This window comes from Diadema antillarum, unplaced genomic scaffold, assembly GCF_040938485.1.
Source record: "Diadema antillarum isolate AM-2024a unplaced genomic scaffold, OU_Dant_1.0 seq00000069_RagTag, whole genome shotgun sequence".
Lineage (NCBI taxonomy): Eukaryota > Metazoa > Echinodermata > Echinoidea > Diadematoida > Diadematidae > Diadema > Diadema antillarum.
The window spans coordinates 780,651-852,739 of NW_027271168.1; the positions used below are offsets into that span (position 1 = coordinate 780,651).

Consider the following 72,089-nt stretch of genomic DNA (forward strand, 5'->3'; position numbering starts at 1 on the left):
CTAAAGGTGGGGCGAAACCAAATTATTTTTCAAATCAGAAGAAGACTCTCTAAGTAGAGGAGATTCATTTCTCTTCTTTTTCGAAATCGTATATTTGTGGTTCTGATGACAGCATTATACATTCGAACATCCCGTAACACGTTCTTTTGTGTACACAATACACACCAACACTCACACGTACACATATCCCCCACATTGAATACACATAACCCCTGCATCCCACTTGATACGCCACTAACACCAACAGAGTAGTGAATGTATTTGGTTATTATAAAGCTCAATCAAAACAATATATAATTGTTAGATATTGTTCAATTAACAAAGTTTAATAAGGAGTCAGAAGGAAGATCATGTTTATACGTCCCTAATTTCACTAATGTTGTGAAACATGTTTTATCATGATGATCATGTCAAACAAATTATCACCATTCTAAAATAAAAAAAAAAAACCCAACCGCCTAATCACTGAATTATAGAAATAGAGTTGAATATACAGAAGTATATTCTTCTGTGTCTAATACGACAAATAATAATCTAGCTGAAAAATACACACGAGGAGGTGGAAGACAATTCAGGGTTACCGTGATAATAAAGTACGAATATAAATCACTATACTGTACATTGTAATAGGTTACATATGACCCCAGTTTGCTTTTGCCCTGCATCAAATATGCACCGTCGATTGCGTTCAACTTTAATTGTCCGGAATTCTGTTTTCTTGAAGTGTTTCATTAAATTACACGGATCTCCCGAAGAGTTATCAATATTTGTGTGTGTGTGTGTGTGTGTGTGTGTGTGTGTGTGTGTCTTTGTGTGTGTTTGTGTATATATTTTTTGTTTTGTTTTTTGCTCACATCTCACACGCACACGTCATCAACACAGCTGACTTGCAGGAAATTAAGGTACGGACAAACATTATGAGTAAAATGTATTGATATTGATTTTCAGTTACTGTTGCCCATGGGGACTTTAATCGCATATCACATTAATGAACGCATTTTACATGATACATGCTCGTTGTTGGTGGTAATATCACTATACCCCCTCAGACAAATTGTTAATTGAGGTTCATTGTTTCATAATGTTGTCGGACACGTGCACCACATCCGAAGGGCGTGATTTCAACGGGTACTCTTCAAAGGCTTTGCTGACACCAGTCCTCAATCAATGCCATCTTGACTTATGTTTCACTGATCAAAATTGATGGAAAAACAAGATTAAAGGGGCATTCCAGACAATTTTCATAATTTCATATCATATAGTACATAAAACAACAGCTCCATGTATAGATTTGTGGAATATAGTGTGGTTCTAGAGCAGAGAAACAATACTTTGAAAAACCAGATCACAAATTACACTGAACACGGATGATGACATAGGAGGCTCACATATTTCAGAAATGTAGCAGTGCAATTCCATTACAATACCGCTTGCTTGCGAGTTCACCTGTATATAATCTATGCATGCCTTCTTCTTTGTTCTGCTTCCTTGAGCCCCAACTTATGCATCCTTATGGTAACCCTGCCATGTAACCATCCTTGTTCATTGCAATTTTGTTATACATTTCTAAATTATTCTTATTCTTCATCCCAATTGTCATAAATGAAAATACAGTGAAACACAATCGGACGCCCTGCAATCTCTTTGTTCGTTGTTATTTTTCTTCTGTTTCGTATTAATATTGTAACAACATAATTTTTGTAGTTACTATTTAATTTATTAATTTTTTTTCTGAATACCCACAAGCATACGTATAATAATGGTGATCTTCTTCAGGAATTTAGCAGAGACTGGTTCCAAAAGCAAAAACCACGCATCATGTACGGTAAACGGATAATTAGACGTGTGACATCAATGTTTATTTGAATTAAGATTTAAATCCCACTTGAATATGCAAAAGTTACATTGTACTCAATTTTGTTTGTATGCAAATGTCATATTGTAATTTGTATACTTTTGTCGGAAATGAAATGAAATGAAATGAAATGAAATGAAATGAAATGAAATGAAATGTTATTACCAGAAACGGACGTTTAATGATGAGAACGTATATTTTACCAAACACGTCTTTGCTTTTGTTTTTTGTTTTGTGTTTTGTGTTTTTTTGTTTTTGTTTTTGTTTTTGTTTTTGTTTTGTTTTTTGTTTTTGTTTTTGTTTTTGTTGTTGTTTTTTTGTTTGTTTGTTTGTGTGTTTTTTTTTTTTTTTTTTTTGGGGGGGGGAGGGTATACAATGGGTTGATAACTTTGCGAACCTATGCTAATCTATATGCCAAAGTATTCAGACCGCATTATATGCAGTGGCTGAACATTTGAAAAGTTTGTTCGCAAAAACCGATAAATCCATTTTTGAAGATTTTGAAGTACGGTCTTTCACAAAGTAAAAAATGATACTTTTTAAATGATATATTGATCAGTACATATAAAAGTACATTTTTGAAGTTATGGTCAAAAGAAGCAAACATTTTCTTATTATTCTCTTTATTTTTCTTGATCTTTAATCGTAACTATCTCCTTTTGGCAAATATGGACTTATCGGTTTTTGCGAACAAACTCTTCATTTTGATTTGGAATGTGATGAACGACAATGTATGTACTTTTTCTTTTCTTTTCTTGTTCAGAGAGGGAGGGGAGAGATGGGGAGGGGGGTTGTGAGAGAAATAGGAGGGAAATGACGGAAATTAGGCGTCGCCAACACTGGGGATGATCTATTGAAACCAAGGTAAAATTGTAATATGAAATCTCTCATATATACAATTGCTATATTACGTGTATGTTCATTATTCTTGATCATGTCTAGTTAGAAACATCTATACAAATTCCTTTTATGGAGTTGATAACTCAATCAGCAGATGTTGCCCAACTGCCGACACAAAATGCAGTGCAGAGCCAATACCACGTGTTTGTCTGCTTTTTTTTCTTTCTTACCGCAAATGCCAATGTTTTGGATATCATTGCGATGCACATTACGTAACTCTCCCCCTTTGAGTAACCGCAGGAACATGAGTTAACAGAAAGAAACCGAAACTGAATCTGCCGTCACGCCAATCCCGTCTTTGACAAACCGGTACAGATCAGCTGATGATCATGTTGGAAATCCATCAGAGAGTTGATCCCCGGCTCCTGGTGGTTTATCCAAGCGTCGGTCCCTTTTTATTCGCTCCATATACCGCCGCCGACATGATGTCCGTTGCGTAATTAATCCAAGGGGCTCGCGAGCGAATACCAGACCGTAATGGTTCGCCCTAATGCGCATGTGTACACCACCGACATGAACGGATGCCAGCGAAGTTGGCAGTTCGTACATATTCACCCCCGTCCTCCGGTACTTTACCCCTGTCGGATCTTTCACTAACCTGACGACGGAATGTTGACCAAGCGAGTGGTAAAACACCTCTAAGGCAAAGATACCGCGTTTGAACTTCCTCTCTTTGAAAGTTAGTTCTCTTGCAGCAACTCCAAACTCGGTGATAAGTTCCGCCGCCTCATCACAGATCACCCAAAGCAGAACGATTTCACTGTACCGACGATGCGACTGTGCTCCTCCTCTTAGCGCTGGACGTTCGGAGTTGATTAAGGTATGGTCCCGATGTTTTATAGGTGTGTTAAAGTTTAATCGCCGTCCTTAGACATTAAGCCCTCGTCTGGACACAGGGATGTACATGAATGTCCCCCCTAATAATAGAGACTTTAAAAGCTCGATTTTATTACGCGCATGAATAAATCGCTAATATATCTTCTCGTTTTAGTGCTCGTTCGTTCCTAGTTCACGTACTACTCCTTTTAAAACGTACATGAGCATCCTTGATATTTTGCGTTTTAGGAGAAACAATTGTGTTTCTTGTCTTCTAGTCTTGTTTAAAGAACAATCACAAAAATAACAACAGCAAAAAGGTGTAAACTATTTAACTTCTGTGAAATGAGAATCATTGTCTTTGCTATGAATGTGATGACCAACTGGTGGAATCCTACCTTTAGCTTGGTTGATGGCGCGCGTGATAACGGTTCGTTGTTTAATGGACTCCTATATTGAAAGCTATGAAAATAATGTGAATATTTCACACATGCATGCAAGAGTCGGGAATTCAGTGTTCTGTGGATTCCTGCTAGTGTAAGTTTAAGTTTCAATGAACGGTCATCCACAAAAATAATCATGGCAGCAGATATTATATTTAGGCCTACTCTCCTAAACAATGTATTCACTGGAGAGTATTTAAATGCAAGATATGGAATTGGTGTACAGGTTACGTTGGCGTCAAAAAGATTGTGTCTGGAATCGAATGTTCGTGCTGGAAGAAAAATGAAGAAAATTTCTCTTTGTTACGTTACAGTCAATATTATCCAACCTACTTTTCTGTTACCCGTTGTATGTGCATGTGAATGACTATAAATACTGTATAGATATTTCTTATAAATGTGTAGTGGTGTGAGAATAATTATTTTCTCGAATGCTTCTAGTTTCAATCTACGAAAAGAAAGAACTAACGTCTGATGTTTACGACGTGTAGTAGTTGAAGACATCTCAGAAAACGAATATGTAATGCATACAAATTACACGGATATTATGAACACTTTGCCATTTCGATTCACTTGTGTGAAATGTAAGTAATTGAAACCAGGCACACCTATTTGAAAATTGTAATTTGTACCAGGCAACATGTAAGTAAGACTCAGGGAGCGCTAGTAGGGGAGGTTGAAAGAGCCGGGATGCTACTCATGGCTCCCCCGTAACTCAGGCGATGACCTGCCTTCACCACCCGGTCTGCAGAGTCGTGCTTCGTCAATACTCTCAACTCTCTTCGGCGTTTTTAGTGTGTAGATGCTTTTGGTACACAGATCTTACGAAGGAATGCACGGAGTCCCTCTTCAGTTTACTATGACTTGCATCTGATTGATCCACAATTTTTTCTTTTTAATCCATCAAGTCTGCTCAGGGAGATATGGAATTTCTTTGAAACCAAAGTAACAAACCTTTGTGAAATAGACCACTCATGTTTGAAAGCGGTAATCATAATTCAGGAATGCCTCGGTACGTCGTATAACTAAGGTCCTATTCTAATTTGGTCCTTGATAAAGTAACTTTAGATGCCCAACACTCAAATCTGGTAAGATTTCCTGCTACTGCAGTACTGGGTTATCTTGCATCAGCTCAAAATTATATTTTGTTTTTAACACTGGTGCTAGACGTGCAAAAGATAACACCAGCTGATCTTCTTTTATGCAATAAATTCTAACTAACAATTACTAAAAGTAAAAAAAAAATCATATGTTAAAACATAGTGAATGTTGAAATTTCAACTAGAATATAAATGCGTTAACAAACATACACACGCACACACACACACCCACCCACACACACACACACACACAAACTTATCCATGGGCAGCCTTCATTCTATAGGCTGCATATTTTGTCAAAAATATTTTAATTATTCTCTTCATTTTAGTAGTTGAAGATGCAAAATGTTATTTTTAAACGTTTCTTTCACTGTCTATTGTACAAAAGCCAACGGAACTATTATAAGAATCATTGCGTATATGAAAATGTAAATATCATTTTTGAAAAATATTGCATAATTTGTGTAAGTATGAAAATCGATTCTCCTTTAAACATAAAGAGCTAATCAACTGCTAATTTGTCTCTGTCCTTTGGTAAATGACTCCTTTGGTATTTAGTGTATCCTGATTCTTCTGATACAAATCATAATTATGCAGATGGTAAGACTGTAAAAGATGCCCAAGAAGATTTAATTCCCTTACCATTGTAATACTCATAACATCGACAGGGTTAAGTCGGAGAAGTAAAGAGCTAAGACTTTGCAGAATCGAAACGGATTTGCAGAAAAATTCCCTGTCTTGCCTGTTTTCCCTTTGCATGTTTAATAGGGTTGGAGGAAAGACTGATTAAACCTTTTTTTTAAAAATCTGTGTGACACTATTTTGCTTATGCTTTATATCAAAACTTTTTTTATCGTGGTAGTGAGTATGATGAAATAACTTAAATACCAGGAAAAAAATCATTGAAATGCACTCTGCTGAACGAATGTCATAGGATCAAAGAATTCGTGCAGTAGAGATTAGAGTACAAGTTAACTGCATGATTATCAAGACGCGTGCGAATACGAATGATAATGGCATATGATTTCATCAGAATGTTACCAATACATTAAAGCTTTAAAATGTTCATGATACATGGCGTGATGCCTTTAGCATTTTATCTTGATCTTTGTATTACATCGCAACAAATAGCTTCCTTTATTAAGGGAAGTGACCTCACTCTTTCCCATTACTTGATACATTAATATCTTTCATGTGAAACCTAGTTTTGTTATTGTATCTTTATAGTTTAACCAAACCAAACAAAAAAATGCACTCTCAAGTTTTATCAGAGCATCGCCTTGTGCTTCAGATTTGTATCAGTTTTACTGATATATATCCCTTACATATCTGTTACTCTACACTGTGGAAGATAGAATGGCACGTATTCAAAACTCGTCAAAATTGGTAATACGAAATGACGATTAGTGAGTGTGAATAAGTCTGCATAACGCATTTTGACTTTGGAAAAAAAAAAAACATGGCTTGTAGACTATTTATAATCTGCAGTTGGTGTCATCGACATGACATTGAAATGTAGTAAAAGATATATAACACGTTGAATTACCCCAATCCTGATACACATTCTGATGCTCAAGTAGAATTTAAGAAGTTTGGGTCAATACCCACTAGGCCAAGCGCATGCCATTTAGCGCTGACATTATGAATGAGGGAGAGAGAGAGAGAGGACAGAAACATATTCTGATCTTGGATTTAAAACAATCATAGTACTTGCTAATATGGTCCTGATGAAAGAATTAACATCCCCCGGGCGGGCAGGCTGTCTGATATTGGATGAGGCGCTAGCTAGGCAAAACGTAGGAGAAAGAAGAAAAGAATGTACATGTGTTTCTAAATCGTGGCGATATTCGCCTTAAGTTCATTAAGGGGCAAAAAGTACATTTTACGACCGTTTACGACCATGTCGACATTAACAGATGATATGGATCATAAAACTGGAAGAATAAATCATGCGGAAATAATTTGCATCCACCGAACTGAATGAGCTCTCCCGTCGGGGAAAAATATACCTCTGCGCGCAGTGCCGAAAAGAGGAGGGGTCGGTGGGCGTGACATGCTCACAATGTGAGTAGACAAGATGAAACGTTTATACTAACTGTGCACACAAGAATTGGAGATATATCAGCAGCATGCAAATTCTAATCTACTGTCTGAAAAAAAAAAATTGTAATAGATTAGTCATTGCACTGGAAATGTGTGTAAGCCATGTGCAAACATTAAGAACAATTTACTTGTCTTGATGAGAACAAGTTAAATCTTCGTCGCACAAATCATAGTTTCTACTACCAATGTTGTTGGTTTCTCCGCGACTTAGTTTGATCGTAAATACTGAACACTGTCACTGCTTACTTTAAAACATGAAAAAGTTTCATTATATTCATTCCTTTGACAGAATATGATTCGGTGATGACAACTGTCGTGGACTTCCGTTTGCGAAGCGAACACCCTCTCCCACAACATTTTGTTTTTGTATGTGTTTGCTTTTAAAAAGATTTACAGATCTTGTTGACATCATTTTTGAAGTTATTCATCTTTAATAATGCAATACTAGAATGCAAAGAGGTCCATTTACTCATTATCCCCCTCCATGAGCAACAGTTTTAACCTTTACAACCACATTGTGCTCTTCTAAATTAGATTAGTCACTTGCTGACTAGCTTCTTTTGTAAGCTTGGCGTCCGACCGTGCATTTTGAACGTTTTTTGCTGCCGTGCCAAATATGTTTGACATAAGTTACTACATGGGTGGCTATGCATCAAAACGAACAGAAAGTTAATAGAATGCCCTTGGAACATCATGACCCCACCCCCCCCCCTCTTTCTTTCTCTCTCTCTCTCTCTCTCTCTCTCTCCCTCTCTCTCTCTCTTGATTTTATGATATGACACGGCATTTATGTGCTACCCGCGATAGATGATACTTTACACAATAGGGAATTTAGATGCTTATCAAGTGGGTATAATTTACAATTTCTTGCTTTTTCCTCAGCACTGTAATCTGTGAATCTCTCTCTCAAAGATATTGTTAATTGTGTTATCCTGACGATCTAAGATTCATGTTAACACGTAAATCACAGGGATTTCCCAGGATGTAGACCTTACTTGTTTACCTCTATAAGACAGAAGAAAACACCCAAACAAATTCAGATTATAACGAATACATGTCCACAGTTATTGACAAAATATTATTACATTATTGTGTTTCTTATTGCCTCAAAACGGAGCATGCAATTATCAATCTTTGGTTGTGTTTCTTCATCAATTTTACTTTTATTTTTCTCAGAGGTTTGTTCATGCCTTCGTCCCAAAGCGTATATACAATGTTTTCTTATTTATACGTTATATATCTTGGAGAAAAAGAAGTAAAATGACATGGCCATGAAATTGTAAAAGAAATCAGAACATTAGAAAACCGGAAGGATAAGTTCCCATTTTAACTATTAATAGAGGTGGGCTATAGAAGGTGACATTTTCAGAACATGCTCATCACACCTTAGTTTGATGACTTTTTGCCTACTGACACCATTTTTGAAAAAAAGAACGAAAAAAAAAAATGCAAAATCCGGGGTGCCCCAGCCGAAATCGTAAAAAATCCAAGATGGCCGCCTTTTCGGCTTTAAAAAGACATTTTTAGCCATAACGCGGCTATTTTTTGGTCTATTGTGATGATTTTGGTGTCTAATCCCATGTTTAGGGGTCAAGGAAATGGATTATCATGATAATTTTAGTGTAAAACCTAAGCTTCTACATGAAACTAACCTTTTCCCCATGTTTAGGGTTAAATTTCCTTCTCCTTTACCCCTACCCCAACTGCCATTTTTTGCACTTTTTTCTGTATTTTTTTCAAGTCATGTTAACTACCATACTCTAAATAACAAGTTCTAGCAATCTGTTTTTTTTTTTTTTTTACTACCGACAATACAGCAAGAAATATACAAAATAACTTACGGTTTATGTATGTGTCATGCCAATACTGGTCATGTGGCTGGTGCATTCAGAATGCATGGTAACTGTGGAACCAGTATTGTACTGTATCTGCTTTATAGTGTCCATTAACATTTTGGTCCGAAGACCTTTAACAATTTGCTGTAGATATGATAATAAATATTCCTTCTCCTTTACCCCTACCCCAACCGCTATTTTTTGCACTTTTTTCCGTATTTTTTTCAAGTCATATTAACGACCATACATGTACTCTTAATAAGAAGTTCTAGCTATCAATGTGGTGTTTTCTTGCAAAAATACAGCAAGAAATATACAAATAACTTACATTATACATGGTTTACATATGTGACCGTGCACCTCAAAACGAACATAAAGTCGCACACACTGATTTTGCGTGAGGACTGAAATAAGTGAAATGGGTCAACCTAGCCGAACTAGACTTTTTTATATTTTCTGAAAGAGCGGGTCTTCTTTTACATTATGCTAAAATTTGGTATCATAAAACGGGCAGGAGAGTGTGTTTTTTTAGCAGTTTATCTCGAACATTTTTGGTAGAATAGTGTGATTAGGTGTGTCTTTAGAATCCCATTTTCATTTCTGAAAAACCTTGTCCACACTCTTCACTTTCAACTCTAATAACTTTTGAAAGGATAGTGCTACTGCTTTGAAAGTTGGCATTAATTATGGACAGAATGTGTTAATGAGGCATGCTCAATTTCAGTTTAATCTAATAATCCCTTCATTGTTGTTACTCTAGTGGTTTACTTCCCGTTTTTTGTCCCATTCATCGCACAGCCAGCACGGTTTGGTAAAGATTAAGCACTTGAATAAACACTGTACTTCAGAGCCTCTTTTCTCAGTTCACACTTTTCCTGAGTTTGTGCTTTCTTTCCAATATTTAGATAGGTTAGGAGAGTCCATTTGATTTGAGTTATACATCATTTTAAAGCTTAAAGTCTGCTCTTTCAGAATATGGTCTTAACTAAATGTTCATGTCTGGCGACTTTTTGTTTGTTTTGAGGTGCAGGGTCACATATGGGTCACGCACTACAGGTCTAAATACCAAATGTTTATCAGCACTACAAAGCAGATACAGTATAAGCAATGGCTTCTGTTACAACGTACCATACATCCTGAATGCACAAGCCACACTATACCGATTGTGCATGACACATTTGGATTATATAAACCATGTATAATGTAAGTCATTTGTTATTATTTATTATTATGTTTATTTATTTATATTGTTAAAGGTCTTATGACCAAAATGTTAATGGACACTATAAAGCAGATACAGCACTGGTTCCACAGTTACCGTGCATTCTGAATGCACCAGCCACATACCAGTATTGGCATGACACATACATAAACCGTAAGTTATTTTATATATTTCTTGCTGTATTGTCGGTAGTAAAAAAAAAAACAGATTGCTAGAACTTGTTATCAAAAGTATGGTAGTTAACATGACTTGAAAAAAAGGCGGAAAAAAAGGCAAAAAATGGCGGTTGGAGTAGGGGGTAAAGGAGAAGGAAATTCAACCCTAAATATGGGAAAAAGGTTAGTTTCATGTAGAAGCTTAGGTTTTCCACTAAATTTATCATGATAATTCATTTCCTTGACCCCTAAAACATGGGGTTAGACACCAAAATCATCACAATAGACCAAAATATAGCCGAATTATGGCCAAAAATGTCTTTTTAAAGCCGAAACGGCGGCCATCTTGGATTTTTTGCGATTTCGGCCGGGGCACCCCTGATTTTGCATTTTTTCGTTCTTTTTTTCAAAAATGGTGTCAGTAGGCAAAAAGTCATCAAACTAAGGTGTGATGAGCATGTTTTGAAAATATGACCTAAAATTGACCCTCTATAGCCCACCTTTACTATTAACGACATAACAATGATTCTGTTGACATTAATAAGCAACTTAGTACCATACCATTAATATTTTGATAGTGCTATCGTGCACGCAATTATGCCCGAGGCTCAAACCCTTAACTGATCACTTTTATGAAGTTATTTAACCAGGAATAGCATCATGTTTCAGACTTAAACGACAGAAACATTGAATTTTTGTCATTTTTCTGTACACGATCAATGTAAAATTATGGAGGTTATGACATGGTTAGCTCACTCATTTGCATATTCATGTCCACCGCACAAAAACTGTTTTGCAGAAATTAGCAAAACTTAAAAATGTCATAACTCCCTTATTTGTCTTGCGATTTCAGTCAAATCTTTTCCTTTGAACTCGTAGGATTTTACTCTTTTTTCATCAGACTAACTTAAATTTGGACTGGATTTCCCATTTAAAGGGATGATACAGTTTCGGCTATAGGCTTCCAAAGTTTTTGATGATAATTTTATGAGATAATGAGAAACCACTTATGAAATATGGAAGAGCATATAGTTCTAATAAGAATTAAAAGTTTATTCGATGAAAATTGGTTATGAAATGGCTGAGATATCCAAAACAAAGCAATCCTATTAAAAGGCGGGATCCATCTTTTGTTAGAATTGCTTTGTTTTACATTGTGTTTTTTTTTTGGATATCTTAACCATTTCAAAACCGATTTTCATCAAATGAACTTTGAATTGTTCTTAAAATTGTATGCTCTTTAACATTTCATAAAGTAGTGTCTAAGTATCTTGCAAAGAGTTAAAGGATGAATCCTCACCTCAACCAATACTATACCATCCCTTTAACATTAAAGATTCACAAGACCAACAAAGGGAATTGGTGGCTACCGGGATATATTTGCATCAGTGACTTTGGTACAGGACAACACAACTACATGTATGCGGTTAGTATGAAAGGGGTCACGCCATCAAACAGCTGGATACAACCAGAAACATTCGCCGTATGAAACATTCACGTTTTGGAGCCGACGGCGTTTTTCGCGGCATTAAACTTTCGTAAATCGAAACTAGCGTTCAATGATTGTGTATACGTGCACTTTCGCTTGCAGTTTACTTTTGCGAATCTTGGTTCCTCGCGAAATTAGCCAAGTTTCATGTACGCGAACATGTCTGGTTTTACCAACCTAAATGCGGTCAGTATATATCTTCTGTGACTGGCTGGTTGAATCCTTACTGAAATATTACCAGTTAAACGAGATTGGGGACAGATATCACAGCTATATGAAAATTAATCAAGATCTCATTCATTCTCCATCATAGAAAGACTAGTGGACAAAAAGCCACACTGGCCGTATCATCTGTCGAACACTGAGTACCACACCACTCCATGACTTATCTAAACTAAACACAGACAAACTCAACAGTTGGGGGTTATCTAAAGATTTCACATTAAAAAAAAAGAGAAGGATGATTGACGTGTAAATATAGCACAATTACATGAAAGTGTTGATAGTCGCTACCACTTTGCAAATACCAAGAACAATCAGTGACGATAAATGAACCTATAGGACCTTGGTTTTGCTTACAGTTTTGCGAGTCAAACGTGAGTGCCTTGTTCACTCGCGTTATCATGATACGTAGTACTGTATTACGTTTATAGTGCTCTCGCGGAAACGTGCCATTTGATCTGAAGCGCATAGACAAGGTTCACAACATATTTTGTTAAAATACCATAAATGAACGTGAACGAGGATGGTACTTGACAAGTATGTTACCATGAAAACTGTAAGTGATCACGGAGAATAGAATATCATCAAAGGACGTGTTTAAACACGGGTTGAAGTTGCAGCAAACAGAAGCACGTAAATGAATCTCCGGCCCTGATATCTTTAAGGGCCGAATCGGACTGTAAGGATGTCTGTTTGTTTGTTCATTTGTTTGTTTGTTCACAAGGCGTTGATGGAGGAACAGATAATAACCATGTGCATAAGGTAATCTCTGAAAAAAGAGAACATTTTTAGACACTTTATAGTTACTACACCAATGTCATACTATGAATGATACAAGAAACAATGCTAAATAAACACAACCAATTAGGTAGTAACAAATGCGAACTATGCCGAGTACTGTCATATAAGGAGAGCCCTGATTACCAACAGATAATTAGTGAAATGACAGACGAAAATTAGATATGAGAATTGTCACAGTTGTGTCAGAAATCATTGTCATGCTAATCATGCAAGTACGCATACAACTTTTTACAAGTTCATCATGTGGTTATACATGAGAGTTAAAGTACAAAAGACTCACATACATGATAAACCAAGTTTCGACGCTACACTACTTAAATTAGGCCTACTTGTTGTTTCTAGTATTTAAGATGCACCGTGATGATCATGAGAGTTTCGTTGTGAAATGACGATATGAAATGAGGGTAGTATGAATGAAAGCGAATACGTGTGTTTACTCAGTGGAGTACTAGTAAGTATTCCAAAGCAAAAAAAAAAAAAAAATCGTTTATATTAGTCATTGCATTAGCCGTCTCATAAAAACTGAAAACCTGGCTGGCACTACTGGGTCTCTTTGTTCTGTGGCTAGTATTCTTCACCCAAGACAATCTGTAGGTAATGATAATGATATGCATTGATATCCTGAAGATACTGATGATGACGTACCATTACTTGAAGGAGCTCCATTTTTTTTTTCGTGATGCACGCACCCTATAGGCCTACATAGGCCTAGGCCTTGTGCGTTTTACCTTCACAGCTTTTCCGCGGCAGCTTTGCGTCATATACATGAATTTCAACCTCTTTCAACGGATGCAAAGGCAACCATTACATGTATGTATCACATATATTGGTAGAAAGACATCATGTGATAACTTTAAAACACAACCTAATAAATAATGCTGCTGTCATATTGTAGTTTCAGTAACGATTCAATTATGAAAAAAAAAATGTCACTGTTTAAGTGGCGAATTTTCTACTGGACAAACATTGCATACCACGAATGAGGTTGATTTAAAGATCTTTGCTTACATTACTATTGACTCTTTAAATCATTTTTTTTTTCTCTCTCTGTTCTATTAGACCTACATTATTACCATATCGGCATATTGGCCATGAATGTACACGTTTTACTGCCCAATTATTTTGTGAGATTCAGAAAAGAGTTCGTTTGTGTGTGCAATATATTTTGCATTGTCACAATGCACTGTTTATATTTGGGAAATATGAAACTAAACTGACCTAAAACTACACTAAATCTGTTAAATCTAAGGAAAGCTAAAGCTTTTAATAAGGAATTGCAGATTTCCGAGGAAATGTAAGTTCTGACTCTGAGCATAAAAATCAAGATCGGAAATATCTTAAAGCTGATCAAAACCAATATTGATATAACAACACCCTTACTGAAGCACAACTACGATGTACAAGTATGACGTTATGGTGAGGTCACTCACTACTATACACAATGATTGCATAAAGGGCAATATCATTCCCCATGATAACTCTGTGGAACCTTGGTATTTGAGATCTAAACTAATATCACAGAATAATGATGCAAAGAAAATTATTTTGATTAACACTTGATAACTGACAATGTGCTTGATTCTATTTGTTTGATTCTATATGACTCTATGGAACTTTACTACTTGAGATCTAAACTAATATAACGTAGTAATGATTCAAAGAAAATTATTCTAATTTATACTTGAAAACTGAAAATTGTTTGATTATAATATTTGTTTGATTCTATGACTCTATGGAACCATAGTATTTGAGATCTATACTGATATAACAGAGTAATGATTCAAGTTCAAGTTCAAGTTTGTAAACATTTACTTTCCATCTTTTCATGTTGTAAATCACATACATAAAGTTGTACAAGGAAGGCAGAACCTCAAAAAGCAGAGCTTGTGGTGAGCTGCCTAACAAAAACAGACTACATCACAAACACAAGAAACAACAAAAACACAATATAATTGTAGCTCCCATGGCAATATGAAGATGAGATATTCAACGAAAATTACTTCAGTTCATACTTGAAAACTCAAAAATTTGTTTGATTCTCTGGCCTACTTCTACATTTTTAAAATACAAACAAAATCATACATAACCTGATATTCGCATATAGGCCTATAGATTGACTTGATTTAATGAAATTCCATCAGTAATATCGATCAAAGGACAAGAAAATGAATTGAACTCGATGGTAAAGCATGATGGATGAGCATTCGGAATCAAGCTGTTTTTCTCCTGTGTTCTTTGGCTATTATCTGCCGTAACTACTCTGATACGAGGGATGCTAGCTTCACCCAATCGCCTATTGAAGATCAATGTGAAACTTGCACACTTTCCCCCTCACCCTCCCCATTCCAATGGAGCTTTCTTTTCATCTGTCAGTTCAAAATCTCTAACTGAGCTGAGAGATTTATTGTATTAAAATAATATTGTGGAGGTTATCTGAGTGCATGCCTGTATGGGCGTGCTTGAGTGTGTGTGTGTGTGTGTGTGTGTGTGTGTGTGTGTATGTGTGTGCGCGCGCGCGGTGGGGTGGGGCGGAAGGAAAATACGGGAATGTACAGTTGTATTACCAAGTTACAAATACACGCCAATTTTTGATAACATTTCTATTTCAAAAACAGTGAGCAGTGTTATTCGAAAATGAACGATAGATTCCCTTATAAATGATAAAAAAAAATCAGCGTGACATAAAGTGTACAATGAATCCTCGAGACATCTTAAGAGCTACCCTGCTGCGATATCTCGACATGACTCGGATAGATGGGCGAGTGAGACTTTTTGTTTTGTTTTGTTTTGTTCTTTAAGAACGTCACCTGGATGAAGTGAATAACTAATCAAAGCTGGCTTCGTTACCACTCAGTAATTGCCAATTGACCAAACAGAATTTTTCACTTTCAGGTCATTGAAACAAATCTCAATAACACGACTGATCGAGTATGATCGAAGTCATATTGACAGCAAGTGTCTTGATTTTTAATTCTGTCTGTTAGCGGTAAGAACCGTGTTCAAGTGTACGCTGTCGCGCCTAATACAAGAAGCCTTCGGTAATCGAACAACTCGCAGTGATTAATTCCTGCTATAGACGACAGTCGTTGAGATTATTAATCACGGCAACAACGGCATAAGGTGGGAGAACGTTCTACTTCAAGCGCTTAAAGTCACACAGTCCTCAGTGACCATGAACTTATTCAGGCTGATGCAAATGATATAGGCCTATAGACTTTAGAACCTATTATAGATAACTGCGTGATGTCCTGCAATTTGGGAGAAACGGAATCACGAATAGAAACGGTGTCATTGGTTGGTTTGGGTTGGGTCAGGGTTTCGTTGAAAACATTTGACCAATCATTTCGGAGACAACGGTTTGACAAGGAAACATTAAATTCCTTTATAAGAAACCACATTTCTCGGACTGTTGTGTTTATGTTTGTTTGTTTGTTTGTGTGCGTGTGCGTGTGTGTGTGTATGTGTGTGTGTGTGTGTGTGTGTGTGTGTGTGTGTGTGTGTGTGAGTGTGTTTATGCTTCTTGAATTACTTGAGTAAATGTTCATGGCTGCTTTGCTCGAATAAACTTTCGCTGGTTTTCTCAGAATATGCTAGCACTTCATGGACTGAAGTCTTTGAATAGGTGATATTCTTGCTGCTTTGCAGTCCGTGTCCATAGATGGAGAAACAAAAAGCTTGACCTTAGGGCGCATTGATTTAAAAAAACGTTCAAGATATCGCTTTTGATGCATATGTGTAGGTCAGTTGTATCACCAAACATTCTGTCAATATATATATATATATATATATATATATATATATATACAATATATATGTATTTCTCTCTTTTTTTCTTCAATAAAGCCTAAGATTATAACTCTACATGGTTTAGTCTGGAAACATTCGTATTAAAATTATTGTTCGCATTTTGTATCAGTGAAAGTTTGAGGAAAATAGGGCAATCGGTTAAAAAGTTATGAATTTTTGAAAAACGTGTTTAATTTTCTTATAATATAAACAAAATATAAAGAAAATTAAACATACTTTTTTCACTTTTCTAGCATACTGAAAGAGCAGTAGACTTACCTCTTTCAGAAAGCAGGGGGAATAATATTACCCTTGACATATCATGTCAGTAACAAGTTCAGGAAATGTGTACTTTTCATATGAAATGATATTTTGTGGAATTTTCTTCATACTTTCTTTATATGGTAGTTATTATGTGATGTCATGATCCGTAGTAGTCTTCTGATCCAGCGGTCTCGTCACCAAAACTTCAAAAATTCATAACTTTTTGACGGATTGCCCGATTTTCCTCAAACTTTCATTGATTAGGCCTATTCTACTAATGTTGCTCCATCCACTCAATTAACATGTATTTTGGGGGTTAATTTTCCTTTAACAATACTTAACATCAATCATACTCGTTCAAATTTGTACATTGGTTGTTTCTATCCTTAACTCACATTTTAGAACTATTTTAAAGCATTAATGTTATTGTTTTTTGGTTTCATCTGCACAAATGGTAAATTATGCCTTTAATCTATGACGAGAGAGGCAACTATAGGTACATTATCCTGACATGTTTAACCCTGTAGAACCACTGCTTACACACCGTGACACGGTAGGGCGGTAAATGGCTGTAGGGAAAGGAGTTGGAAGTTAGCATTGCCTACACCGCGTGTGTCGGGCGGAGCACAGAGTTTGAATGCCGAGTGGAATGTAGGTAGTGCGCAGTAATGTATAGTATACGCATGTGCCTGTTCAAAACTGAAGTGAGTTAAAGAGGAATTCCAGACCAGTTTATAAATTAAAAGTAACAACAGTGAATATTTAGTCAAAACAGTTCTGGGACAGTTGGTAATTATGCATATGCGAAGGAGTGAGCTGATGACGCCATTGCGTCACAATTTTCCATTGTTCGTGCACACACAAAAAAGTGATAAAAATTCGATTTCTCTGCTATGAAAGTATTAAACCTAACGCCATCTCTGGCTGAATAACTTCAAATTATTGATCAGTCGTATCAATAGTAGGATTTGGCAGAGGAGTATAATTCCATTAATTTCGACCAAAAGAAAAAATGGAAATTTCAAGATATTTTGTACAACAAGGCAAGTTTTCAGGCATCATCAACTCACTCGTTTGAAAATTCATATCGCAGCTTCCCACATGCATAACTTCCTTGAGTTTTATCTAATTTTGGTCAAGTTTCTTTGCCATGTTTGCGAAATGTTACACTTTCTTATCATACGTCCTCTTCACTGTTCTGGAATTTCCCTTTAAAGACATTATTTACCAATATTGAAGATGAAACAAAAACGTAGCTTCAGCGATTGAAATAGTTCTAAAATGTGAGTAAGGGATCTAAAAAACAACCAATATAAAAATGTTTGTTAATACTTAAGTATCGTTGAATAATATTCTAGAAACAATTTTATTACAACTATTCTTCACATTTTGTGGATTATACAAAGTGTGAAGAATAGTTGTAATAAAATTGTTTCTAGAATAAACCGTCTAAAGTTGTGGTTTAGGGAGAAAAATAGTGTATTAGGATGTTTTGTGACACAGATGACCTACACATATGCATCAAATGTGATAACTCGATTTTGTTTTTTTAATCACTGCTCCCAGGAGTAAACAATACCTTTATTCCTTTCCTTACCGGCCATCTGAACAAGCAAATCGCAATCCAGCTCAATGGGATTGTGCAGTCCCTTGTCGTGCCGGTACGGATATTTTGTCCACTTTGTTCGATCCCCTTGACCCAGGTAGAAGGAAGCAACAACAAAAGCAAAAACAATTAATCAAACAAACAAACAAACAAACAAACAAACAAACAAACAACCAAATCAACAAACAATTAACAGCTCGAGTATTTCAAAGCACTGACTAGGTTGTTAACCGTCAACGGTTTTGTAAACGCAAACCTTGTCTAAGCTGGCCAATTTTAACGGATACTAGTATATGTTATGCATTATGCGATCATTATTCGTGTACCTCACTTTCATCTCGGATGAGAGTAAATGAACATACCCATGTAGATTAAAGTTTGTGTGTGTGTTTGTGTGTATATGTGTGTGTGTGTGTGTGTGTGTGTGTGTGTGTGTGTTTGTGTGTGTGTGTGTTTTTTTTTTTTTTTGGGGGGGGGCGCTTTCATGAATTGCATGTGGGAAGCATTTGTTAAACATCCTATACTGTTTACCTTTGGGGACAGTGAATTTAAAAATGTTCGAGTTATCACATTTAATGCATATATGTAGGTCAGTTGTATCACAAAACATTCTACCATATAAAAATTTTGCAATAAAGCCTTAAATATAAGGAGATATCACTATTTTTTCATTAAACCATAAATGTAGACGGTTTAGTCAAGAGACAATTTTATTATAGCTTTTGTTCACAGTATGTATATTTAACAACACTTATTATACTGATTAACTTTTATTTACACTGGTTGTTTCTATCCGTAACTCACATTTTCGAACTATTTTGAAACACAAATGGTGGATTTTTATTTCATCTGCCAATGGTAAATTATGCCTTTGATATGTCTGATTGCCAAATGAGCGCATGTCCATAGGCACCTACACTTACATATAATTAGGTAAATGAATAAAGAAGTATAATATAATAATATTGAAAATAGGAGGTAGGGCTTAATGAGTACGAAATGATGACGGCAATGAAGACGACGACGATGACGACGACGATGATGATGATAAAAATGATGATGATAAGAATAATGATGATGATAATAATAGTAATAATAATGATGATGATGATGATGATTGTTGTTATTATTATTATTATTATTATTATTATCATTATTACTATTATTATTGAAATGTTAATGGTAACATCGGCTATGATGCGAGACTGTATGATTAATGAAAGAAACAAACCAGCATGCTTGCAAGAACACCACGGGCTCTAATGTAATTGATAACGACAGGTTGTGAAGTTATCATTAGGTCTACAATATTCCTCTTTGTCTTGGCTGTGATGCAATAGCATCATAGCATCATAATAAAATTCTCATCATTATTCTAGCCTATATACTGCACATGTATTATGTGATTATGGAAGTATGGGGGTATAGACTGCGCTTAATATGTTAATTTGAAGAAAAAAAAATCGGAATGTCGTCAGAAAGATATTTGCCACAAGATGACTACCCTTTAACACTTTAAGCCGTGAATGGAACACACTTGCAATAACCTTTTCAGCCGTTAGTGTATTATAAGTTGAAGTCAAGAGGGTAGTTTAAATGAAATAAACAACAAACACAAATCCATTCTCATGTGCTCATTTTCTTATCATCAAACAAAACAATAAGAAGACCCAAATCAAGTGTGTAACTATAACGTAAGCTAAAGATGTATTCATTCATGTAGGCCCTATTTGTAAAGCTATGTATTTAATTGCTATCAAGTAGGCCTACACTTTGTATGTACCATTGTCAAGTATGAAACCAAACTACGCAGCTCCTACATTTCAAGGACTATTTCAAACAAACAAGCATAAATGTGACACTGCACCTCAAAACAAACAAAAAGTCGCCAGACATGAATTTTAAGTTAAGACCATATTCTGAAAGAGCAGACTTTAAGCTTTAAAATGATGTATAATTCAAATCAAATGGACTCTCCTAACCTATCTAAATATTGGAAAGAAAGCACAAACTCAGGAAAAGTGTGAACTGAGAAAAGAGGCTCTGAAGTACAGTGTCTATTCAAGCGCTTAATCTTTACCAAACCGTGCTGGCTGTGCAATGAATGGGACAAAAAACAGGAAGTAAACCGCCAGAGTAACAACAATGAAGGGATTATCAGATTAGAGTGAAATTAAGCATGCCTCATTAACACATTCTGTCCATAATTAATGCCAACTTTCAAAGCAGTAGCACTATCCTTTCAAAAGTTATTGGAGTTGAAGGTGAAGAGTGTGGACAAGGTTTTTCAGAAATGAAAAAGGGATTCTAAAGACACACCTAATCACACTATTCTAAAAAAAATGTAAATTATCTAGTGAGCAAGGAAAATCTAAGTAAAACGTAGGGTCCTATCTGTCAAGATCGAAATATAATGTGCATTTATACCTGAGTGTATTAGCGGGTATCTTCCTGACCCCTTTTTTTCTGCATAATATAACAGTATATCAAAAGAGAAAGGGCAAGAAATCCCGGTAGATAATCGGGCTAATACTTGGCTGAGATGACCACATTTGTCATTTTCACTCTTCTTTTTATCATTACGATTATTACTACTCTTATTATCACCATAATGATTTTTATTCACATTTTTGTTATCATTAACATGATAAATCATTTGATGGATTCATCATTTCCGTCATTAGGACCCGTATAAAAAAGCCAAACAAACAAACAAACAAACAAATAAACTAACTAAGCCAGCTCATTTATGTTACTTGGGCTTTTGATGCGGGTGAGTGGATACGTGAGATTATCTGTTTCACTTCATGAGTGTACTCGGCTTTAACGGTATCGTTTGAAGCCACTTCTCAGTTGGGTACCTTCACCCTGCAGAAGTACGCCATTTGAAATCAAGAAATGAGTATCGCACAGGTCCTCTGACGAGTGATATAGTGTCTGCACACCTCGAGTAATGTCAATGGATGGGAGGTAGAGGCCATTGCCGCTTGACTCACAGGTATTCATAGCCTGATCGACATCGGGTTTGTTGCTCGGGAGGCAGGGGGTAGACTTATCTCGTACGTGCAGCGGACACCGTCACCGCGTGGTCTCTAGCGACACACGCCGCCGCGTTGGCGTATCTCTGTATTTGTGTGCGTAAGTCTGACCTTAGCCGTGTTTTATGTCGAGATCATCACCCAAATACTTAACGAAGACCGTGACCCCTATGTTGTGGTTGAGACAAATAGGTGTCATCCTCGCAACATGAATCTCTGCAGACGCATGCACCCCTTGACTTTGTCAAGCGTTCGGGAGACACACAAAGGAAATGTTTGAATGTTATCTATGCATTCAATGATACGGTGACTTTCGAGATGTTTATTTTCCCAGCAGCTGTGCTAAGACACGCGAGAACTATAATTTATCTCATTCTGATTTAAGTAAAAGTTAGAATGCAGTTGTCGGCCTTATTTTATTTAAATGAGTCCAGAACAGCATTCGGAATACAGTCCTTCGTTAACCCTATTACGAATCAATTGGTATTTTCAGATCGAATATCGTAATTTAGCATGATTAGTTCGTGGTGTAAGTAATGATGCCCAGTCAGAGAGTTAGGTAAGTAGAGAACGCAAGGCGCAAAGACACACGTCACGGGATAAACCTATCTTGGGTAGTCAGAATACCATATGATAATATTTCTGGTCATCATCACCATCACTATTATCTCATCGGTAACATGTCGTTTTTTCTTCAAAGATTTGAAACAACACAGACACTAAAACTTTGTAAAAACTACCCAATCCCTTGTGGCAATATTTTTCTCGTGTTTTTGTTTTACTCGTTTTGCTTCCCCCTTTTTTTTTTGTGAGTGATTAATTTTAGTTTATATGCCTTCTTAGATAGATCAATTTCTGACGCTTGATGGGTGTTTCAAACAATAGCCTTGTCAGAATGATTAGAAGAGAAGACAAAGCAAGTAACAATTTTACTGTTCAAAGGAAAAGGGAGGTGAAGACAAGTGTATCAACTTGCACTAGGAGAAACACTGATTAGACAGCAAAATAATTCTGTTTGTTATGGGTATCATATTTTTTCTTTTGTTTTACGACTAGGTTTAGCCTCGCTCGTTCTAATTTCAAGCTACCCCCTTTTTCCAAGGATTTGATTATTACCAATCGCGTCTTTGTTGACTGGAGTAGGGGGAAGCCTGATGAAACGGAGTTATTGGCCTAGATGAGTCACGTGACAACTTCAAGGTTCCACTCTCTCCCTCTTATGTTTTATGCCTGCAGGGTCGTCGAGGGTTTATCACCGTCTCCGCCGGACTTGCCGTCATAGCTCCGACGTAAAAATACGACCGATATTAAAATGTCCACGTCAACCTTCTGCGTGAATTCGCTGATAAACGCAGGTGATAACGGCTCAGTGGCTGCTCTCAAAGGCGCTGTGCAGGCCGACCTCCACTCGCACATCATCCACGGTTCGGCAAAATGCTCCCTTACCCCAAAATTCACGGACTCGTCGTTACAAGCCGCTTCGGTGGTCGCTGCAACCACCGGCAACGGACTCGGGCCTACGCCACAGGTTTCGGCGACAAACATGTATCCCATACCGGGGGATCAGAGCACAAATTACGCGTCCCCGTGGTTCTACTCGGCTGACCATCACCCGTACTCGTCGATGTCGATGCCGCCCGTGGCCGATGATTTCGACAACTCGGCCTACCATTACGCCATGGGCACACAAAAGAACTTCGAGACTGGGCTTATGGCGGCTTCAGGTGGGGGGTTTTACTCCATAGGTAGACATCAGGCTTACGATCGGTATCCAAACCATGCTAATACTATGTACCACCACCATTCATCAGCAGTGACACATGCCACCGCAATCCCGGTAAGCATAACAGCAGCTGGGACTCTGCCGAGCAAATACCTCACCAGCGATGGGGGCGGCGGCGGAGGCGGGACCAGCCCGCATGCCGGCCATCATCACACGCTGCTGGACGAGAAGCAAAAATACGCCAGCACCGACCCGGTCAGCGTCGGGGGCTACGATATATTTAGCTGCCCGAAAGAGACTCTAGGAAACTCAAAATCAGCCGGTCAAGGTGTGGCGGAAATTAGCCCGACTTACCCTACATCGGGCTCGGCGGCCGGATCGCCCATACCCATCACAAACAGCAAAGATTCGCCAGGATCTGATTCCAAAGAAAACGACATCGGGGACGACTGTGACGGTAAAACAAACTTCCTTGTTATTTGAATGCACATACCTTAAACTGACAATGAAACAATGTCCTAATGCTGAGCCAAATTCAGATGATAAACATTGTTTAAAGTTGTTGTTGTTGTCTCTTTCCTTTTTTTTTCTCCCGGAAGATACAGTGATTGAATAAATGCCCGGAAGTGGAAGCGAGGAAGTGGAAAGGAACAGCGGCAAACTTCCTCACACTTTCTTTCCCCTCCAATAGTCAGTACTGTATTCTTACATGTGATAATAACGATGATAAATAATGATATTACAGATTAAAGAAAAAATTGAGGGGAAGACACAGATGGCCCAGTGGATATCTCGAAGGCATGTTACTCACTACACTGGCTGCAGTGTGATGTCAAGAGTTCTTCTTCCGTTTCTGCGGTATTAGATCTGTAACGTCTTCCTTTGTCTTCAATGGGAAGCAGTGGCAAGGCAAAACTATGTGAATAAATGCTATTAGATGCAGAAGATAAAGCTGAAGATGGTATAATACAAAGTTAGGGTCTTGTTGACAACGAGACAAACAATTGATAGGGCAGGTCCAATTTCTTGAGAAAGAGAAAAAGAAACAGAAAGAGAGTGAGAGAGAAACAGACAGACAGACAGACAGACAGACAGACAGGCAGGAAGAGGGAAAGACAGAGAGAAAGAGGGAGGCAGGAGGCGATGCAATAGTACTCCCATTAAAAAAAAAGTTTCCATGCAAAAAAGTAAGTACATGTAAAAGAATTATCTTCATGATTTTACAACGTGTTGTGGTATCAACATGGCTGACTGAGTTTAAACCTATGCGGGGAATTGAATTCAACTGTGTTTTTCTATAAGGAAAATAAAACACAACTTATAAATATTTATCATTCCTTGTCATATTATGTGAGAAAAGCAAAATGGTGTATTATATGTTTGTTTGTGCGTTTACATGTCCCCAACAGCTTTTATTCAAACCAAGAAACTTTAAGAAGCTCCCTGTGAAAACGTTACTTGTATGATGAGAAAATAATGGTATATGGCGGCAAAGTATGTCCGAAACCCCACCATGTCTTGGAGGAAAGTTTAAAAAAGAAGTCAACTCAAACTCGAAACAGCTGAAAAGAAAAAAAAAAATCCCACCAACAAAACACTCAATAGTCTCACCAGCAAGCATCCTAAATAAGGGAGAATTATAGTATTCAACTCTAAATAGCATTATTACCTAGTTACTGTCCACGACGCAATTGATGCTAAAACGATTTGGTATTCAAGGAGAGTTTGAATGAGTGAGTGAGTAAAAGGTTTCGTTTCTTTTCTGTGCGGCATTGTCGAATGCAATGGCAGACTGTCTGAAGAAGAAGGAGGAAAACTAGAGGTTACTGAGTGTTGAACAAGACATGGTCCGACGGGTCCTTTGTCAACTATGTCTGATTAGAGGTAATACACGTGTCCTGCCGTGATTTATCACTGACTAGTAGTATGGCTTAAGATCATTACAAGTCATATTCCGCTTTGTTTGCATCGCTGTTTGCTCAGAAGTAAATGACTAGGTATAGACGGACGATGAGTGTTTCAGTGTTTCAGTTTGGCGTTTGGCGGTGTTTAGAAGAGGAACCGTGCTTCTGAAGTGGCTAAAGTGTAGGGGTTGGTACGGTTTCCTTTATCGCTCGTTCAGGAAAGCAATGCACGCCGCCAATAGAGAATATAATATTGCCTGGGCAACACGTGTGTCAGATTGAAATTACGACCGCTAGGAGGAGGTGGATGTATCGTAAAGTGCAACCCTGTCACTAAAAGGAGGGAAAAGAAAAGAAAGGGGAAAAAAGACAAAAGACGTGCGCCCTCATGAATTAAAAATATGAGTAAACGCGCGCGCTCCGTGTGAATCCCCACCTTCGTGCATGAAGTGCGACGCACTCGGGAGTGTCGTCAGCCAGCCCATAGAAACATGACATGCTTTTGAATGTATAACCATGAGGGTCATAATTGTAAGCTGAATAAATGGCGTAGCTAATGTGATGATTAACGGTTGCTAGGTATTTCGCCGACCCGACTCCTTCCATTTTTGTAGCTATCACTCTGCGGCAACCATAAAGAATAGATCCCTTTCCCAAATAAATGGCCATGATGCTTTTATGTTGGAAATCAAAAGGTTTGGGGGCTCTTCCCATCAAAGCTTGTTTTACCAAAGAAATATTCGCCTTTACTTTGGTCATTGTCTAGCGGATGGGAATGTTTGTTTTCATCAGAAATGTTGAAACAATGCAATATTTCTTCCCAATTTTCCCCTGTTATGGGGACCATCACCTGTTATATTCGCCAAAACTCGAGGGACGGAATGTTCACCAAAATTAGTTTGTCTGAAAACATGCCTCGTGATAATTTCAGGTTCGTCCTTCATAATATCAACTACCTTTTATAGTACATCCTTGTTTTTGCCAAACAGCAATACACCATTGATCAATCATGTCCATTGATCAATACAAAACATTCCTCGATACGCACTGGTATAAAGAAGTGGTGGGGGGGGGGGAGGGGGTTGACAGGGGTGAGGGGATATGTCTTGCTTTAATACTCGAATTTGATTACTGCATGTTGATGTCATACAAATGTTTGGTAAAATTAAGGAGATGTGAGAGAGACAACTCCTTGGTAAACTCACTCTACATGGCGTTAAAGGAAAAGTTCACCTTCATAGACATGTGGGTTGAGTGAATGCAGCATTAATTGCAGAAGACATCAGTGAGAGTTTGAGGAAAATCGGACAATCCGTTCAAAAGTTATGAATTTGTGAAGTTTCTTCTCAGTCACGGCTGGATGGAAAGACTACTTTAGCTTGTGATGTCACATGAGTACAACGATATAAAGACAGAATAAAGAAAAATCAACATTTTTCCATTTTTCTTGCATAACAAAAGAACACTCGACTTCTCTCTTTCAGGAGGCAGGGGGAATAATATTACCCTTAATATACGTCAGTAACAAGTCGAAGAAATGTGTACTTTAATAAATAAGTAAAGTTTTGTGAAATTCTCTTTTTATTTTCCTTATATCGTTGTACGCATGCGACATCATACACTGTAGTAGTCTTCTCATCCAGCAGTGACTGCACAGATACTTAAAAAATTCATAACTTTTGAACAGATTGTCCGATTTTCCTCAAACTTTTACTGATGTATTCTACTAATATTGCAGCATTCTCTTCATCCTTATGTACATGAAGGTGGACTTGTCCTTTAAACAACCTTTCTGATTCTGAGTGTGTTATTTGTCGCACCTGGTTGACGCGACTCTATGGTTGCCCTCAACTCCTCCTCTCTTTCAGGCTACAGTATTCATTATTATCCATAATGATGCTAAAAGCGACGACTCTTGCGTATTAAAAGAGAGCTCAATAATTGTCCCCTATGATGCTCCCTCCACTCCCAGCTTGTTTAGATTGGGTTTTTGCTTTTGTTTGTTGGTGTTTGTTTGTTTGGTTTTTTTTGCTATCGTCAATCGTGAAGGACAAACATTAATGTCCGTTGCTTTAAGTTTTGGATTGTCTTTCACTCTACCCTAGGTAATACTCGTGCTCTTCATTTTCAAGGTGGTTGGACCCATCAGAACACAGCTACATGAAGATGTTTTATAAATCCATGACTTGTTGGGTCAGTAATAATTATACCAGCAAACAAGCGAACGGTGATTACAGTCATCACATAGATCAGGAATCGTAGCTTCGATCACGGCTATTAAAGGTCGCATAATTATGCCTTTGTATCACAAAGCAAGAATAATAATTATAAACACCTATAATTCTGCAAAATATTCTGTAGAGTGAAATGGGATTGCTCTGTGTCCGTTCTCACACAGGAAGTTCATTTGTTTGATTGGCACACTGAATGACCAGAAATGGTCAATACTCAGACGGCTAGGATTTACTTCTCTCCCCTTCCCTTCCTTTCACAGAAATGCGTTCACGAAATGACTCTTAATTGATGGAAACCGCATATTTCTGCAAATTGCCCATTCAAACGAAAGACAGTCGTTGTTTCAAGACACCATAGCAGACGTTAGTCAAGTATATATGATTAGGAAGTCCGACCTAGATTTGTTAATTTTACAAGGTGAAGAGCAAACAAACAGGCTACAATATCACGCCGAACGTGTGCCTGGACGCAGCCCACGTGAGATGACCGGCGAGTTGTTTGCCACAATCATCCCAGGCCACTAGGCGAGGGTCATCGGTGAACAATTAGCATTGGAGGTTTGGAGGAGATTGAGTAAGAGGTGGGGCGCAGTTCCGGGTATCTTGTAGTCTTTAGCCCAGGCTCAATTTCAGCATTAGCAAAGATTCACCGACGACGTGTCAGAACAACGAATTAAAGGCTCGTTAGCAGCTCGAACGAAATTTTTGGTCGTCATCATATTTTCTCCAAGTGTCAGGAGAGAAAGAGATATAAAGCCAGAGATTTATGATGATAATACCCTTTGACTGGAGATTACAATCTAAGCATCGCTGTAATCTGAGCACTTTGACACCTAACTCGCCAATAGTTGAGGTCAACGGACTCTAGTTAGGTCTGTTGCATTGCCAGAAAACTTTCGGAGCATAGTTCTCGGATTTTCTTTAACCAGTCATACACGTCTATAGGCTCAATCAAAACCGGAAAAGGGGCAATTGCAAAGGGAAGAAACCTGACAATTTGCATTTGATTTTTTGAAAGCGAATGAATTCATGAGACACTGGAATGCGAAAAAAAAAAGATGTTTGAAAAATACGTCTTCACAGTTGAGCGTCATTGCATGCGATAAAACATTGTTCTATACAACTCAACTGCGTATTGTTTTTGCTTCACTTTGATCACTGTCGTTTTCATGACAATGTATAATTGTTATACATTCCACAATTATTGTTTTCCATACCAAATAAAGTGCTCTTGTCGAAAAAAAATTAAATGAAATTTGAATTGAATTAAATTGACTTGGTCCTGTGAAGATATCAAAAAGACCGAGTATGAAAATTCTGGTGGAAGATATCGCCGTGATTATGTTCATTTTTCTTCTATTGATAGGAAAATAGAAGCAATGTAATAACAACTCGAACTGGACAATGTTGGTATAATAAGATGAAACACGATAGAATAAGAAGAGAGAATTTGCCATTTTGAAGATTGCGTGTATATAATCAAATGTTTGGGCTTACACAAAATGGTTCTCTTATTGGTGTTAATCACATTTGGCTTTCATATGATCATACATTAATGTGTAATTCAGCTACATTTCCACATGAAGTGTGAAATGAATAGATGTAATTCATTCTTTCTAACTTAATTTTGGGAGGTTTAGTGATAATTTTGAGTGCAGGTACATTGGAGGATACTTACGAGGCGATATCGTCAATCTCTATCATAATTGTCTTTTGCCAATATCACTCGTTTTTAATGTCTCATATTAGTGAGACCTATGCCATTGTCTTTGCTAAGTGGTATTGCTCATCAAAAACATCTTGAACATTGAGTGCTTTGATACTCTCATAGAGTCAATGGCACAAAACAATTGATTTTATTAAACAAGGATTTTTATGTTAATGAAGTTCATGTTTCAGAACACCGAATGGTAATAACAGAAATAGAAACAGAAAACTGACTCAAAAAATGATTATGGTCAAGATTTTGATTATTTAGATAAAGTTTCCTGCAAAAACTGTCGAGGATTGAGATTAACGCAAAGCATTTTACATTTTGCAAGAAGGAGGGATAACTCTCTCATTTGAACTTTATCTATTTACATGACAGTAAAAATAGTTTTTTTTTTGTGTGTATTATTTTTGTTTTGTTTTTGCAGACTTATCTTATCAGCATTATGAATATGATTATCATTTTTGCTTCTCATTATCATTTTAATAGTTTGGTGCGTTGTATATTTGCTTTTCCCCTTAAAGGTTAAGGGCAAATGATACATACAAATCTATATGAAAAAAAAAGACAATAGGTAATGAATGAAAAAGGTATAATCCATTTTACATCATTATTACATTGACGTGTGATGTTAATTGTTCAAGTTCAAGTTATTTTCACAATCTATTGAAAGCATGACTATGTAATAACAGAGAACGGATTTCCTTTCACTTGGTGAAACAACCTCGTCAGCCAATGGTCGGTTTTTCAGAGGGGTCCACCCTGTCAGGTGAAAAAATTCAAATAATAAAGAATACAGAAAGCATAACAAACAAAAAATAATTATTAGAATAATAATCATATAAACTGCTTTTTAAATTCAAACACAAATCAGAACCCCCAATTAAAACGACAACAAACCAAAATTCCAAACAAAACAGAATTTGGACAGAAAATCGATATTTCTGGTACATGGCAGTGCATTGGTGAAATCTTTTTCGTTAGATTGTACATAAATTGTTACTTTTTCGTCGTCCTTTAGCATAAATGTCATCAAAGAAGATTATGGACGATATCTAATACTAAATAGTGCCATGAACAATATTTTGATAAAAACTTAGCGATCAAGTTCAACACAAGTAAGTTATATGGAAGTGAAAGTGAAAGCAAAGCAAAGAAATACAAGAGACCGCCATTATAAGCATATCTGGAGTCTGATAGCGGTCTCAACAGAATAATTGATTGAGGGGAGATATCTTAAACATTGAACAGAAGGGCAATTCCCCCAAAATGAAACTTTTTTCTACAAATCAGACATCTGTAATAATTTGAAAAATATATGAGCTACAGGGATAAATGTAGGATCAAATGCTAGAACTTGTCAAGTTCTTTCATATTAATGGTATTTTGATACAATTGAAATACATCAATTTAGGCATTCTTTTCTTCAAACCTCCATTTTGGGGCAATATTTTGACATTTTTGGTAACAGCCAACAGTTTTTGACTCTATTTGTGACCGTGCATCACAAAACGAACAAAAAGTCGCACACACTGATTTTGTGTGAGGACTGAAAATAGGTGAAATGGGTCAACCTACTCGATCTTGACTTTTTCATATTTTCTGAAAGAGCAAGTCTTCTTCTACATTATGCTAAGATTTGGGATCATAAAACGGGCAGGAAAGTATGTTTTTTACCAGTTTATCTCGAACATTTTTTTGGTAGAATAGTGTGATTAGGTGTGTCTTTCAGAGCTGCCAACTAGTACTGATTTTCAGTAATTTCTACTGAAATTGGAGAAGAATACTGAAGGTTGCAAGCAAATTACTGATTTTAGACATCATTGTCTGTGATATATTCTATTACACCGTTAAGGATTACTGATTTGCACTCAAAAATGGTGCAAATTACTGATTTTCAGCCATCACAGTACTGAAAGGCTTTTACAAATGTTGGAAGCTCTGGTCTTTAGAGTCCCCTTTTCCTTTCTTAAAACCTTGTACACACTCTACACTTTCAACTCTAATAACTTTTTAAAGGATGATGCCACTGCTTTAGAAGTTGGTATTAATAATGGACAGAATGTGTTGATAAGGCCTGCTCAATTTCAGTTTAATCTGATAATCCCTTCATTCTTGTTACTCTGGTGGTTTACATCCTGTTTTTTGTCCCATTCATCGCACAGCCAGCACAGCTTGGTAGAGATTAAACGCTTAAATAGACACTGCACTGCAGAGCCTCTATTCTCAGTTCACACTTTTCCTGAGTGTGTGCTTTCTTTCCAATATTTATATAAGTTAGGAGAGTCCATTTGATTTGAGTTACATATCATTTTAAAGCTGAAACTCTGCTCTTTCAGAATATGCTCTTAACTAAATTTCATGTCTGGCGACTTTCTATTTGTTTTGTGATGCAGGGTCACATTTACTCAAAATTCATCAACACTTCATAGACACTATTCGTCAATTGTATGTTTATATTTTTTCTTCTGTTTATATTCTCCGATTATTAGTTTTATCCATTGTTATCTGACTTTTGAGGCTGCAGGTGTATTAAATTAATTTTACAAATTTATCTTATCATCGTTGCCTTTAGAATTATCATAATTACTTCTAATTATCATTTAGTGTAATTCAGTTCCTTAAAGAACCAGACCAATGTTCTGATGTGATTAAAAAGAATGGGTAGTTTATAGGACCTAATACCTGTATAGGAAAATGCAATTTTATATTGTGAGGGCGTTTGTAATTCATTTTTCAATTTCAAGTTATTTTCATATCTATAAAAAAAACAACCGACAATGCAATTGCAGATAATTAATGTAAATCCGTTGTGTTGATCACCATCGTCGGCCGAAGGATAGTTTTCAGAGGGGTCACCCTGTCAGATTAAAAATTTAAAATAGTGTACGTAATGAATACACAAAGCATAGCAATAAAAATGAATATAGGCTTATAAACTAATTTTTTTTATTAAATACAAGCACAATAAAGAGAGAGAGAGAGAGAATAAAATATTGAGAACCGTAGTATTTGTACTTGACAGTGCATTGATTATTGCAAAGTTGATTATTGTGTAATTATATTACGCTTTTACAAACAAACCTATTTAATTGAATTGATCTTGTTGTTCTTTTTGTAAGTGTTAAGCGTCAGGCATAAATCATCAAAGAAGGTAAGAATCTGGCCAAAAAGTGTTGATTTTGGTGGACGATAATAATGAGAGTGCAAACCAAATAGAACACAAAAGCTATCAAGCTAAACACTAGTAGATAGTGATATGGACCCAAGTGAAAGTGAAAGGAAATCAAACCATTACAAGAGGCCGCCACAATTTATAGCAAAGCTGAAGTTGAATGGCTGTCTTAACAAAATAAATGATTTCGGGAAGTTATCTTAAACAATTACAGAGGCTGTACGCGCGCACACACACTTAACTTTATACAAAGCTGCCTTAAGAAGGCCGTTTGTGCAATAAACATGCATTATACATTGTCTCTGTCATACAAGGTTATCGTAGGTTTTTCCAATCAAGTTGGAAGTGTTCGTTTATGATTTCTATCATTCCAATTTAATAATATATCATATTGTATGTTTGGGTTTCCTAATATTTTACATTGAACAAACTGCCCTTCTAGAAGGACGTTCATGTGCAGTCCTCTCTGGCTTCTCTCTGGAAAACAAAGACAGATTGCTGGAATTAAAACCACTGCCTTTGAATAAAATGGGTGCATTTCTTTTTGTTCTGAACACCATTATACGTGTATTGTTCTTTTTATCGCACTCCAACTAGTTTTATCTGTATGTATCTAATTTTCGAGGCAGCATGTTAACAGTTTTCTATCATCTCGTCAGCATTGTTATTATGATTAAATCGCAATTCCTTGTAGTTATTGTATTGGTGTATTTCGGTTTGTTGAATATCTGATTTCCCCCTTAAGTTCCCATATGATACATTCAAATGTAAAGACATGATACATTCAAATATAAAAAAAAAACTAGGAAAAAGGATTCGAATATTCCATTTTAGAGACGGTTTTTATTAAACATTCCAAATCTGCATCTTTCCAGTTTTTTTTTGTTGTTATTTATACAATGAAAGACATTGTAATAGCAGAGAATAGGGCCTAATTTCCATTGATTTGGTGAAAAACACTCGTCGACCGAAGGCTGGTTTTCCAGAAGGGTCTACTCTGCCAAATAAGAAAAAAAAATCAAAATAATTTTACATACTAATTACCAAAAGCTTAATATAAAAAGGAATATAATTTCTTAAATACAAACTCACATTCTCAAAAAAAAAAGTTGAATAAGTAAATCTATATTTCTGGTACGTGACAGTGTATTCATTACTGCAAGGTTGATGGTATATACTTTATTGCGCTTGTATCACATACATGCGGATCTATTTGATTTGATAGTAGGCATTTAGGCCTATATTTGATTATATATATATATATATATATATATATATATATATATATATATATATGTATATATATATAATTCATTATAAGTATGTTGGACATAATATTCTTTATCAAAGCACGGTGGACGACATGATAGTTCAAGAGGAATATCCTGCTATCAAGCTGAACTGACAGTAGTAAGCTATATGGAAGTGAAAGTGAAAGAAGGCAAACAAATACAAGAGACGGCCATCGTAAGCAAAGTTGGAGTCAGATTGCGACGTCAATGAAATAAATGATTCCGGGAGCTTCTCTTAAACATTTAAAGGGGAAATCCAGTCCAAATATAAGTTAGTCTGATAAGAAAGAGTAAAATATTACGACTTCAACGGTGTAAATTTGATTAAAATCGGATGAAAAATAAGGACGAACTTTTATGACATGTTGAAGTTTCGCTATTTTTGGGGAAACAGTTCTTGAACAGTAAATATGAATATGCAAATAGCAAAGTTAGCATGTCATTCCCTCACAACTTACCATAATTATGGTTCGTACATAAAATTTTGAAATTTCCAGTTTTTCATTCAAAAGCAATTATGCCCGAGACTCAAATCCTCATATATCTAACTTATCACTATTCTGAAATTATTCAACCAGGAATAATGTCATGTTTCAGACTTCAATGACAGAAACATTGAATTTTCCTCATTTTTTGTACATGATCAATGGAAAATTGTGAGGGTATGACATGTTAGCTCACTCATTTGCATATTCATACCCACTGTACAAGAACTGTTTTGAAGAAATAAAACTTCAAAATTTCATAACTTCCTTATTTTTCATCCGATTTCAGTCAAATTTTTATCGTTGAACTCGTAAAATTTTACTCTTTTTTTATCAGACTAACTTATGTTTGGACTGGATTTACTCTTTAACAAAAGCTGAGCGGGTGCTCACACACTTTTCATTATACATGGCTATCTTTCTATAGGAAGGCCGTGAAGAACATGCATTACACATGTTGTGCAGGTGTGTATTTCTGTTTGTGGTTGATGTAGCGTGTAAGTGTATTTCGAGTTGATATAAAAACACATCTGTGTTCATGTGCGCCTATGTGCTAAGCGTATACGATAATTATCAGCGCAGCAAAAATGAATAAATGAAATTAATTGAAAACAACAATGCTTCTGCGGTATCCAGGTATCTGTTGTTGTATCTTTTTATTTCATTTTGTTTATTTGTTTTTTTTTGGGGGGGGGGGGGGCTTGGGGGGTTACTTACTTCATGCTTGTGTAGTGACAGAACGCATGGTTTTTTGAGAGGCTTGTTGTGCAGACGATCTGCGGTCTAAAGCGTTACTCGAACGCTCTTCAAAGGGATGTATCGCGTTGAGATGTGGCGGGATGATGAATCGATGCTCTTGGGGGAGCGCTGTTCGGCACTCGGAGTTTGTTGTATTTTCGCTGCTGTGGCGTATTACAGCCAAATTACCTCGCTATCAGTGGCAAGTGTAGCATTTTTTTTTTCTAAGGGAGCAGGAATTAGCAAATGGGAGAAAAGAAGAGGACGGTAGAGAAAGGTCAATGACAGAGTAAGGCAATTATTTACCTCCGAGATTTGTAGACGCAACACTCGTCAGGCAGCTGAAAGACTGAGTGAGTGCGGTTGTGTGTGTGTAGAGTTGTAGTGTTGCCCATTTAAAACGTGGGTCCTGTCACAACAAATGGAGGTTTAAGGTCAGACCGGGGCTGCTCCCACATTAATAACCCGCGCCCGGGTTGCTGGGGAGTGAGAAATCCGTCAAGACGGCCATACATCTCACCGACCGAGATGCTACGCTGCTGTTTTTATGCTCCCCTTGCTGTCACCTTCACCCAAAATAAAACCTAGTTTTTCTTGAATGAATGAAGGGAGTAGAGTACAGGTCGAATCGAACAATGCCCCACTGGATCTTCCACGTGCAGGCGTCACTGACCTGTGGTCATCGACCTTGCAAATAAATGGTCCCATTTCCAGCCGATAGTAATATATATAACGGGTAGTTATACATAAAGAAACAAAAACGAAGAAGAATTAATGGACAAATAAGATATTGGTATCGAAAGTATCCGAATTGTTGTGTGCTATTTGCTCTAGAATAGAGTATCGCCCTCTTTATTATCTAATGGCTTGTTGATGGCTACTTTGCCGATGTCTGTATTGTTTCTCTTTCATTGGAAATGACAACATCTTAGTCACTAAAATCAGATGCGCACAAGCACCAACGGCAATGATTCAAGTATCCAAAGTTTAGTCTTATCCAAATGGAACTCGCCGATTATGATCATATTCCAACTTAAAATATTTGGTCTGCTCTCTATTTTAAAGAAATATGTCTGTTTTAAAGAAATATGTATTTGCTGTTTCCTTTCCTTGAGAGATATTATGATCCACCAGCTGACCTCATGTAAATACAGCAATAATACAAACGGGTGTCATTCATGACAAAATGCATTTGGTATTTTAATAGATTGATTCAGTGAAAGGTTTACGATGCTACCGTAGATAATTGTGAAATGCAACAGAGTAATGAGTTATGGGCTCTTGTTCATTTGTAAAAATGCATTTCTAATGGAAAATACAAATATTATTTTACTCAGTAATCGAATATGTTTGGGTTAATCTCAGGATTTAAGCACATTTGTTTTTTAATTAACTGGAACAACTTGCACCAAAGGAACGTTCATATTTGTAAAAAAAACAACAATAGATATTATGATATTTTATCAAATGTTTGAAAACAAAATCTACTGAACGAGTCATTATGTGTTCATACATTTATAGTATCGCCGTTATTCAAAAGTTCTTTCAAATACAGTTTCCTACATTCAATAAAATCAAGGTGTTTTTCTCAGGACAAAAATTGCCCCTTTCTGTGCAGTAAACTTAAAGGGGAAATCCACCCCAAAAAAATAAATAAACTCTAAAAGAAGGAGAGAGGGAGGGAGAGAGAGAGAGAGAAAAAAAGGATCCGTACAGAATGTTCCAAAAATGACAGAAATTGGATAAGCATTAAGGAAGATATGATCTTTTGAAATTGCACATTTCTTCGGAAAACATTTCTTGACCTGTCCTTGTTAATATTTAAATGAGAGAGAGTTGATAATGTCATGCCCTCACAATTTGTCCAGTATGTTAAAAATGAAATTAGATTTTAGAATGCTATTCTTAGCTGATACAGGTAAAACATATTTCCATACCTATATAATTTATCATGATTACATGTGGGTTAAAATTTGTTAATTTTTATTTTGGGTGCCTTAAAGGCAAATTTTATGTCTATGCAGCTAAAATACAAGATTTTTTTTTTTTTTTTCGGTCGTTTCTGTATATGTGACCGTGCATCACAAAACAAACAAAAAGTCGCACCCCTTGATTTTACGTGAGGACTCAAGAAAGGTAAAATTGGTCAACCAAGTCAATTTTGAGTTTTCCATATTTTCTGAAAGAGCTATTCTTCTTCTACATGATTCTTGAGTTTGGGATCATAAATTGAATGGGAAAGTGGGTTTTCAGCAGTTTTTCTACAACCCCTATTTTGGTAGAGTATTTTGATCAGGTTTTTCTTAGAGACCCCTTTCATTTCCTGAAAATCCTTTGCACCCTCTTCACTTTCAACTCTAATAACTTTTGAAAGGGTGATGCTACTGCTCTGCAAGTTGGCATTTATTATGGTCAGAATGTGGTAATAGACCGTGCCCAATTTCAGTTTAATCTGATAATCCCTTAATTGTTGGTGCTACAGTGGTTAACATTATGTTTTTTACCCCATTCATGGCACAGGCAACACGGCTTAGGGAAGATTAAGCACTTGAATAGACCCTGTACTTCAGAGCGTCCTTTCTCAGTTCACACTTTCCAGAGTGTGTGCTTTATTTCCAACATTTATATAGGTTAGGAAAATCCATTTGTATTGAGTTATACATCATTTTAAAGCTTAGACTCTGCTCTTTCAGAATCTGCCCTTAACAAAAAAAATAATGTCTGGCGACTTTTTGTTTGTTTTGTGGTGCAGGGTCACATATGAAATGAATAAGAAATTGTGAGAGCATGACATCATCAACTCGCTGATTTAAATATTCATTATGACTGGTCAAGAAGTGTTTTCCGAAAAATATTGAAATTTCAGAATGTCATAACTTCCTTATTTCTTATCCGATTTTGATCATTTTGCATTGTTTGGCAGAACTTTTTTTTCTCTTTCTTATGAAATTGATTGAATTCTGAAGTGGCTTTCTTCTTTATGGTGTATTCTACATGGTGATCAAGCAAAAGAGGAAAAAAAGAGAGTAATATCCAGTATTAAGTACATACTTCCCCCTTTTCACATTAACACAGCATGGGACATTTACAGCTGTTAATGAGTGAACAAGTAGAAACTAATGTTTAACATATAGGGGAGACTGGGGTAATAGTGGCCCTGGGGTAATTATGGCTCCTCAACATAAAATGTATGATTAAACCATCTTCTATTTGTTGAAATAGCTTATAACTGTAGTATGTGGAAGGTCACTTCTTACCACTACTTTGCTCCAACATCCATTCATTTAGCAATTAACATCTTGATAGGAGGACCTGTTTTGTCAGTACATGTCAAAATCACTGAGTAAAAAGTGAACTCTTCACTTTATTAAATTAAGTGTCACATCTTCTATTCGTTTCCAAATTCTTTTTCATAATGTTATTTCATAATGACAAACCTTGTCTGAAGTGATTATGAAGCAAATCATAAAAATTTTTATTTATTCTTGAAACAAAGGGCCATTGTTTGAGACATGCCCATCGGGGTAATTGTGGCCCCCCATAGAAAAGCACTGTTTTGCTATGAACATTAATGAATATATGCAAGAAAATCAAAGATCTAGTTTAAAATCACAATTAACATGGTTCATTACTGGGATTTATCAAATGAGCATACTGTGTAATTATATTATTATTGCAGCTTTGTTTTGGATATTTTCAGGAGAAGGACTCCATCTCTCAAGATCATCATGCCACAAAATCCAAGGCCAAATCTCAACAAAATGATAGACTCTGACTTACACTTTTTATATTCAAATAATTAAGATATAAGAGATGCAAATAATGCTTCAAAAGTGAAGAAAATGGGGCTGAAAAGGCTGTTAAGCCTTTGGAGCCTTTTGGGTTATTGGTTTTTTTAATCAGCCATATGTTGTGGAATTGACTTTAATATTATTCATTGTTTATGTATCATGTTTAGATCACAGTTTTCTGTTGTCCAGCATATCAGGACCAATTGTGAATTGGTCGAAGTTGGATGAACTTGACTTTCTACATTAATTTAAATGGATAAATGAGGCATGCTATGATTAAGAAATCATTCCTTTACATGCTCTCATGTAGTTCACATTTTTATTCATTATATCTTTATATAAAAGGGGGCCACAAATACCCCAACCCACGGGGAAATTATGGCCCCACAAAGTCATTAAGTTAATTGTAATTGATATGCAAACGGAAAGTTTGAGGTTTATACTTTCTTTAGGATATTATAGGTATATTCATTGACTGTATATTTGCATAATTAGAATATTATTGAACTTTCTATTTAATGGTATAAATAGAAAATATGAAAAAGGGGGCCACAATTACCCCAGTCTCCCCTACATGCTTCATGAAATTATGCTGCACCTGTTCAAAATAATATAATCGATGTAAACTTTAGCCATGCACACAGAAAAAAGCAGGAGAGTATGTTTTCAAAACAATTCCTGATAAAACAGTAACACAATAATTTTTGTTCAGCTTGGCATAGGTTGTACACTTGCCTATTAGTCTTGGCAGCTTTTGAATTTATGAACATTTATTTTGTATCATTTTGACTTTTGGTAGTTATTGCATTTGAAATAACCATCCTGATTGGTATTTAACTCAACTGAAATGTATTTAGAGTTTGGCGATTATTGCGCATTGTTTTAACGACTTTCGAAACCTGCATACGTGCAGAGTAGAATAGCATTTTAACGTCAGTTTTCTAAATGTGCAATGAGACGCTCCTGTGGCGATCTGCTATCACTTGCTCTAGCTCCATGTTGGATAGTGAAATAAAGTAGCTTTATTGGCACTGGACTATTATGTTGAAGTATACTCTATGTGTAATATCATGAATTCCCTCTGGATGTTGATTATAGTGAGTTGTGTATACGGTGCGGGTAATGTTCAATAAAGTTTGAAGGATCTTTGTGATGTTGCTGGCAGTTTTGTCTTATATAAATTCTGTGCAATAGATACTGAATACGCGATTGTGAAAATGATATCAATGACTATTAGGCCTACACTTTAAGAAACGCAAGTACGTTTTGTGTGTGTGTGTGTGTGTGTGTGTGTGTAACTCTTCTATAGCCCTTTTTTCACTTGTGTTTCTTAACCCCGTACTTTCTCTGACCCAGGACTATCGTTAGTCCCGTACCAATTTTTTCAGCTTTGTACACTCGCCAATAAGTCCCGTACTAAGCTCTTCTCCGGGGCTAATGAGAAAATTGACCTTTTTACACTCGTATTTCTTAGTCCCGTACTTTCCAAACGACATGAATATTCATGATTACGCTGTGCACTGTACACGTACACGCACTTACCGGCAGCACTTGATCACCTCGTTTCTGATTGGTCAGTGGGGGTCGGACTTCGTCTCCGTCGCTTAGCCCCGGATTATTTTTTCGTTCTGTTTACACTAGCTTGCTTGGCACCGCAATTGCGGTGCTAACCCTGCTATTTTGCAGGGCCAGATAGTACGGGACTATCGGTGGGACTAGCCCACTTTGGCAAAAACAAGTGTAAACAGAAAGTGGGCTAAGGAAAGTCCGGTACCAACGGTGGGGCTAAGGCCCCCCTTAGCCCCACCGTTGGTACGGGACTAAGCAAAAATTTGCAAGTGTAAAAAGCCCTTATGTAGGCCTATATGCATATAATATGTATGTATATAGGCCATGTATGTTTGCGTGTGTTTATAACGATGTATAATGTTTATATGCAGAAAATATGTAGGCCTATACCTATATAGTAAAATGAATGATTATAATAATGTTAATGAAACAAACCACAGAGAAAAACAATGATACTGGGGCCTAGCAAAAGCAGTAAGTAAAGAACAAAAACATTAGTATACAATAGCCGGTGTGCTCTTTGTTCGTTAGGTTGGTGTAAGCCATGGTCCAGAGAAGTAATAATGATAATAATAACAATAATAACAATAATGATAATAATGATACTACTACTACTACTACTACTAACGATGATAATGATAATGATGATAATAATAATAATAACAATAATAATAATAATAAAAAATAATAACGAGAAATGCAATGTGACAATTAAATGAATGGATTAAAAATATAATAAAAAATGCTTTGAAATGTGTAGTCCTATAATGTTTCGGTGGTTTTGTTCGTATCCATCGAATAATGATTGCTTAATCATCCACATTCCTACAATACCGACGTGTACAGCAGACGAAACTTGTCCAAATGCCTGATGGGAGCAGAAACCATGTTCGCGTGTGCTGATTGAGAGTTCAGCTATCAAACATAATCATTGTTTCCTCCCCACTCGGGCAGACTACACCAATGTTCATTTCCGATCGCGTTGCCGTTTTAGATTATTCCCGAATTCCCCAGTGGTTTGAGGAATGCATCGATGTCATCACAAACATTGCTGACATGCGATACAGAGGTACTGCATTACTGCGAGTATCATCCAGTTTTAACGACATATTTTTCGTCATTCATTCTCGTTTGTCATGAGGCCAAGACATAAATTGCCAATAAAATGTGGATTGGAAGAACATCCAGTCTACGAAATTCAGTAGGGTCCTATACATGTAGACATGATACATATTTTGATTTTATTACAACAAAATTATTAGTATGTTTGGTGGTTTAATTATTATCGATGCATAACCAACCAAAATTATTGATTTTCATTGATCCATCGTTTATTTGAATCAAGGAGCTTTTGACATCATTGACAAATGCAATGTCAATAAGTTTGAGACATGCTATATCTAGCGAGCGACTTACCCTATAACATGTAGGCCTATTTCCTTTGTCAACAATGAAGCCCGATCTTCCCGTTTGAAATCTTTGACATGCACCACAGTAGGCGAAATAGTCCAGTAAATGTGTATATCGTGTAAGAATTGTGCCTATGTCAGCGTGTCCTTGCGTGCAGAACTTTGGTATTATTATATTATTATTATTATTATTATTATTATTATTATTATTATTATTATTATTATGTATTATTACCTTGGGCACATGAAACATGTATTGTCTCAAATGGCGAATTCGTGCTTATTTCGAAAGATTTCTGATGTAGTGCATGGTTGTAAATTATCTCGGACAGAAAGCTAAGAACTAGACCGTAATACGCGGACTATCAAACAATTTGACATACCCTGTTCGAGTCTTGTGATTATGATTATGATTAACAAATAAAATGGCTGAAGTGTGATTAGTATCAGTAGCACGATATTACGCTAGGCATACTGTATCATAATCAATTTGCTGTATACGACCTCAGAAGAATTTACTCTGTCACCAAAGTAATAGACTGCAGGGTATTTTATCATTATTGCGCAATTAATGACCATTTCTCACAGAAGTCTTACGAAGTTTTAAGGTGTATATATATATATATATATATATACCTATTATATATACGTGTATGTCATATAGGTACATATACGTATGTTATATGACTATATGTACGTTATATGTACATAAACATTATACATAGGCCTGTGCATTAAAAAATACCTTGATTTTACGAGGTATTTTAAGGTATTTTAACTGTGCTTGAGCATCCGATTCAAGTCATATAGTCCCTATTTGGTAATAATCTAACATATTGGTGAATGGTTTATAGTTTAGTAACTTTGCTCAATATGTGGGTAAGACTTATTACAGTGTATGTGCTATTTGTGTCCAAAATTTAAACAATAGATACTTGTACTTCTTACTCACATCTTGATAGATTGTTCGAACTGACGCATTTTCTGTGATGTGGAGGTTTTTTTTTTCTTCTTTTTTTTCTAAAGTCTCCATTTGCTCGATCAATTTCAAGCTCAAAGCGTGTCAGCACCATATAGTTTCGTCCCATAAAAGTTGTATGTCACCTGAGGTTTTGAATGAAACGAAATATTCTCAGAAGTAAGCGCGAAATGTCGTGAAGGATGAAAGTATTAACGCGAAGGAATTCTACCCCGATTAGCCTGCACAGCGAGCGGTGAGCTGTTGAAAACCAGCCCGCTGATTACCCGGTCAGGCACTACAGGGTCACGTTCGATGGAAGACGCAAGGTTGTGGCCTGAATGTATAAAGCCATAACTTTATTTGCGCGGGATATCGAGATAAAATTCACTGATAATCTCCCTTCAAATTTTACCACTTCATTTTACGTGTCTTGACAACATAAATGATCAATCCAAGACAATAATTTACTCAAGGAACACGCGTTATCTATATTATTTGTATGTTTCCACGGATTAACCCCTCTCAGTCTCAAAAGTACGTTGATATAAGCTGCAAAAAAAACAAAACAAAAACAAAACAAAAAAAACATGTAGGCCTATATAACTCAATTGTTATATAGTTATGATCAACGTGGCGGTTTCAAATGCGAAAGTACATGTAAAAATACTCACGAGGCTATTTCAATGTTGGAAAGCTATGTACTCTTTCAAACGGCTTGCCTCACAAATCAATATTTGGCCTTGATCTTACCATTGCCCTTACCATGTAGCTGTAGCTTCCTGATCTCACAAACATCTTCCACCAACCTTCTTTTATCAACTCCCCTCAATTGTCCGATAGATGTTACAGATTGCGTGATCGTTGTCATACAGAATAATATTTGTCATCAAATCGTACAGACATCTTGATTTCGAAAATGGAAAATTAATTAACAGTTACGTTTGGGGGTTGTTCCTGTGTGACTGTTGGCTTTTGTCCTGTCTCAAACAAAACGATGCAATAACAAGTAGGTCTGTAAAGTCATCCTCTGATATTACATTAATCCAGACATTTTTATTTAATAAGTAAAGATCTCATATCTGAAATTCCCCTTTACTTGATTAGAACTACCTGCATTTTGATTTTTGTAGGCAATATTGTAAATGGGAGCTAAAAGAGATAAAAACGTTATATTACATTAATCAAGACATGTTTATGATAAGTTAAGATCTCATATCTGAAATTCCCTCTTTCTTGATTAGAACTACCTGCATTTTGATTTTTGTAGGCAATACTGTAAATGGGAGCTAAAAGAGATAAAAACGTCATAACCATATTGTAACATCAATAGATCAGGATAGATTGTGATTTGTGTTTATATTCATCTGTAATTATATGATTATACTTATTATAAATTATAAACAATGCAATGGTATATCAATAAGATACGAAAGACACCGTTAAAGGTTTTGGGGGCTTGATGTCTCAAAAATATGCTTACTTTTGGTGACCGAGGCTTACGATGATAATCATCGCGGAAAAAAAAGAGACAAATGATATGGTGCTATCAAAACATTTATTAAAACATATCTCCTTATCGAGTTTGATGAATAGTCTGTTCTACCACCACTGTCTTTGGTAAATATTAAAAGTGGTGAATCCAAATTTTGACAGGTTCTAATTTCTTGTAGGAATTGATGTTTTATTTTAATTTTTTTCCCTTTCAAATAATTCCAGAGGATGTGAAAAATACAGAATGTACTTCTCAGGTTAGTGAATAATTGTTTTGATATAGGCCCTACTTTTCTATAAGACCGGATGTTACTGCCCACTGCGGTATCTATCACTGGCTTGTATGTTATTTATCATATCATTCAATATTCTATTTTGACGAACAATGAAGGAGACTTCAAGATGAGTTCAGATTTTTGCATTTGAACATCTTTGAATTGGTTATAGGCCTGCTGGATACGGAGTATCAGAATTTGTATTGATTGGATAAGGAATAAAAATAATTTCAAAATTCATAACAAATCACAATAAACAATGAAAGTGACATAGCAACTTCACATAAGAACGAATGTTTTGGTTCTCAACGAAGCAGAACGAAATGAACAAACATGCATAAATTCTACACAGGTGAAGTTGATAAGCAATGGCATTACACTGCTGCTTATTAAGGAATATCTAAGCCTGCTATGTCGTCATCCTTGTTCACTCAGTGTGTTATGTTTTGGGTTGTTCAGAGTGTTGGCTCCTCTGCTCAAGCACGACATAAATTCCACTAATCTATACGTGGCATTATCGATTTATGTACTTCATGATATGAAATTATATAAATCGTCTGGTATGTCCCTTTAAGATTATGATCCTATGCTTCTAGACCGGGCGGGTTATTGCATTATAAGGCATGCTAACGTAGATGTATGGTATACACTTTGCGTCAGTAAGCGCCGTTTCGGACCCGTGCCTTTCCTGAGAGAAGATTAAGAAAAGACTAGTAGAACTATCACCGTCAAGTGTTGCTCCTTAACCATCAGAAAGGAAACTTGACAAGGTGAGATAGAAAGCAGACCCTCGGGACGGGCATTACAAAGCCATTGATTATCACCAACCAAATACATCTCAATTAATTGTGAGACTCCACTCGGCTCTCCCTCTCTCACCGGTCTCCAAAAATTGCGTCGAACATCATATCACATTTTCCTTGCTGCTCTTCGCACTCGCAGTTTTAATATATAAATCTTACTTCCGTGGATAAATATCGATGACGTGAGAAAATGTACCTGTTTATGTTTTCATCACACCATACCGATTAATAAGGAAGGATTTCAGTCTAAAATGAAGTAGAAACATAAACGAGAAGGGCATGAATAGGAACCCGCAGCAGTGTTGATTCGAAGTCAGAGGGTACTGCATTTGAAGAGAACGCGCTCTTACTCCGATCAGCTGTAATTGAATAATTTCCCCAAAGCCAGCAGTCTGTCGCGAGTCGACGGGGCGGAGGCCCGCGCGCTGCAAGCGATTTGTATACTGTTTGGGTAGCGCCGTATAATTTATCACCATGCCTGTGCGCATTCTTAATTAATTTATATCCAGATATTTCAGCCGCAATGAAAGGGATCTCCTGTCTCTTTTCTCTCTCTCTCTCTCCTCCCCTGCCCGATGTTCTTCTTAATGACTCTAAAAGCTAGCGACCGTTTTGTGTCACATTACAGTGGATACACCGTGAAAGACATTTTGCTTCTGTTGTGTCAATGTTTGTCGATCTAGTCCCAAGAGCAGATCATTTTACTTTTTTTGCCCCTATTTGCCCTATTCAGTTACACATCTCGGCACAGTGCTGTTACATTTCACACGTATGAATACTTAATTTACTTAAAAGTTTAGTGTTATGATCATGCTTTCCCTAATATATCTTTTCGCTTGCTCCTGATCCAACATTAAAATGAAGGCTTGGGGACAAAGGAAAATGTCCGTGTTGAGCAAGGAAATGTCCTAACCAATACAATTGCTATGATAAAGTTACTGAGTGGTAGTCTTTTATTGTGTTTTTATATATCGATTTTTCATGCGAGTGAATTCGGTTTATCTCTTCCAGTTTTGAGACAGGGTTTCTTTTTCATTCTTTTTTTTTTAATGGAAGGGTCAGACCTTCGTGAAAACTAGGAATAAATAAAGTGCATAAAACGAACAAAATAAAAAGGCTTGTCTTTCTGTCTGAACCGATGATTATCAGGGGTCATTTCTTAGCTGCGGACATGGAAAGCAAATAAATTAGTGACCCGATTACAGCCGTAGCTGTGGTAGCGCATCGTGAGCGCGATATAAATCTCTAATTTGGCACGTGTTCCGAGAACCATTTCAAAATTATCCTTTAGTTCTTATTGAGAGTTGCACCAAGTTTTTTTTTTTCTGAAAATGTTTGAAATATCCATGATATTCATAGGATAGGGAAGAATATAGATCTATCATGCACCTATAAATTGGCAAAATGTGATAATGTGACACATTGATCGATATAAAAATGACTACAAATTACGTAATGTTGACCAATATAATTGCGATTGTAAGTCGCTTTCCGATTGATGTGATTATGATATAATTGTATTGTTATCCAATGGCACGAAGGATGTTCTCTGAACGTTTAATGATACAGAATCTGATGATAAAAATCTATATTTTTGGATCAGTGCTATAAAAGAAAACATTCAGCAAATCTGTGAAATTTTTTATTGGATCTTTTTTCAATTTTAGAGGTGTCTTGAATTGTTGAAACAGTTCCTAGATTAACATTATTTTAAAATTACATTCTGTCCGCTCTGTTTAAAAAAAAAAAGAAAAAGGAATCAATAGATAGTGTCAACATGTGTTCCTTTAGACAAATAAATGCATAAATAAACGAATAATACCTAGTAACATTTTGGTTGCTAACACTTCCCCCCTCCCCCTCCGACCACCTATTTTTCCTCAAGGTCATTGCTGGCTATTGCCACAGTAGCAACAAAGATTTTTTTTTTCCTTTGTTAGTTTCTTTCAAACGAACTGAGATTAATTTTGTAAGTGTACCAGTATGATACTTGTTCGGCCATTACGTTGCTACCTCATCTAATTTGCATGAGTAATTATCTAATTTTACTATTACTACAGAAAAGACGTAAACCTTCACGTTCATGCTAACTGATCACAATCATAACTCTGATTTGATTTGATTTGATTTGATTTATTGATTCTTGTATTATCATTGTGTATTAACATACTCTGCCACTCAAAACGCGAATTTTACATGATCATTATTTTGTTTTGCTTTTCTTTTCATCCTGTGTATACATCAGAAATGCATTAAAAGATGCGATGTTGCGCATAAGTTTAAAGTGTCGATGCTGTTGGTGTCATGTTATCAGAAGTGGAGGTATGGAACTCTAAGGGGAAGAAAAATCACAAGAAACGTTCTTATCACACATATTTTTTTTTTCTAATTTTGGGAAACATGAGCATCAGAAATTGTGCAACTGTCTTGGAAGCTAATTTAAGTGTAGGTCAGTTGTATCACAAAACATCATATGAATTATAAACATTTTGCAATAAAAAATAACAAAATAATATAAGGAGATTTCACTATTTTTCTAGATAAACCATAACTTTAGATGGTTTAGTCTAAAAACATTCTTATTATAACTACTGTTCACATGTTGTATGAAATACTGATGCAAAATTTTACATTGGTCGTTTCTATCCGTGGCTAACATTTTAGAACTATTTTGAAGCACTAAAGCTAGGTTTTTGCTTCATCTGTAAATTGTAAATAATGCCTTTAATAGTATCGTTCAATAATTCTGGTGTAATTGAGTACAACAAACTTACCATTTTATGAAAATTAAAAATTAAAAAAACAAGAATCACACAGCACGCATTCAGAACATTATAAAGACAATGTTTTCTGTAGCGGTCATATCTTCTTTTCTTGGATGAAATCATTTTTTTTTTTTTTTTTTGGGGGGGGGGGCTCTTGGCGGTTAGGAAAAATCAGGGTTTTTAGGGGGGCAGTTGAGAGATTGTCGGGCGACATGAAAAGGGAGACGGCATATTTTGAAATTAGGGCTAAGCACCCCAAACATGCTGGAATGGCCCATACGCCCTTGGTACGCCACATTAATCATCCATCGAGGCCCTTTCATTATACCAAATTTAAAACGAGGGCGGAAAAGTATTGTGGGGTGGGGGTGATCAGGTACTGTATACCTTTGCATTTTGAAGTCCACTGTGAAATACTTGCTTCATGGCAGTATTTATACTTCCTCTCTCCCTTTCTGTCTCCCTCTCTCCTTCTCTCTTTCTATCTCTCCCTTTCTTTCCTGCTCTCCCCTCTCTCTTTAATAAGTCCTGTTCTTCAAAGACACGAGTTTGGTTTGTTGTTCGCAGAGACGGATCACCGCTTGCCTCCCGAATGATTATCCTAAAGTCATTACGTTCTGAAAAGGCACTTCTTTTTCATAATTTTACCGCCAACGGAAATCAGCGAGCGCATCCGACTGCCCAAACATAATAGATAGTATGCTGAACTACACATTTTATCCACCCTTTATGCATATGTTGTAGTCTCTATTAGTGGATATGACAACAGATTGATATAAACTCAGGCAGACCAAAACCTTAAAAGTTCCAGGTCATTGATAAACAATCGTGTATTCCGCATGCCTGTAGTCTGTAGTCGCTTCCACAAATAGGACCTCTATAGCAGAAATCGTCAGTCTTTGTTCTTATTATTTCGATGAGTAATTTGGAGCTTTACGTTTTTTTTGAGACTTGTCAGCTTGGAACAATTTGTGATAGTTTTCGTAGCGAAGAAAAAGGCCGGTATCAAAAACGAAAAGAAGTGGGTCTGATTCTGCACACTAAACGTTGGTCCTTCATATCGTTCATTCGGCCAAGAACAAGCATACAAAGTAATGTGACGTAGTTATTATATTGACATCATGTCTCAAAACATAAAAAAAACCTTTAAAACAATAATCGAAACAGAGAGGCACGTATACTAACGGTCTCAAGGTCTGAATTCAGTTCAGTTCAGTTCAGTTCAGTTCAGTTTTTATTTCTGCATTTCAAAATCAATACAAATCAACAAATCGACAAAATACTTACATAGTCATTTACACAGCTAATATTCGTAACGTTTGGATCTTACATACATTTACTCTTTTTTTTTTCAAGAACGAATATCATATATGAAAGGAAGCAATAGGAAATGATAAAAATGAAATGCAGGGGACCATCATCATAAGCTAAGCTTGACGAGGAAGATGGCCCCAGGTAAAGAGATACATAAAGAAAATTCAGAACTGTGGTCCGCGGACATAAGACTCCGTATAGAGCAATCAACAATTGAATATCTGTTATGTTTGAAAGCTATCTCAAATTGTACATGTTTATGAGTAAGTTATTTGGAATAAATTAATTCGATAATTTACGTGGGGAAAGCAAAACAAACGACTGCGTATACCTGCCCAAATTGTGCACATTTTACTTGTCCGCGAAGAAATTGAAGAAAGAAAAAAAAAAACCCAAAATCAATTCAAATACAATGATAATATTTTACACTTCATTCATTTCTAGTCACGTGTGATTTCGGTTTGACAGTTATCTCTGACTCTCTTAAAGGGATGGTACAGTGTCAGTTCAGATGGTGGTTCAGCTTTTAACATTTTGCGAGATAATTAGAAACCATCCATGAAATATGAATATTTTATTAGGATCGTTTTGTTTTGGATATCTCAGTCATTTCAAAACCAATTATCATCAAATAATCTTTGAATTCCTCTTAGAATTGTGTGTTCTTTCATATTTCATAAGAGATTTCTCATTATCTCACAAAAAAGTCAGAAACCTGAAGCCCCATCTCAACCTATACTATACCATCCCTTTAAAGGCACTTATTTTTATCATTTGCAGATTAAAAAAAAAACAGTTTAAGTGCTTCAAAATACTTCTAAAAAGTGAGTTAGGAATACAAACAACCAACGTACTGGAAAAGTTAATCAGTTTAATCATGTTAAGTATTGTTGAATATACAAAATAATATGAACAACAGTTATAATAGAATTGTTTCTAGGATAAACCGTCTACAGTTATGGTTTATTGAGAAAAATAGTGATATTTTCTTATATTTTAGGATTTATTGCGAAATTTGTATATGGTAGGATATTTTGTGATATAACTGACCTACACATATGCATCAAATGTGATATCTTGAACATTATTGTAAATCACTGCTCCCAAAGGTAAACAAGACCTTTAAAGACACTATTTATCATTTGCAGATTAAAGGACAAGTCCACTTTCATATACATGTGGATTGAGTAAATGCAGCAATATTAGTAGAACACATTAGTGAAAGTTTGGGGAAAATCGGACAATCAGTTCAAAAGTTATGAATTTTTAAGTATCTGCGTAGTCACTGCTGGATGCGAAGACTACTATAGTGTATGATGTCATATGCGTACAACCATATAGAGAAAATAAAAAGAGAATTTCACAAAACTTTACTTTTTGAATTAAGTGAACATTTCTTCGACTTGTTACTGACATATGTTAAGGGTAATATTATTCCCCCTGCCTTCTGAAAGAGAGAAGTCAAGTGTTCTTTTGTTATGCGAGAAAAGTGAGAATAATTTTCTTTATTCTTTCTTTATATCGTTGTACTCATTTGACATCACAAGCTAAAGTAGTCTTCTCGTCCAGCCTTGAGTGAGCAGAAACGTCAAAAATTCATAACTTTTGAACGGATTGTCCGATTTTCCTCAAACTCTCAATGATGTGCTCTACTAATATTGCTGCATTCACTCGACCCACATGTCTATGAAGGTGAACTTGTCCTTAAAAAAAAAAAAACGGCTTTAATGCTTCAAAATAGTTCTAAAATGTGAGTTAGGGATAGACACAAGCAACGTTAAAATGTTAATTAGTATAATGATTGCTAAGTATTATTTCATACACAGCATGTGAAAAATAGTTTTATTAAAATCGTTTCTAGACTAAACCGTCTACAGTTATGGTTTGTTGAGAAAATTATTGATATCTCCTTGTATTTGTGGCTTTATTGAAAAAAGTGTTATACGCTAGGATGTTTTGTGATACAACTCAACCACTAGTATATTATGCATCGAATGTGATAATTCGAACATTTTTTTTTTACTCACTGCTCCGAATCGTCAACAGTGGTTGACCTTGTAAACAGGAAAAACAAATATAATTTCCAAAACAAATTCGGTAGAACATACAAGTCAAATTCGCTTAACTCTGTGTTTGTTTGGTTGTTTTTCGGGATATTACTGGCATTACAAATCCTCAGAAGTATTCCCCCGTAGTTTTGATCCAGTTATAATTTATGATTATAAGATCATGGTAGATCTAGAGTTGAATTGAATGAGCTGTTGTGCTTTACACACAATGTGGTAGGGTAGTTTAGTTTTTGTCATATTTCGGATGTTGATGCTTGAAATTTTAACATGAATACATGGAACAGATACTTGATACTTGATGAGATATAATCCCTATTGCAGTTCCAAGAGGCTATATTGGGATAAACTATAATGTCAGTGCCGTGGGGAGGTGTCCTGGAAATGATCTCTTATTTACAGTGAAATGTATAAACTATACGTAGATATCCAAACATTTGATTCAATTATAGCATAATCAATTCCTCAACATGGTGACTGTTCATTTCAGCAGTATTTCTAAATATTAAATGGCAGTGGTTGGGTTGCTTTGTGAGACATGTTGTGTATTGATTTTGATACATTCAAGATGTTCCAGAAATTGTTTGTAGAGTCAGAGCAATTTACTCAGTGACATGAATTCCATACGAATGTACAAGAAGACATACAACAGCAACAAACCATGCCAAAATTAAATCCACTCCATGTTTACACTGACTTGTATGCCGTATGCAGAAGATGCAAAACTTAAAGGAATTATATAGTCTTGATTGAGATAGGAAATCATATTTAAACTTTTTGCCAGATATTCAGAAACCGCTTTTGAAATATGAAAGAGTACACAATTCTAAGAGGAATTCAACGTTTATTTTGATTTAAAAATTGTCTTGAAATGCCTGACATCCAAAAACAAAGAGATTCTAATAAATTATGGGACATACCTTTTATCCGTTGACGTTGAAATCTCCTCAAGAGACCTGTGCACTTTTTAATATCCAAAATAATGGGATTTTTGTGAATGTGTAAAATCGTAGACGTGTGTCACTAATATAATCATGATTTTGACTACAAGGGTGACTATTTTATGAGAACGTGTGGAATTTTGATTAAAATTAATCGAAACTTTCATTCCTCTCTCCCTCCCTCTTAATTGATGAACTATGATTATTTGAATGTTAACACCAAGTTTCATTACTTTATGTAATTTTGGAATTATGAATATTTGAAAGTAGTCGTTCAAATTTCGCATAAGTCTTTATAAACAGGAATCTCATGTAACTCTACCCTTTTCTTATCAGTGAATGTCTTGTAATAACATCAACTAATACTGAATTAGCCATCGTGAAATACATCTGTTTTGTTTTGTTTTTTCTTCAAATGTGCTGAATTATTATACATTTATACGAGGTGGACAAATTATGACAATGCATCTCTGGTACTTTCTCGACGGCATTGCTTATGGTGTTGTAAGGGAGAGTGCTACGACTATAGGAGGCGCTGTTTAACATCTGCTCACACCTCTGCTGCGGCGTCGACGTGCATTTTTCTCTCACCGCGAGGATTTCGGTAGTTGCTTTTGACACCCGCTCATACGTTTTCTTTTCATAGGTAACAACACGTACAAAGTGTTCTTTCCGTTACTGTAAATTCAATTCAGTACATGTAAATGAGTTCGATTTTACATGTATTCGAATCCAGGCACTGCCCAAAACAAAGCAACTTTACAGGGAAACAAAGAGCTGCACTAATTGTTTAACAACTTGGCAAGAGGCATGTCAGTTGTCAGTTCTATTCACTCGTCACCCTCCTATATACAGAGAAACGAATGGTATATAAACAAGTATAGTTATACTGCAGCAAATTCTAATTCAAAAACGTATGCTCACGTGGTATAAAAGTATTATCAAACTAAAGCTACTGGGAATTGATATGGTCACTTAAAAATAGATAAATCTCTTAGTCTATATCTTAATTTGACCGCTTTAGTATAACAAAAAAATGTGTACATCAAAGCGTATATAAGCATGTTATTGTTGTCTATAATTATACAAATCAGAGTCCCATCATCACCTGCAGTAATGATGGAATATGTTATTTCTCCTGCTCATTAAAGTATATCAAATTGTAAAGTTAATCATTTCGAATTTAGAAATAAAATGCACGCAATAAATTTGGTGCATGTGTCCCTGAGTCGTGCTATTTTTTTTCGCATTATAACAAACAAATAGAATGTTTACAATTCGATATTAATATTTCACCAGAACATGATATTATATATAGATATATACTATATTAATATTACATGTATGAGGTCGTTCAACAAAACTTCCACGAATGGTCGTTATTTGCTTTAGATATGTAAGCGCTGTCACAAGCTGTTTTTGGGGTGAGCGATATTCTTTTTTAGTGACTTGTGAAAGAGAACTAGTAGAGAATAAATTCAAATTAGTGTGAACATATAAAACGTCGCTTTCTCAAAATGCACCTTTAAAGAGGTCCTGAGAATCAAAGACGCAAAGGGAAAATCATATGCTAACGACTTATCTCGTCTGCTACTGTGTTGTTGGTTATGCTTCTCTCTTCCCATTTAACAAATATCATTGGTATTCACCGAGGGAAGAGTTTCAGGTAATCTTTAGCTTGATTTCGTATATTAAAATTCAATCTCGTATTCGTTCCAAGTTCACGCAACCGTGAACCGTAAATGTTTGTCTTTGTAAGCTCTGACTGTTCGATGCTTCAGGGCCACACGGGCGAACGTGATACCCCTGTGGGTGATATTAGTGGAGACAGTGCGTGGGGAACAGCGAAAGAGTGTACTTCTTTGCTCTCTGACCGGTGAGGGGGCATGACCTGACAGTTCGAAGGACCAAATCCGTATGGTGGCGGTAGATCGTAATTTACCGTGAAAAGCCGCTGATGTGAATTCAGTTGGGTGTCATCCATTGTCGTCTGAACTGCAGTTACCTCTTTCTCATTCCTGTGCACGCACACACACAAACACGCACACACACACACACACATGCAAAAAACAAAAACAAAACAAAAAACAAAACAAAACAAAACTCACGCACACAAACACACACGTAGACACAAACATAAAACGTACACCCCTCATACACATGTATATTATTTTTTTTTCCAATCATGCTATGATCCAAGCACTGTCGTGCAGCGAATTTATTAAAACGTTTTAATTGACACTTTGGACTATACCGCAGTTAGGAGCCTGTTTTTACTACGGGTCAGAGCCCACTGCATACCTAGCTCATGGCACTGATGTACACGTACTAAGCTTCAAATCTGTCAATTTTGCCCTTTCACACCAGTGATATGCAATACTCACATCTTCTTTGAGAGAAAATCCTTGTATTTGTATGTGGTGTATTAACGTATTAAAATGTGTTTGTTTTCTATCTCAAGTCATGGTTTTTTTCATGTCATTTTAAAGACGTGCTGCCATCAAATCATAAAAAACCGACAAAATGAAACAACTGTTAAATTGTATAGGCCTGTATCATTTGTTATTATTTGTTGCGAAATGTTGATATCAATGATGATCAGTTTGTATTGGTCTGAAATATCCTCCATCATTATCATACTAGAAACGTAGTAATCCCAAACAGGCAAAAGTAATGATAAAGGAAGATTTATAACCAATTAACGTGATACGGGAATAGATTTGCTTCTTTTTCCTCTCATTACACCGGGTACCAGTAAAATGTGTTTCGCCCGGAAATGGTGAAAACATTCCTCGCAATACATCGAAACTTCCAAATGTTGGAACACGCATCCAGTGGAAATGGAGTACACACCTTTATGAACACACAATCGTGTTAATGACAATTAGACACGGTATTAAAAAGTAACAGTCCTTCGTTTTGTCTTGTTTTATGTTTCAATTTGAAATAAGCAAACGAAATAACGAAAGATAAAATTCCTGATATCCTCTCCCAGGATGAAATATGCTCCATTATTAGTATTTAAGGTTTTATTCATGAAGTCGCGATGTCTATGTACAACAATAAGTCTCAAATGTTTGGTTATATGTAGACGGTTATTGTATTTTAGCTGTTATACATAACATCTCGAATGGTGTCTTAAATACTCAACAATCTCTCTTTCGTTATCTCGACTATCTCTTCCCAGATGAGGAGAAGCCGAAGAACGGTGACACACCGACCTGGCTGTCCGCAACCTCGGGGAGGAAGAAGCGCTGTCCGTACACGAAATTCCAGACGCTGGAGCTGGAGAAGGAGTTCCTCTTCAACATGTACCTGACCCGGGACCGCCGGCTGGAGATCGCTCGCTTGCTGAGTCTCACTGAGCGGCAGGTGAAGATCTGGTTCCAAAATAGGCGGATGAAGATGAAGAAACAAAATCGAGCCCAAAATTACCCATAACCGTAATCATTCACTATGTTTAGCTGGTAACTCCAACTGCCATAAGGCATAGGTTAATCGTTTTCCCTACCGTCGTGTTACATGTCTTGTTTTCAAAGGCATGTTTGAAAGTACTCTTCACTTTTCCTGTTTTGTCGTCGAAAAAAAGATAGATGTACCACACTCGCGAAGTGGTCTTGAGATTGGACGTCCTTAGAGAGAAGTCGTGAAGAGACTAGAGCTATCCAGGACGCTTGAACACATGAAGATGTTACGGAAGGATTGAAAAAAAAAGGCTAGACGAATATCAAAGCGAATGGAAGTCATCTTGTCACAGATGGAAGCGATAATAGAGCGAATCAGCCGAACTACGAATGATGATTGATTGACTCGTAATCACGCAGTTTGAAGCGTGAAACTTTTGCAGTGCATTTCGACCATGCTGGGCATCTTGTTCCATTCCTTCAGATGCCTCATAAGTGACATTATTTTTCGTTTTTCCTTCTGTCGCTTTTCTTGCCAATTTTGGATTCAGGCTGACTGACCCTCATACCGCAAAATATCCGCCTTCCTTCTTCTCTTCTCCTTGTACTCTCTTTTTTTTTTAAAGACTGTAACATGTACTTGTTGAAACGTTACCAAAGTCAAATGAGATGTTATAACGTTATTTAAATTCCTGAACGCATGTTAGGCGATCACTCTGTTTGTCGGCGATGTTAGTGTACATAGTAAACGTTGCTTGTTGCTACTACTAGCATGGTTAGATGCAACGATGTGTAAGATATGGATGTATGATACTTATTATATCTGTTTGGCAGTGTATTCAAACGCGTTCGCCTTGGCCGAATGAGATTCTCTGGTCATTTTATATTTGTTTTCTTTTTTTCTCTCAATTTACACGTAAATATGCAAATCATGTTGAGTGTGTTTTGTTGAAATGTGTACGGTGAAAATTAAAGTACTAGTCTGTTAGTGATGCGTCAAGGTGAACATTCCCCCACATTCATGATACGGCTTGGTCAAAGGCTAAATATTTATCTCACGGCTATGACGTCTTCCTTACAAAATTCAAATACGATCAGTAATGATTAACTGCCTTTCGTTGTTAATTTTGAAAGTTCATGCACTACCAGGAATCTTTACTATTTCAGAATTCCTGTTTTTTGTTTGTTTGTTTTGTTTTGTTTTGTTTTGTTTTTTGTAGGGGGAGGTGTGACAGCGGTAGGGTAGGTATAGGGAATGCTGTCATGTTGAGTATAACTGTGTACCCAAATTAACAACTAGAGACAAACTCCCAGACAAATGAATTGGGAAATATTTCCCCCTACTGATGTGCATGTATGGCACGCGCTCCATGAGCCCCCCAATCCCACCCCAACCCCCAACACCAACCTCCACCCCCCCCCCCCCCCCAGTTATGTATTGCCGAACTTACCAGTATTTCATTAACAAACTTACCTTTAGCGGAAGCACCTAAACGAGGAATGATATAAATGCCTAGCCGAGTGGTGTGATCTGACCTCCGGCACTACCAAAAAACAAGCAAACAAACAAATAAACAAACAAACAGACAAATAAATAAATAAATAAACAAAAAAGGCAGGAAGGAAGATGCAATCTTAACTCGGCTGAGTCGACGATAAAAATCGTGTCGACCATATGAACTTTATCTTTCTTCTTTCATTTAGATATAGTTACAAAAACAAACAAACAAACAAAAGAAAGTACAAAATCACTGGTGCTGGACGAGATATAGTCCTCTACACATCTTACAAAGTAGCTTAACTAATCTACAGTATTTCCTTCAGATGTCTTATTAACAACAGAAGTCATCTCATGTTCATAAACCACAACAACAACAACAAACCAAATAATTTTTTTAAAATTCTTTTGAGTATCTTATCAGAGGTTGTTTCATACGAATTGCAATATTTACGCGGGGGACCCACCAAGGTTTAAATTGCGGAGATTGATGTTTGGTTGATCGGGTAATCAAGAGTGGTAACAAGCTTGAAACCAGTTCGACAAGACAATGTATAACGCACCTTTTTTTTAATGTTCTTGTTTGCTCCCTTTTGTTTTAAGAATACACGAATGTACTGCTATGTTATCCTTTATATGGCCTTTCCCTTTGTTTGTGTCGTATTGTTTCATCTGGTATACCTCGCTGACATTCTTGTCATTATTTGAGCAAACAAGGGTTCCGTTTAAGGTCTATCAATGGGGAGAGATGGGCTGTAACTGCTAAGAAATATGATCGTGGCAACATGAGGTAAACATCGAGCCTGACTTTAAAGGGGCATCAGTTGTGAGAATTTGTTCAGCTACCCCTCCCATAGAAAATGTTAACACCCTCAAAGTCAAATATTTTTACTTTTATGTCAATCTACAATGTTGATACAGGCCTAAGAATAACTTTCTGTGATTGATCAACTAATGATTCGCTAGTGTCCTGTCTATGTAAAAAAAAAGAAGAAGAAACAACAACATGGAGCTACTAATCATTCTGAATAATAATCAAACAAAACATCAGTATTCGGAAATTACTGACATGAGTTCGCAAAAGCCTAATATATCATGGATGTTGAACGTTGTGTTCTGTACGTGCGTATGTGTGTATGTATGTATGTCTGTGTGCGTGCGTGCGTGCAATTGATATGCGCGTACGTGTGTATAGTTACCATAACTATGCATAACTTATATATACATGTATTCTGAACTAAATGTGTCTCGATGTGATACACAATGTATGTATTACCTCCCCAAACCGATTCTAAACGGCACGTCCAATGACATAGGCCTAGCCTACCGACAAACCGTTTTGCCATAACAATTGATAATGCATTTTTAATGCATATTTAATGCATAATTGTTTCAGTACGTTATAGGTACAGCTGTATACGTCACAACACCGTCATATCAACTTGTAAAAATAAGCGTGAACAATAATTATATGATATACATGTTGTACAGATACGTTGAATAAAATGTCGTTGTTCCAATGATACGTTACTTTTAGTTTCCGAAGTTATGTGTCTGTCCAGACTGTTTAAAATTATTAAGATAAAACATTTGCGAACAAGGTGTCTAGAATTGATTGTATACAGTGCCTTTGAAATTTAAGGCTGCTGTTATGATAATGAAATCACGTGATGTTTAATCAAATGACGGCAGGCAACACAACATAGGCCTACATGTCATAATACACACAATTATAATTTAAAGATAAAGTAAATGGGTTTAGATTATATCATTGCACTTCTTCAATTCTCAACTGTGCTTGCTCTTATTCTACAAATAAACAAACAAACAGATTATAGAAATGTCTTCCGAGCTTTGCAAAGCTCGAAATTTCACTTCTGCATTAAACACATAATGAAAATAATAAACTGGGGTGCGTTGCATTATCATTATTATCACTATAATTTTTGTTTTCGTCATCAACAGATGTATCATTGGTCCTATAGCTGTTACCTATCAGTTCAATAATGTATCCATTCTTCATAGTAACTAAACATTTGCTCATGAATACAGAAAATGCTAATATTGTACACTTATTTGTAAAACTTATCATTTCGCTGTGATAACACGAGGTGTGATTCACGGCGGGGAAAAATACGGCTTTCTACATAGCAAGGTGCATAGCGCCATCAACGTTTGACCTGAAGTTGCGCATCACCTTCGACCTGACCTCGATGTAACCGCCGCCGTAATCTGTTGACAAAACTGGCCCGACAACATTTCTGATGCCATCATCTCTCTTCCCCCGCCCCCGTTCGCTTTTTCTGTCTCTCTTTCTATCTCCATCATTTCTCTTTCTCTCTTTTGACAATCTTTTCCCCCCTTAAGTCTTCAAATAAGTTCTTCGTCTAGCTATGTGTCCTCGCTGCAAACATGTGACACACTCACCACCCCTCCCCCCCCCCCCCCCACCCTCATCTCAGAATATGCTGTCCGTCTATTCTTCTTATCCTCCCTCCAATCGACTTGACGTCGGCATTTTGGTAAAGGACGAAGTCCTGGATGATTTACGGCCGAGCTCGGTCTGCCTCGAAACCAGAGAAATGTGAAATATTTCCAAGCTCGGCCGTGGCCTCGGCCATGTGCCCCATTACTTCAGGACCCTCCCCGCCTGATGAAAGGTGGCGTAAATTGGCGTGTTGTTCAGAAACTCGGACCTTCTCATTTGTTTTTCGCCAGACGAGACATGATGGATGTGACGTTTTGGTTACGTTTCCTAACGAAAAACAGATCCGTGACTCTCGGTCCTAATATCGGTCCGTGGCACTGAGAAACAGCCAGAAATATGTGACCAGAGCCGAGTGAGATGTGGTGCAAACTAGGCCGAAATTCTTGGCCACATACGCTGTCTTATGACGTATCAGAAAAGAAATGTGAAGGAAGCAATTTCTCTCAAATACACACACACACACACACATACACACGCACACACAAATGCACACGCACACACACATACACATTTTCGACCAAAAACCCCGAATTAAGTATTTCTTCGTATCTTTCATCAGAAGGCTTATGCGAATGTCACAAAACAAGAGCAATAAGAGAAAAAAGGCGCCATAATTTACTTAACCGCTAAACAAGCATAATCTGCCATAGTTATACATAACAATATCTATAATATATCAATAGATTTGTATATGTTTTATATATATATATATATATATATATATATATATATATATATATATATTTATATATATATATATACACGTGTGTGTGTTTGTTTGTGTGTGTGTGTGGTGCACATGAAAATGTGTTTGTCATGAAAATGTAGTAAGACAGAATCCATACCTCAACAGTATTTCCACATTTGTTGTGAACAGATAGAGATATAGAACAATTATTTTCCCCTTTCTTTGCTCCTACCGTATCCTAGCTGGCATTAATGATTTGATTTGAATTTATTTTATTTCTGCTTCTGTTTTTCATACAAGATCATAACACGAAGTCAACGGGACAAAGTTATTAAGTAATGTTTGAATCTAATAATGAAAGAAATAATTGGACTTCGTAAATTATTAACTTAATTAATGTACGGCATTATTTTTCTTGATGATACAAATTGAAGACGAGCAGGTTTCATTTTACACAGATTGAAACTTGATGATTTCACGTACCTGTCGTTCAAGAGCAAATGAAGGAAATTCTAGCGTAACAGAAATGCAGGAGACATTACCATTTACGTGTTTATCAAGTTCAGTTCATTTCTGTTTATATTTTTCTCCATCCCAACATAATCAATAACATATAGGCCTATGCACAATGTACGTGAAAATGAAGAATTTCAACATAAGTAATCAATAAAAAAGGGGGTACATTATACTTCAGAAGGGGATCATACAAATAAGCATTATAGTGATAAATCAATCAGAGGATGGATATGGGGGACCCACTGAATACTAAGCTTGTAGATTGTGGGCCCCCAGTGTTTAATACATCGAACCATCAAGAATTGTAACATCCAAGTACAGCTGTATTAGGAATGGCCATTTTCAGTGTGCATATTGCATCTTTATTGTAACTGATTGACAAACTGCCCTACATCGATGTAAACAAGCGCTGAATTGATCAATGTTTTAGTATACGCTGTAGTGTACATGACAAAAATTACGTCGATGTAGGGCAATTTGTCAATCAGTCGCAATAAAACAAATCGACACCAGAATTTCATCAGTTTTGATAATTACGAAGTGCCCGCTGCATGCTAAAAGGAATAGAACCAGCACTATAGCCATCGGGCTAAGGCGCCTGTCCGGTGATCCGGAGGTTGTAAGTTCGAATCCTGCTCTAGTATTCATTTCGTCATGAGTACTCCTAAAACACTGATCAATTCAGTGTTTATGTAAGTCGATGTAGGACAAATGTGTCAATTAGATGCAATAAAAACAACCGGGAGCAAGAATTTCATCAATTTGAAAATTGCATATGTTACGTATTTCTCTGAATACACACATCCACGCACACAACCACACACACACATTTCCCAGAAGGGAGGACACACGAAAGACCGTAAGACAATCGCATTCAGTCTCAAGGAACAGAAATGTAGCAGACAGCCAAAGCAATAAGAGGGAAAGTATGCTAAAGGGTGATAAACCTGATTTCAGAGATTTTTTTTTTTTTTTTTTTTCAGAGAGAACACCTCCATATTCCAACTTTGTGTGATGGTTCCTTCATTACTCATTGAGAAAACCACAATAAATTGGTCTTTGGGGATGACACAACCGCCCGTTATTGTACTCGTTAGCACTTATCGCTATAAATTATCACTATGCATTTACAATGGACCAGGGAGATTGATACACTGAACAGTGAAGGAGGAGGACGAGGAGGATGAAGGGGGGGGGGGGGGACGGGGAGGGGAGGGGTAAACGGGCTGCATGGACTGGTGCAATGGTAATAATTTACAAATCAGAGAGACTTTAAATCATAGGAACATGGTATGAGGGATTGAGGAGCGCACTGCCTCCCGTGTTTGTTTGGATGAGCGGGAACGTGTTTTGGTTTGAAAAGTAAATGTTTACCCGTGGCCAGAGATGCTTTGCATTACTCCGGTGGTGCTCCTGGCGTTGGCGGTGGTAGTGGTGGTGGAGGTGGTGGAGGTGGTAGAAGGGGGTCATCCCACGAGCTAGACACCCACGAGTCATGAGTCATAGGGTCTACATACACGAGTCACACAGCAGCCCACGAGTAATACCGTCTACGAGCTAGACACCAAGGGAAACACGCCCACGAGCTAGATACGATAAGTTAATAAGCCCCTGTGTTTACTTCGTGGACCATAATATAGCTCGTGGGTCTATTTTACTATTTTTATCGACATCGTGGGCCTTGTCCACCTCGTGTCTAGCTCATGGGCTGCACTCAAGAGATGCATTACTCGTGGGCTGTTACTCGTGACGTGAGATGTATGATTCGTGGTCTGTATGACTCGTGACGTGCACCAGACGAGATAATGTGCGTGTCGGGGTTTGCCTGCGTGTTTGTGAGGATATGTTTGCATTTGTATTTGTTTGTTTGTGTGTGTGTGTGTGTGTGTGTGTGTGTGTGTGTGTGTGTGTGTGTGTGTGTCTGTGTGTCTGTGTGTAGGCACCTATGTGTTTGTGTGTGTATGGTTTGTTAACGATAAAAGACGACTTTTTTCTTTTCAGTTATACTGTTTCACTGCGCATTCGGATTGCATTGTTCCGAAATGACTAACACAAGGGCATGTTTTACAGTTCAGCGATGTTTCTGACATTATCGTCAATTTTTGATCGGCAACATCTTCTGACAGGAATGTGCTCTTACTGTGAATGAAAATATAGAATGAACCCAATCTGAAAGAAATCCACATCATTTTGTTCCATATTCTCGACAAAGTGAGCAAAAGTTCACTAATTTTAGGAAATGTAATTGATAATGTGTGAGTTCATTACACATTTTTAAATTTTGTTCTCTTATAAACGAAGAAAATCAGTAGAAAAAAGATCAACAACCAAACAGAAAAAGAAATAAAGAGAGAAAGAGCTAGTCTTCACATTTCCATAACTGATAATTGTGCATATATATATATATATATATATATATATATAAACTCTGTGGGCATTTAGCAGTTGAAATGTGAATTACGTGTATAACAATACACGAATCATATATCACCATACATAAATCCTAATTATGCTACTATAAGTATGTAAACCACTTTGTAAACTGCTGGTATTTATCACTGATGCTGCCAAAGAACGTAGTAATGATAAGCTATAGTGGCTATAATGATAACCAACCAATATCGTTTCATACAGGAAAAGGATTACAGGTAAATCATGATCCCTCTCTAGGTGCAAAATGATAACAACAATAAGTGTGATATATCGGCAATGCAAAGCTAATGGTATGAGTGTCTACAGGCTCTTAAACGGTAATGAAAACAACAATGATGAAAATATGCATGGCAAATCAGTGATGATAAAATACGTACAACAATGATGAAAATATGCATTACAAATTAATGATGGTAATAGAGACATACAATGATGAAAATATGCATTACAAATTAATGATGGTAATATACAGTACATACGGTTATAGAAATATAAAAATATTAATAGTAAACACACTGAAAACATGATCAAGTCAATTCGAACCCCCAAACACCCCCTCCTCCCTCCCCCCCCCCCCCCCCCCCCGCCCCCTTCCCTCCATGCTGCCGTAACACGTTTCCTCCAACCATGAATACACCCAGCGTTCCTCCCCAGCACTCGGGCGGGCATTCGACGAGCGCACAGACCGCTCAGTGGTGGAGCGACCAGCCGACCCTTTGCTCTTTGTTATTTTCATCTACCCAACTCTCGTTTATTTTCCAATAACAAGCTGCTAGTGTTGTTCAGCTATCCGCCATAAATCACTGAAAAAAAGAAGGAAAGAAGCAGATGAGAAAAAAAAAACTGTTGCAAAAGCGTACCTCTCCGTAGCACACAACAAAAAACGAAAAGACAACTAAAGAAGGAAAGTATATGTTTCTTTTTGGAAGTAATAAATCAAGTTTCGTGGAGGAGAACGGCTTTCAAATTGAAAACCACGGTGTGAAAATTGCCGACAAAACTCCTGTTTCGAATGTGCAACTGAATGGCACCTGTACCAATTAACATTCATTCCCCCTCCTACAGCTAATTTTGGTATAGTATTTTTGAATTTGAGAACAAAACACAAACAATACTCATGGTCTAACACAACATACAGCAAAGCTAACCAGGGTTACTGACCGGCATACAACAACAACAACAACAACAACAACAATACAATAACGACAAAAGCAATACCCCAGCAATCACATAAAAACTGGATGGAAAGTAAAAGAGAGACAACAAAGAAATATGAGCATTTGTAATGGAGTTGTCTCTCTTCGTTTAGTCCTTTTTTTAGTTATTTTGCTGTCTTTTCTTTTCCACAAGGGAATCCACAGCATGATATCGTCCTTTAATCAATGACTCATTCTCGATACACATGGCATTGTAATCCATTCTTCTTTTGTTTTTCATTAGTTATGGTTTGTAACGTACATAATAACGTCGTCACAAGGCATAGCACATTCAAGAATACATTATGTAGGACTCTATGCATACATCACCTCGTAAGGATATTACAGAAAGGATGTGGCTTCTGCAATTTTGAACTATTTATATATAATGTGACAATAGAGTGTGAGGAAAAGAATGTATCTTCTGAACATGAAAGTTTAAAACAAATGAAAGCTAATATCATGAATATCTTGTACTAAAAAGGCTTTCGTTCGTTGATGCTTCGATGTTGGTTGTCCTTGCCCTATCCGTTCAATCCAAGAAGTGTATGATACCTCCTTGGTTCAATCTAAAAAGTATAAGAATCGCAACGGAGTTTTGTCACGATATGTCGGCAGCGCGCAGTTTCGCCCGTACCCCCTGTTCGCCCCCCTCATCATACAAACATTGGCGGGTTCGACGGCGGAGCGCGCGGCGGAGGAGATGGAACAGGCGCGCTTCCTTCGTCAGCAGCATAAATCAGCTGCGCGCATGACATTTCTAATCAACCACAGGCCCCTTAAAAATGGTCTCGTACCGAAGACGGCGAGTCACAAAGACGAGCCGCCGAAGTCGGCGGAGGTCTCTAGAAAGAGGAGGGAGAAGGGAGAGAGAGAGAGCAAAGGAGAGAAAATGAGTGAGATGGAGAAAGGGAATCCGGGGAGCCGAGGGGAGAGGATGACAGGAGACGGAAAAGCAAAGCAAGGGGAGAAAGAAATATGGCGAGATAGACGGGGAAGTCGGCGGAATCCATTACTGAGCTCCACGTGATTTACGCGACGTGCCCGAGCCCGCGGACCGAACAACCTGTAAATTTTCCGATGCGGGAAAATTCCCCATCCGCCGCATTTCATCTCGAGAGGACTGAGGAAGAGAAGTCGGCGAACTCTCTTCTCTCCCCACTCTAACCTTCCTCACCCCTAGTCCTCCTGCCTGCATCATCATAATCACCAGCTTCCAAAGTGGAGGAACATAGCAGATTTTAATCCTAGGAGGATGGCCGAGAGTTTTTTACTTGCCGCTTTACTTTTTTTAATCGTTTTCTACTAATATGCAAGTTGAAAAAATTATCTAAGGTGTCATCACTAAAATAATATCTTTCGCTTCTTACATCATCCATCTAAAGAAACGATCTTATACAAAATGACACATCCAATGCGTCGACTTCAATGATATATTCTGGCGCTTTTAACTGAAATATCTAAACCACTCCTTTACCGGTTAATGGAATTTGGGTAGCTTTACATAGTCGTGACAATTGAGCTTACAGCTTTTGCGCTTTAAGTAATGTCTTTAGAAAGCGACCAGTAATACAGACGTCATCAAAGGTAGTTTTGCTCACATGAATATAAATGTTGGATAGATGAATGCGAACATAAGCCGAGCCGTAAACTTAGATATATAATCCCGAGTGAATGTATTTTATACCCATATGTATATATTCATATCCACGAACATGATAAACATATAAACATAGGATTAGGAATATGATATAGAAATTCAAACTTAAGAAGTGAGCATAAACGCTACACGTGAATGTAAACCAAGCTGATATATACAAATATAAATGACATATATTTCTTTAATCTATGTAAATATTATCGAAATGAAAATGTGAATGTGATCATGAATGTGATAAAAGTAGATACCTTAATCTATTGCACATCTTTCTAGCCACTAAGTTTTCCACAAGGATTTATGGCATCATTCACGTTACCCCCTCATCATTTAAATTCTCTCTAACACTCTCTACCTCTTTCTCTACCTCTATCTCTCCTCCCCTCCCCCTTCTCCTATTTTTCTCTCAACTCTCAACCTTTTGCTCTCTTCTGTCTATTCGCACGCTGCGCGTGGGGTATAAGTCAGTGTATTTAGACTGCACTCGGTCCAAACAGCCAGAAATCACCGGCCGGTATACATGACGGGAGGTGGACGTAAATTTTCGTCATCGCTCTGACTCAAACCTGAGTCAAAAGATGTTCCCGCGCTAATCACTCCTGTCAGGCTCATCAAAAATAATTGAGACGCTCGACCATGTTTCTGACACTTTCATGTTTGCCATTCATCAGCGCTGGTTTAATAGTAAAACATCGTTTCTAATATGGCAAATCGGTGATTACACGTTTAACGGAAAAAAAAAAACGGTCACGTAGGGCCAAACATCTCAGATAAACCCAATCGATTGTGCTTGCATCATTGATTTCAATTTTGCTATTTCCATTTTTATTCTAAATGACACATAGGCCTACTTATATGCGAATCAAACTGTTACTGATATAAAGACTTGTTTATGAATAAAAGATGTAATTTCAAATAAACATTTGAATACAATAAATTACACAAAATCAATGCAAAATCGTAATCATGGAAAATATATGAATTGAAATGCAATAAATGGTATGTCTTTTATGACAAATACAAATTCAAAATCAAATTGATATGGAGGGAGGTCCATTCATTATATTTCTTTACTGGACATCTACAGGGTGAACAAAAGAGGTGTGTGAGATTAACTTACGTCATAGGAAGATTTGAAGTTCGTGAGAAGGGTCGCAATTCTAATACGTTGTACATGAAGTCTAAATACAGTGTACTGGTAATCTGCAAGAACTCAACGAGGGTATCACCTGTGACTTTCCGTAGTTGTACACATCGCGTCGTTGAGGGGGTGCTGTATTAAAGTCCTCTGATCTCGTTCCGAGGAGCGTGGAAAACTTCTGAAGAAACCTGGAATTTGCTGATTTTTAATTCCTCCAAATTCCATTTCTCTGTCTCGATTTCTCTCTTCTTCATTCCCTTTCTTTCGCTTTCTTTTGCTTTCTGCCTCCCTTTTCATCACTCTTTCTTGATATTCATACGAGAAAAACTCTTCAAGAAAGCGAAATGAAATCATTTATTGGGCAATGAGTGGGCGTCAAAAAAAAATGGTATTTACCCTTGAACCATCGTTTATCCGCTTTAATCGGTCGCATACAGAATTCCCTAATTCCTACAACCTCTTAGCAGAACACGCAAGGATCTTGTTGGCAGTAAGTTACATTTCGTTTTATTCCAACAGCTGTCCTTGAAAGCTCAACAGAATAAAACAAAGCAAAAATGGAAAAAAAAAAACACCAACAAACCAAACAAACAAACAAACAAACTCCTTCAAAGATAGTCAAAGACCGTGAACACGTTGGCTTAATGAAACGACATCATCAGCTCATTCAAATTCAAAATAACCCCCTCTCTCTATAAAACATGGCGTTTGTCCAATGAGAAGGAAAAGTTACTATCAGCGGCCATGATGCCGTGCTCAGTGAAAACTCACTTCATTGAGGTTACGACGATAATATCATGCCTACTCCTTTCCAATTAGGGTAATGCTTACAAATATAATATCACTTTAAAATTGTTAAGAAAAGGAGACCTAAAACATGAACTCTAACGAAAGTGAGATTGTATATTATGTTATTGTCGAAAAACGAAAATGAACTTGAATATGAACGCTGATATAAAAGCATAATCGATATGTTGATATCTGTATATATGCTACAATCCTGTGATTCAGAGCATTTCCTTTCGGCGATGTACAATTACTAATTAACCCATTAGTAACTAAACCGCCCGGCCGTTTTGTTTTTGTTTTTTTGTTTTTTTTTGTTTTTTTGTTTTTTTACAGTTTGATGTTTTACCATTTGTTATTGTTTTCATGATATGGAATATATACATACGTGATTTGAATGAGGCTAAAGGTCAAGAAGCGTATGTCAGAATTGCTTCTTTGACGCACCCTTCTCTTAGTAAAGTCTCGATAGGCTTTCAAATAAACATAACTTATATTACAAAAATAAACATGCAGTGGACTATTTTACATGATTTAGAAAGTTGTCGAAATGAGAGTAATATTGCTGTACAGTACCTTCTATGGAGCAATACGCCATCATGTACGGACTCTTCCGTTGCTAAATGGTTACCTACTCATGGAAATTTCAATAAAGTAAATCTTGTTATTTGGCTATTTTATTAAATGATGAATGTATAATTGTTTACTAAAACACTTCAAATTACTGAGTACGATGTTGTTCTGTTACAGGCGAATATTCACAAGGAGCTTGTGACAGGAAGGGGGGGGGGTGATATATCTTTTTTGTCGAATTTACCCAGAGTGTCATCATCAGTGCATAAACTATCATATTTGCCATTATAATTACTTCAGCATTAATACCCATTGATTCACGGAGGTGGTCGTGAAACATTGGATTAAAAAAAAAGTTCCATCATCTTGTTAAACATTTTGTAATCTGGGCAAGATTCGAATTCAAGATAAGGCGTTTGCAAGACCAGAGCTACAAATGTACCACATCACCACATTTCTAAATTTCTTTCTAAATTATTTTAGGTCGTCTCTAATTACAACTTTATTAGAACCGTCTGAGTTTTAGAAATAGTACATGGGGCACATTTAGGAACAGAAGGAGGGCCAAAAGCAAGCAAGCAAGCAAACAAACAAACAAACGAAGCACACAACAAGGATACGAAAGAAAGACAATATCTGATAGCCATAACACGCAATGATCTGATGGTAGAACTACATACACAAAAGTGAAAAACACGGAGATGTTTAAGAAGGAAATGAAATAGGGGGAGAAGGAAGAGGATGAAGAGGAGAGGCGTGGTGAGTATCAGTAAAAACTTTTGTGAATTATGAAAAAGAATTATGTCCGATTGTTTTGACACTTTACTTTCTCTTTTGGCCTGCACCAATCCTTCAACTTGATGTTTAAATGCAAAGAAAAGTGAACGTCAAAGCACTCACAATACATCTGAAATTGCAAAACCTGTCGTTATCAACATCCACTCTTTGCCTGTTGCAAGATGCAGTGCGTGGGGTATGAAAACAAAAATGAGTATCGCATTTCACATTGTTAATTGGACGAAAATTTATTTCAGAGACATACGCTGCTACGGTATGTTATGTTATGTTATGTTATGTTATGTTATGTTATGTTATGTTATGTTATGTTAGATTATATTAAATGGGTTAGTCAAATACCGGTTAGTGATTGGCTGAACACAGTCACGTGATGGAGGCACATTGGTTATGTTCGCCCATGGGCAGAACATTTTTGTAATGTTCTCCAATGGAAAATATTTTCACGTAATAAATGACCAACGATACCAAACGATTGAAAGATCATATTTTTCACGCAATCGACAGGATAAATTTGCCTATTCCGTACAATGTGAAAAAGCAGATTTGACTAACCCATATAATATAACAGATGATGACTTTTGTTGTCGGGAACATGTACCAAATGTTCCACCCTCCGGGTTTGAAATGCTATTTCGGGAGGCTATAAGTCCCTCGATAGCATTTCAAACCCTTCGGGTGGAACATTCGGTATGTACCCTCCCCCGCCAGTCATCATCTATATAATGTTATGTTATGTTATGTTATGTTATGTTATGTTATGTTATGTAATGTAATGTTATGTTATGTTATGTTATGTTATGCTATGTTATGTTATGTTATGTTATGTTATGTTATGTTATGTTATGTTATGTTATGTTATGTTATGTTATGTTATTTATTGTTACAGATCACGTGATGGCCAGTAACGACGAAACGAACTCCGCTAACCAATCATTTTATTAGGTTCAACGCTGAATTACTGTAACGAATTACAATGTAGGTATAGTGGCATGATAGACAATCGTTTTGATTGCAATGGATAGCACTTCACTCTAGAATATCTCTAAGTGGGCGTTATTGAAACCAATGACATCCTGATAGATAGTTGATGTGTTTTGTTTTCTATGTTTAGTTTTGTTTAGTGTACTGCATTTGTTTTATCTCTGAGTTTTAGTTTTCGTTCTGTTCTTGTTCAGGATTGCATTTCGCCTTTCTGAGATCAACGAAGGCAGACTAAATTTTGGTACAGACTTCTCATCTATGCCAGCAGAAATTAGGACTGATAAAATTGAAGATTCTCGGAAAAAGATTGTACCGAATTATCCATTGAACCTCGGTGGTTCAGGAAGTTGCATGATACCATTCAATATTACTATTTGTTTTCCTTTTCTTTTCTTTTTTTATTTCGGATAAGAGGTTCTTGGAAAAAAAAATTGTAACTAATGATGCATTGTATTTCGGTTATTAGCGAAGTTGCAACATAACATCCAATATTAATACTTGTTTTACAACATGACATTGTAGTGGAAAGCTAAAAAAGTCTTCCGTTATGATTACTTTCGTATGTAAACTTTTCACAGTTGTAAGTTATGAAGAGAGAGGTTTTTCTGAGCGTACTACTTCCAATGAGCCAATGTCGACCGACCGACCCATGATTCAAAATATGCCGATACAATAAGTTTTGAAAACCCGTCACTCTGGCCAAGGATAACACATTAAGATCCAAAACATTCAGCTAATGGCTGCGATAAATCTCAACCGACCGCACCTTCTTTTTTTTTTGTGGTTCTATTTTCCACCAGGCCCCATTATGCAACGAAAGTCTGAAAGAACAGAGACATTCTGTCACATTCTTCGTCCATTTTCATCAATCTTTTGATCGCTGCAAGAAGGCAGACTATTATTCATTCTGAACAGTAAATACGAACCAGCCTATCGTCACTGTCAAATGTTTTTATTCATTGATTAAGTGTTGCATTTACCAAAAACTAAGCGCTATCACAACAATGTTGAAAAGTGTAAACAATGTATTCACCATCGCTGAGATGCTGCCTGGTTAAAACGGGAAAACTCCATTAATCATGTGGCCTCGTGTTTGTGGAAAAGGAATACCTTAACCTGAGTGATTCCTAATTGTTTCAACATGGACATCACGCATTAGTTTTCCTATATCCGTCGTTAGATAAGTGTCATGTGTTGGCACTTGTGGATAGGAAGTCGTTTCCTTCAGTATGTTTGGTCCAGGTTTGCGAAGACTGGAACCGCTCCTGATGAGACCACGTTAACTCCGTTGAGATTGTTTGCAAATGCTGGCTTTGAGGAATGTTACTGACTAATAAATTGTCGCCTGTCTTCCGTTGGAGACGAATCGCGCTGGTCAGTACGGATGATAACGCTCACTCATCCCTCGCGGAACATCCCCCGGTGTACTCGCAATTTTTGTGTCGATGATCTTTGCGGCCGCGCCATAAATTTACGCATCGCGCAACAATTACACCCGACACCGTTCCGCTGTGTTGCTGGCCACAAGATCTGGCGACCACTGGAGATGCCATGCAACTTTTGTTTGTGAGCTCTTGGGTTTTTTAGGGAGGTGCATTGAAAGTACCAGCGACCTATCTCTACTCGTCTTTCCTCTCCTTTTCAAGC

At 36.7% G+C, this 72,089-nt stretch overlaps 1 protein-coding gene across 1 annotated transcript; it reads left to right on the forward strand.

Moving 5' to 3' along the window:
• Nucleotides 1–22,948: 22,948 nt before the first annotated feature.
• On the forward strand, nt 22,949–55,724 carry LOC139725924 (uncharacterized). The gene is made up of 2 exons (XM_071637005.1): nt 22,949–23,816; nt 55,471–55,724. Exons 1-2 carry the CDS (start codon nt 22,949–22,951, stop codon nt 55,722–55,724), a joined length of 1,122 nt encoding a protein of 373 aa, XP_071493106.1.
• Nucleotides 55,725–72,089: the final 16,365 nt, after the last annotated feature.

Excerpts from the sequence above, each read along its gene's own strand:
- LOC139725924 (XM_071637005.1), top strand. The coding sequence starts at position 22,949 with ATGTCCACGTCAACCTTCTGCGTGAATTCGCTGATAAACGCAGGTGAT. Across the intron at positions 23,817-55,470 it reads CATCGGGGACGACTGTGACG|ATGAGGAGAAGCCGAAGAAC; the intron begins GTAAAACAAACT and ends ATCTCTTCCCAG.